The following is a 72,089-nucleotide window of genomic DNA, read 5'->3' as shown; positions in this document are numbered from 1 at the left end:
TCCGTCATTGTTTTACGTTTTTCGCCCATGATCTCATTCTAGACAGAGATCAGCTATATGCAAATGAGTCATAGTGCTGCCCCAGTAGGAACAGTCCATTCCAAACAGCTAGGCTACATGCCTTCCACACAGAATGTGGCCTGAGAAATTAACAGTTGCTGAGAGTAATTCAAGCATTATTACCATCACTTTATTTTCTCAGTGTAGCACCTTAACTGTGATGGGTATGCCCAGAAATGGGTGCTAGGCTCATTGTGCTATAGTACTCAAGTTATACCTCACTAATGTCAACTAGTTAGGCCAAAACCAGTCTGGTGTTGATTTTGTTCGTGTTCAGAAAGGAAATGTACCAGCTGTTTAGTCTTGGCTGTTCCTACAGTACTTGGAACAAGGCTGGTCTGCATATGAGTGTTTCCTGTCTGAGGTTTCATGTGAGCGAAATAATCGATGGACTGGGTTACGGCCGTGAGGAAATATGCATAGAGGGAGATTAATTTAAGCTTTCGACACATGGCTTTTTTAATTTCCTAAGTGCTCTACTGTGAGAAAGTTAGTTGTTGGTTGAGTGGGGAGTTAACTATGCTCAAGCAACTGTCATAATCTCTGCCAGGGTGTACTACAAAAGTCACTAAATTACCTCTGGTGGCTTGCAACATAAGCAGACAGGCTTACCTTGGAGGCAGTGTGTAAAGTTTCTAAGCACCACACAAACATTAATGCATTAAAAACACAACACAAGGAAAATCCCACACCATTTAGAAAAATAAAGTACATTTTAATAAATTATTTGACAAAAATGACAAAAATCACTTAGTAGAACCAAAGTTATGAATTTTTAAAGTTTAAGGTAAAAGCTAGTGCCTAAAAGATCGAAGCGACAACCTCTGACATCTAGTTGCACGAGACCGGGTCAAAGTTAAAAAATATGACAACCGGAATGGAGTGCGAGTTGAACACAGAAAGTGGATTGGGTCCGGACAGTGCTTACCTTTGGACTTAGAAGAAAGTTTGAAGCAAATGTTCTGAGAAGGTATAGTTCAGTGCAGCGAAGTTGCAGAAGGTGTCTGAATTGGGAGAGTCATCCTTGGAGAGCCACTGGACAAAGCTGCAGAGAAGATTTGTACGTTCAGACTTAGGGCCACATGTGCAAAGCACTTTTGTGTTCGCAAACAGCCCAATTCACAAAAACGCTTTTTGATATGTACAAAGCCCTATTTGCGATTTGGTAATATATTACGGAATCACAAATTAGGGTTGCGATTCGGTTTTAGGAGGGGGCATTTTCAAGGCATCCCTTCCTAATACTGAATCACAGTGGTATGTGTTAATGTTTTGCAACCAAAATGCGGTCACAAAATATTTGCATTTTACCACTTCAAGTCGGTGGTAACCCATTTGCAAAGGACTCCTTCCCCTTTGTGAATGTTTGTAAAAACATTTTTTAAGTGCAAGCAGTGGTCCCACAGACCACTGCCTACTCTTAAGAAATTCAACATAAACTTTAAATTTTTCTATTTGAAACACATCCCATTTTCATTTAAGGAAACTGGCTGCATTTTTTTTTTTTTAAGATTGCTGTATTGAAAAACAATTACAGACATGGTGGTAGGCTAATCACAGCAGGTCACCACCTCTGTGATTTTTGCAATTCCAAGTAGGTCACATATGGAGACCTACCTCATTAATACTCATTAGGTAGGATTATTTGTGACTCACTACAACTCACAAAATGTGTAAAACACACATTTGTACATGGGTCCATACAATTAACAAATAGCAATTTGCGAAAGTTCGCTATTTGGTAATCGCAAATACTTACCCTTGCACATGGGGCCCCAAGTCTTTTTTTTGGAATTCGAAAATTTCCAACAGGACAAAGATGGAAGATGTAGTCATTGAGAGCTCCAGGAGGCCAGATACTCCATCGTGGAAGGACCACTGAACAGGATTTGCTGCTGCAGAGAACATAGTGGGAAATGCTGTGAATTCAGGCCATCTGGTGGATAGATGAGTAGATTGGTCCTGTTCTTCTTTCGGTTCTCAGATTAGATTTTAGCCTAAGGATTTTTAAGTACAAAGTTTGGGATTTAGGCTATCTGGGCTTATTTAACACCACAACCAAGGATCCTGGACTGGGGGAGGACCGCTTGGGGTGTTAGGACTCACTCAGGCTGGATCTAGGTGAAGGGTCAAGATGGTTGGAGCCGTTTCTGTCCCTGAAGCTCTGATCAGGAGGCCAGCCAGTTAGCCCTAGGATTCACTCTGGCAGTCCTTGATTCAAATGTTGAAACAGGGCTTAAGCAGCAGAATAGGACTCTGAGGGTAAGAGGCAGCATTCAAGCAACAAAGTACACAGCAGGCCACAGTAGCAACCAGTCTTCTGAGAGTCCCTTGGCAGGTCTGGAAATTAAACTGAAGAGTGGGCCTGAGGGTACGGTTGTTTATACCTGGTGCCTCCTTCGAAGTAGGAAAGGTTGCTAGAGAATTCCCTCTGAAGTGCATTACGTTTTCTGCTTTTCCTGATCTGTTCTCAAAGCTGGCTGCATGAACAATTCAGGAATGGCAAGTCCTGTGTGCAAAGGCAGAGCACAGCCTATTCAGTCGCAAGTGGGGCTGTGCTCAGCTTGACACCCACATCTTGCCAGTTAAAGGCCCATCCAGGCACACCCGGTCTTTCTATGGTGTGGCTGTCTGGGAGGACACGTCAGCCACACCTAGATATATGACCCAAGAGCTGGCACCAAATAGAGAAAGAAAATGCCAACTTTCTAAAAGTGGGAATTTCAAAATTGTAATTTAAAATCTGACTTAACCAGTAAAGAGGATTTTTAGTTATAATTTCTCAGGCACCAAACATGTAAAGTCTTCTTGTTCACAATCAAACGTCAAACGTTAGCACTTATTAAATGTAATAAAGCAACCCAATCTTATTCTGTGGGGGAGGTAGGCCTCACAGTAGTGAACACATTTAGTTTTACATGTCCTGCTATTGAAAAACAAATGTAGGACCTTTTTACCACTAGGACATGTAAAACTTAAAAGTACATGTCCAACCCCTTCATTACAATGTACCATGCCTTATGGGTTACCTATGGCCCACCATAGAGGTGACTTACATGCAATAAATGGTGAATTTAAGGCTTGGTAAAGGGGTTACATTGCTAAGTCAAATCAAAGGTTTAAAATTGCATTCAGGTTACGATGGCAAGGCTGGGACATGTTTTAATGGGATACGTAAGTTCGTGGCACAATGATTGCTGCAGACTCACTATTAGAATTTAATTTACAGGACCTGGGTATATGGTATACTATTTTTAGTTACTTTTAGGTAAGTTAAATATACCAATCAGATGTAAGCTAATTTTACCATGTTTTAGAGGGAGAGTGAGCTAAAGCCAACATCAATGCATTCAGCAATATAGGAGGGGTGAGGCAAAAGGTTTGGGGCAGGACTACCCTAAGGCTGACAGATGTACAAAAAAGAAGAATGACATTTAGAAACAGGACCATAAGGAAGCAGCAACAAATTCTCCAAGTCCCAATGAAACAGTTATTAAAGGCTATTACCCAATAATTCAGACCCAGCAGCCCAAAACATGAAATGAACAGTGGCTACAAAAACAAGTGCAGAGAGGCAAGCCATACCAGCACCCAAAACCTTAGCTGACATAGATACCACACCCCCCATTCCTTCACCCATACCAAGGAAGACTTTATTTTACATGCCAATCTAAATAATGAATACAAATAAATTTTGAAAGAGCAAATATCCTGCCCTTAGCATGATCACTTATTTGATAAATGGAAGGCAATTTAAGACATACCTGCCACATAGTGACCAAATTTACATTACACGGACAAGACAATAATAACAACATACTGTTAATTTTTTGGACTATTAACGAACAACCAAAGTGCAACATACCATGGATCCTTATCCACAATTTACAAAAAAAAGTCATCGATATTCCACAGCAGAAATAATAATATTTGACGACGCAAAGATGCATACTCTCACAGACATATGACCAGACACCGAAATTCAAAGGTTCTTCTTTCTTTTTTTTAATGTTTGTATTTCAATTTTTTTTAACATGCAACCAATCAATAAGTACAGTGCTTATGCTAAAGAGGTCCAATACAGGAGAACAGACACACAATGATTCCCACATACCTACTTAAACAACAGTAACATCTATCACAGCAAATACAAACTTGTATCCCTCACAAAAGCACCTCATTTAGATGATCGACCAGAGTGGGTTACATTACTAAATGATAGTGTCAGAGACGGATCAGATTCCTTCTCTAACAATGTGTCTGTCTTTACACGTCAATTCTGAATATCATTAGAGGCCCTTTCATCAGTTTGTTCATGTATGCCTCATTTCCTCTACCAATAGCTATTCCCAGCCAACTCTGTAACCCAGCTTCTTTTAAGGGACATTCTGGCTGGCTCCAATGAATTATTATTCTACTTTTTGCTAACAGCAGCACCAGGGGCCAGATGTAGCAAGCAGTTTTGCCCATTCTGTGTCTATGGGAAAATGTGTTCTTACATATGGCCCCAGGTGTGTAAACTGCTATTGGATATTTCCTTTTTGGGTTTAGGGAGAAGGGCCAGTATATAATACTTTAAGGAGCAGTCAACTTTCAATGACAGTATTGCTGACAAGATTTCAGTCAACACCTTCCAGTAATCCGTAATTACCGGACATGACAATATCATATGAAGGAGGTCAACCACAGTCTGTCTGCATCTAGGCCACAACCCGTTTGCATTGATCAAATGTTGCTAACGACAAGTGGAGTTAGATAGGCATGATGTAGAATACTAAATTTGACTGAAAAAGAAGGTGCACAGACACCAACCCAGGTTTCACATTTTGTGCTGGAACATCTAATAAAGTATTCTTATCCAAGAACCAGAAGGGAGCAACAGTTTAAGGGTGGCATATCTTTGATGAAGGAATACTTGTAAGACACTACCCAAAACTGCCCGACTCATCTGAAAACTTCATAATGACCACAGAAACAAACTCTAGCACAAACAAACAGAAATGCCGATGTTATAAGTATAAATTTCTGTATAAGACGTAATCAATAGAAACAGCATATCCAGATGAATCAGAAAAGCACATCCACAAACACAGGTATCAAGACTATAGCTCCAAAAATAACAACTTGTATAAGTCAAAAGCAAGCTTGCCGCAAAATTATTAACTGATGTACAAAAAGATGAAAGTAGCACCTACATATGTATTTTTTAATAAGTAGTTATTAGAAATTGGGTTTCTGGCTCACAGATGTGTGCACCCTGTCCAAAAAGGAACCACAATCCTAGTTAGAGTAAGTCAGATACACACCCTAAATTAACATGTGCTCACCCTCTGGTAGCTTGGCCCAGAGCAGGCAGGCTTAACTTAAGAGGGAATGTGTAAAGTATTTGTGGAACACTTCAGACAGTAACACAGTGAAAATACCACAAAAAGACTCCACACAACATGAGAAACATAGATACCTTTTATGAACAAAACAAGACCAAAATGACAAAAATATAATAAGTAGAAGCAGAGTTATGAATTTTTAAACAAGAAACTTAGTTGTAGTGTTTAGAAGCATAAAGCGCCAACCAGGGCTATCAAGTGTGCTAGTTGGATACAGGGGCCAGTCTTGGACTGCTGAAACAGTTCCCTGGTTCAGAGATACATCGATGTTGATAACAAGATGTGAGAAGTGAGGTTTTCAATGTATTGGTGTCATTCCCAAAGATGTAGTCGGTACATCAGCTCTGAGCCACGCAAAATTGGACATGTGCCAAGAATGGAAGTGATGCGTCACTCATTCGGCAATGCGGTGCTCACTATCCTCGCAGTGATCCTTGAAGAAGCAGTTATACATCAGCACTGATGAAGATACACCCGATCTGATTGCTGCAACAGTGTTGATACGTTGATTCTGGCAGTTACAGCACTTTATACCATCTTCCAGGACTGGATTGACACCATTTGGCAGGGCAAGACTTGCCACAAGCAAAGTCCAGGTGCTGTTAATGATGAGGTGGAAGTCTTTTGTGTGCCTGAGACTTCAGAAGAACAGGAGGCAACCCAGCAAGGCCTTAGAGTCTCTGGATTCAGGTAAGATGGGTCCAGTTATTCCTCAGTAGTGTAGAGGGCAGGAGAGCAGCAGAGCAGAAAAGCAGTTCTTCCAGAGCAGCAGTCCAGAGTGACTGTCCTTGTAGCAGCACAGCAGTTCTTCTTCCTCGCAGAGTTCTTCACAGGTCCAGGCTTGTGCTGAGTTTGTAGGGTCAGAGGTCGAGTACTTATACCCAGTTTGTGCCTTTGAAGTGGTAGTGACTTCAAAGAAGCGTCTTTTGAAGTGCACACGTCCCTTTTTCCTGCCCTGTCTCCAAACTCTGTACAGGGGGTTAGAATTGTAACAATAAATCTGACTCTACCATTGAAGAGGGTTTGTTATTACCAATTCCATAGGTACAAAACATTATATATCAACTCCTTCTCCATTAGGAATAACAGCTTATTAAATGTAATAAGGAATCTCCACTGTTAACTTATGAGAGAGGCACAGGTACAGGAGAGAAAATGGATTTGGGAGTTTTTCACTACCAGGACATGTAAAACTCAAATGTATATGTCCTGCCTTTTAATTGCATAGCACCCTGCCCTATGGGCTACTTAGGGCCTACTTTAGGAGAGACCTACATTAAATAAAAGGGGAGTTTAAGGCTTGGCAAGAGGTTGTAAATGCCAAGTGGACAGGGCAGTGTAACTGCACACACAGCCTCTGCAATGGCAGGCCTGAGACAGATTTATAGGCTGCTTGAGTGGGTGTCACAAGCAGTGCTGCAGTCCCACTAGTAGCAGACCTCACAAAATCTACTCACCCACTTTCTATGGTGAGTCATATTCTATCAGGTTGAGCTATTTTTAGGACCTACTAGCCCCTTCTTTTGAGTTGACAAAGAATAAGTGTTCTGTTCAGTCAGAAAGTGAAGAAGCAATAAAGATGCCTTTAAATACTGTTCTTGTCACATTTTCTCTGTGTACAGAGACAGAGGTAAAAAGTCAGTTTGTCTTTTCTCCTTGTGCCTGAAGAGTTCTAGGATTTTGCAAGGTGAACTGTCTGACCTGTTGTAAAAAGTGTGAAATGAAAGGCTGTAGAGTGTCACGTTTTTCCTACCATACATAATTTAAACTGTACTATTATTCCAAAATATGTCAGCAGTTGTTAAAGCCTATTTTTTGTACTTCTGTGTGGTAAAACAATGTTTAAATAGGATGAAAACAAATCTGAATATTTTACTTGGTGATATGCAGATGAGAAATATGTTTCCTGAAACTCATTTTTCACAGATTATTGCTAATAAACTGTATAGGTTTATCAGTAAACTGCAAGTTAGAGTGAAGATTTTTGGACATTTTTTGGAAATGTACTGTCTGTAAAAGACAACACACTACGACATCATGCTTTAGTAATATATTTATAAAAGGTGAGTATTTAAACATAAACTGAAAAACACTCCTGCCCTGAAGGCAATGCTTGTAGTAAACTAAGAGGCAAGTCATGCAGCATGTGTACCCTATATTTGGGCTAGATTCGTATTATACATGTTTAGTCTATTTAAACAAAAATAGTTTTTTGTACAGCAGAAATACTGAAATCACATATTTGAAGGTGCACTCATATGTGAGACTGAAGAAAAAGGTGACTCTGTAAAATAAACGTTTTGCTTAGGAACGCACAATTTGACACCTGTTTACAGGTCAGGTACATTAAAATTAGGTTGAATAGATTAGTCAAGTTACTCGACTTGCAGGTCGAGTTACTTTTTAATGATTTTTCAAGGCCTGAGCAGCATTTAATTTCCAGCAACTGGGCACATAGAATGCACTTTACAAGGGATTTATAAGCAAATTAAATATGTCAATAGTGGATATATCAATCAAACCATGTTTAGGTGAGGAGGCACATGCACCTTAGCACTGGGCAGCAGTCGTAAAGTGCTGAGTTAGTGCTAAAGTGCATTGTTCTAAGGCTAGCAAAAAGAAACCAGAAAAAATGTGAGGCAAACAGACAAAACGTTTGAAGTGAGAACACCCTAAGGCTTTCAGGTCAACCTGTTTATTACTCCTTGTTGCATTCCTGTGTAGGAGATCACAAATGGTGTTGAACGTGACGATGTATCATTTCTTTGTACACTCAGGGGCTTTTTAGAGTTTGACAGGCAGGATACTTCCCCACAAATGTGGCTCATGTCCAGTCCACTGTATTACAAGTGCATTATAGCCTATGACACTTTTACTACGTTAGGTGGGATATAAGGCATGTTTTGACTGAGTATCTCTCCCAGAAAACTTTAAAAAGGCCTTTAGACTGGACAACGCATTCTTCAATATGTAAAAACTTTGTACAATTGAAAATATCCATTTTGATTTGCACTAAACATGAGTCTAGGGAAATATAAAAGTAAATGTGCTAAATGTATGTTAATAAAGAAACATTTAAAACAATGAGTGCGCCCACTGACACAACTTTTTTAAGACAATAATTGCTTGGCTACTGTTAGGACAACGTAGTAGTGCCAACATCACTGTTGCTTAGTAATATTGATGTTTCTTCAATAGAAAGAAGATCATAATCATGTTGTTACTTTACTTTGTTGTATGATGCTAAAGACTATAGTGTACAAAATAATAACTTTTTGACAATAGAAACGATAAATGCTTATAAACACCAGCTCATGAACATGTTCTACAAGTTTTCTGTGAGATACTGTGACTTCATTACATTGTCTACTTCCTGCCGTGCCTCGCCATCATCCTCATCTTGTAGCATAGCCTGATCACGATTTAACAGCATGGACATTTTATGTTACACAACCATGTCACAACAATATCTTGAAAGAATCAGCAAATTACGATTATTCGGCAAACTTTATGTATGTAAAAAAAACTATTTATAGAAAACAAAAACAAGCACGCCATTCTATAGAACACATACACAGAAACGTAATTCAGAGAAATATCATCTATTTTACAAATTTGCTTGTGGTAAACTTGACATCTTTTTGGTGTGTATCCGAGACAATTTGCATAGGTGTTTTATCGTGAGTGTGAGTTACATGTGCTGCTCTCATTAATACATTGTCTCACATTTCTGCTTCCGAAAATTGTTCTCTAGCCTTTGATGTTACAATCCTGACGTAGTTGCAAGCAAACAAACAATAGCTTAACCTGTTCTGTGCCCAGGACGTAATGGTTACGTCCTGAGGCACAGTGCATGCAGAAACCACTAGGCACCAGGGATCTTTTTTTTGCGCCGTCACGCAAGGGGAGCGACCTTGTAGGCAAGAGTCGCTACCCGGGGGTGGTGGGGGGGGCAAATTTATTTTAGGCCGTTTCTGCCCCCCCGGGGGCAGATCAGCCTATTGGTATTAGGCCGATCTGCCCCCAGGGGGGGCAGAAACCTCTAGGCGCCAGGGCAAATAGTTTGTTTGTGTTTTTTTTTTTCGTTTGTTTGTTTTTTTAGAGATGGGGAGTGACCCATTAGGCAAGGGTCGCTCCCCTGGGGGGCAAATTGTATTTAGACCATTTCTGCCCCCCTTGGGGGCAGATTGGTCGATTTTAGGTCAATCTGCCCCCAAGGGGGCAGAAACCACTAGGCACCGGGGATTTGTTTTTTGGCGCCAATGTCACGCAAGGGGAGCGACCCCGTAGGCAAGGGTTGCTCCCTGGGGGGGTGGGGGTTGGGGGGGCAAATTTATTTTAGGCCATTTCTGCCCCCCCTGAGGGCAGATCGGCCTATTATTAGGCCGATCTGCCCCCAGGGGGAGCAGAAACCTGTAGGCGCCAGGGTAAATTATTATTTTTTTTTTTGTTTGTTTGTTTTTTTAGAGATGGGGAGCGACCCATCAGGCAAGGGTCGCTCCGCTGGGGGGCAAATTGTATTTAGACCATTTCTGCCCCCCTTGGAGGCAGATTGGCCGATTTTAAGTCAATCTGCCCCAAGGGGGCAGAAACCCCTAGGCACCGGGGATTTGTTTTTTGGCGCCAATGTCACGCAGGTGAAGCGACCCCGTAGGCAAGGGTCACTCCCGGGGGGGGTGGGGTTTGGGGGTCAAATTTATTTTACGGCATTTCTGCCCCCCCTGGGGCCGCCTGAGCTAGAGGCCAAAATCCACAGGTAGGCACTTTGCAAAAAACACGTCTGTTTTCTGTGAAAAAATATGTTGTGTCCACGTTGTGTTTTGGGCCATTTCCTTTCGTGGGCGCTAGGCCTACCCACAGAAGTGAAGTACCATTTTTATCGAGAGACTTAGGGGAACGCTGGGTGGAAGGAAATTTGTGGCTCCTCTCAGATTCCAGAACTTTCTGCCACAGAAATGTGAGGAACATGTGTTTTTTTAGCCACATTTTGAGGTTTGCAAAGGATTCTGGGTAACAGAACCTGGTCCGAGCCCCACAAGTCACCCCATCTTGGATTCCCCTAGGTCTCTAGTTTTCAGAAATGCACAGGTTTGGTAGTTTTCCCTAGGTGCCGGCTGAGCTAGAGGCCAAAATCTACAGGTAGGAACTTTGCAAAAAACACCTCTGTTTGCTTTCAAAAAATTGGATGTGTCCACGTTGCGCTTTGGGGCATTTCTTGTCGGGGCGCTAGGCCTACCCACACAAGTGAGGTATCATTTTTATCGGGAGACTTGGGGGAACGCTGGGTGGAAGGAAATTTGTGGCTCCTCTCAGATTCCAGAACTTTCCGGGAACACTGGGTGGAAGGACATTTTTGGCTCCTCTCAGATTCCAGAACTTTCTGCCACAGAAATGTGAGGAACATGTGTTTTTTTAGCCAAATTTTGAGGTTTGCAAAGGATTCTGGGTAACAGAACCTGGTCCTAGCCCCACAAGTCACCCCATCTTGGATTCCCCTAGGTCTCTAGTTTTAAAAAATGCACAGGTTTGGTAGTTTTCCCTAGGTGCCAGCTGAGCTAGAGGCCAAAACCTACAGGTAGGCACTTTGCAAAAAACACCTCTGTTTTCTTTCAAAAATTTGGATGTGTCCACGTTGCGCTTTGGGGCATTTCCTGTCGCGGGCGCTAGGGCTACCCACAGAAGTGAGGTATCATTTTTATCAGGAGACTTGGGGGAACGCTGGGTGGAAGGAAATTTGTGGCTCCTCTCAGATTCCAGAACTTTCTGCCACAGAAATGTGAGGAACATGTGTTTTTTTTGCCAAATTTTGAGGTTTGCAAAGGATTCTGGGTAACAGAACCTGGTCCGAGTCCCACAAGTCACCCCATCTTGGATTCCCCTAGGTCTCTAGTTTTCAGAAATGCACAGGTTTGGTAGTTTTCCCTAGGTGCCGGCTGAGCTAGAGGCCAAAATCTACAGGTAGGAACTTTGCAAAAAACACCTCTGTTTGCTTTCAAAAAATTGGATGTGTCCACGTTGCGCTTTGGGGCATTTCTTGTCGGGGCGCTAGGCCTACCCACACAAGTGAGGTATCATTTTTATCGGGAGACTTGGGGGAACGCTGGGTGGAAGGAAATTTGTGGCTCCTCTCAGATTCCAGAACTTTCTGCCACAGAAATGTGAGGAACATGTGTTTTTTTAGCCAAAATTTGAGGTTTACAAAGGATTCTGGGTAACAGAACATGGTCAGAGCCCCACAAGTCACCCCATCTTGGATTCCCCTAAGTCTCCAGTTTTCAGAAATGCACAGGTTTGTTAGGTTTCCCTAGGTGCCGGCTGAGCTAGAGGCCAAAATCTACAGGTAGGCACTTTGCAAAAAACACCTCTGTTTTCTTTAAAAAAAATTGATGTGTCCACGTTGCGCTTTGGGGCATTTCCTGTCGCGCGCGCTAGGCCTACCCACAGAAGTGAGGTATCATTGTTATCGGGAGACTTGGGGGAACACTGGGTGGAAGGACATTTTTGGCTCCTCTCAGATTCCAGAACTTTCTGCCACAGAAATGTGAGGAACATGTGTTTTTTTAGCCAAATTTTGAGGTTTGCAAAGGATTCTGGGTAACAGAACCTGGTCCTAGCCCCACAAGTCACCCCATCTTGGATTCCCCTAGGTCTCTAGTTTTAAAAAATGCACAGGTTTGGTAGTTTTCCCTAGGTGCCAGCTGAGCTAGAGGCCAAAACCTACAGGTAGGCACTTTGCAAAAAACACCTCTGTTTTCTTTCAAAAAATTGGATGTGTCCACGTTGCGCTTTGGGGCATTTCCTGTCGCGGGCGCTAGGGCTACCCACAGAAGTGAGGTATCATTTTTATCAGGAGACTTGGGGGAACGCTGGGTGGAAGGAAATTTGTGGCTCCTCTCAGATTCCAGAACTTTCTGCCACAGAAATGTGAGGAACATGTGTTTTTTTTGCCAAATTTTGAGGTTTGCAAAGGATTCTGGGTAACAGAACCTGGTCCGAGTCCCACAAGTCACCCCATCTTGGATTCCCCTAGGTCTCTAGTTTTCAAAAATGCACAGGTTTGCTAGGTTTCCCTAGGTGCCGGCTGAGCTAGAGGCCAAAATCTACAGGTAGGCACTTTGCAAAAAACACCTCTGTTTTCTTTAAAAAAAATGGGATGTGTCCACGTTGCGTTTTGGGGCGTTTCCTGTCGCGGGCGCTAGGCCTACCCACACAAGTGAGGTATCATTTTTATCGGGAGACTTGGGGGAACATAGATTAGCAAAACAAGTGTTATTGCCCCTTGTCTTTCTCTACATTTTGTCCTTCCAAATATAGGAGAGTGTGTAAAAAAGACATCTATTTGAGAAATGCCCTGTAATTCACATGCTAGTGTGGTCACCCCGGAATTCAGAGATGTGCAAATAACCACTGCTCCTCAACACCTTATCTTGTGCCCTTTTTGGAAATACAAAGGTTTTCTTGATAGCTATTTTTTACTCTTTATATTTCATCAAATGAATTGCTGTATACCCGGTATAGAAAGAAAACGCACTGCAGGGTGTAGCTCATTTATTGGCTCTGGGTACCTCGGGTTCTTGATGAACCTACAAGCCCTATATATCCCCGCAACCAGAGGAGCCCAGCAGACGTAACGGTATATTGCTTTCGATAATCTGACATTGCAGGAAAAAGTTACAGAGTAAAACGCAGAGAACAATTTATGTTTTTTTACCTCAATTTCAACATTTTTCTTTTTCAGTTGTTATTTTCTGTAGGAAACCCTTGTAGGATCTACACAAATGACCCCTTGCTGAATTCAGAATTTTGTCTACTTTTCAGAAATGTTTAGGTTTCCGGGATCCAACATTGGCTTCAAGCCCATTTCTGTCACTGACTGGAAGGAGGCTGAAAGCACAAAAAATTGCAAAAATGGGGTATGTCCCAGTAAAATGCCAAAATTGTGTTGAAAAATTGGGTTTTCTGATTCAAGTCTGCCTGTTCCTGAAAGCTAGGAAGCTGCTGAGTTTAGCACCGCAAACCCTTCTTTGATGCCTTTTCAGGGGAAAAACCACGAGCCTTCTTCTGCAGCCACTTTTTCCAATTGTTTTGAAAAAAAATAAATTTGCACTGTATTTTGGCTAATTTCTTGGCCTCCTTCAGGGAAACCCACAAAGTCTGGGTACCTCTAGAATCCCTATGATGTTGGAAAAAAAGGACGCAAATTTGGCTTGGTTTGCTTATGTGGACAAAAAGTTATAAGGGCCTAAGCGCGAACTGCCCCAAATAGGCAAGAAAAGGCCTGGCACAGGAGGGGGAAAAGGCTGGCAGCGAAGGGGTTAAAAAGCAGCCTTTCGAACATTCAGTTCTGCGTATGTGTTTTGGAAACCTCGGCCCTTATTTACCAGGTTTTGGCGTAGAGCAGCGCTACAAGTCACCTTGCTGTGTTGCATTGTGATGAAGCTGAAATGAAGGTTTTACATTTATTTGACGCATAAACGTAGTGCTGCAATAATCATGTGTGACTTTAACCGAACTAATAAAGATTGTACGGGGACAAAATGTGCCCTCAGAGTAGTTGCCAACATTTATAAGCGTGCTTTATATAACGTGATGTATTAGAATTGCACTAATCCGACATAATCGTAAACGTATGTTATGATTTGCTTGTTTGAAATGTTTTAGCTTAGCATTACTTTAGTGCAGGCTTCGGCCTAGTTGCCTGGTCTCACGGTTTAGATGCTCGTATTTTTCCAATGTGCTATTAAACGTGTATTTCTGCTTGAAGCTGTACTTTTCCACTGAGATCGTTCACATGCTTATCTTAAGGTTTCGTGCCAGCCCGGCATTTTTCTCTTTACTCCAAGGTCAATCTGCAGGTGCGGACAATGGAAGCTCTGAAAATGAGTTAATTGGTATAAAATGTTGCAACTTGCGTACCCGTCTCCAAGGATAATGTATGCTTAAGTAAAAGCTTGAGAACTGTTGTTTTTGATTGGATAATTTGAAGCTAACCTATGAACCCTCCAATGGAAGACCCTACTGGATTTGAACTGTTGTCTATTTAAACCAGGTGCACGAGAAGAAAGCAGCCATTATTGGACTTCGCCCATACCCGCCATTTTGCAGGACATTGCAGCTATTATGGCCCACCTTGCTGCGACGCCATTTTGAGAGACTTTGATGCTTTCTCTAATCGAGAGGAAGAGACTTAAATGATTCTTACCCTAGAGACTTTAACCTTGATTTGTCCCTTTGCATGAAGTAGTAGTTTATCTTGCCACCGTGAGGCAACTGCCCCGTCCACCCCTGCCCCTTTGCCCCGTCCCATGCTGATCGAGAAACGGTACCTGTGAGACGAAGACTTCCTTGAATGCTGATTGAAATTGGTAAATATGAAAGGAAATTGTACAATTGCATTGTGTCTCTTTTAGGTAACCAACTGCTGATTTGATAAGAGCCCTAGTTAAGAGTTTTCTAAATTAATGTTGCTAAATTGTTTTTGCATGAAGTCCCACATGCCGATGCTAATTTGAGGTTAGACGAGGATTCCTTTTGTTGCACGATGCAATTTGAGACGTTGTTATGCTGACTAAATGTATGCAATTAGCTCATTACAGATTATAGTTCTAGTGATTTGCATTGCCATTATCGAATGCCTTGTTATTCAAATGCTGCATAGATTGCACTTGTTTCGCCGTTATGGACAGCTATTAATGTTCATTTATGTTTATCATTTGGTGTTGAGACACATCTATATTGTGCTAGCTTTGTTAATATAGGGAAATAAATTCACTAACTTTGAATAAACTGGTGTGGTTATTCCTGACTGAAAGGTCAGGGTTCGCCGAAAATGTATTCTGGATTAATTGTTAAGTGTTATGTTGATCAGGGGATTGCTTATGTTCGATATTGATTATTGATTTGATTAAATTGACTGACTAAGGGTGGAGAGGGTCCCACTTAGCCAAAAGATTCATCGGCCTAAAGAGCGTCCAAAGTATAGGTAAATTACTAGTACGGAACGCTCTATCAATTGCCTATCAGGGAAAGGGCGGAATGCACCCTATTTATGCAATAAGATGCATTCCTGTGAGTTCCCCCGTACCTGGCTGTCCCAGTTGTAATATCTGATGTCAGATGTTTTCAATTGCCCCCGTCCTAGCCGTGTGACCGTTTCTTTTATCCTTTATTGCGATGGTGCAGGGTTCTATCCCCACACGTCTATGATATTTTTCTAATCTCCAAAAGAAACCTTTTATGAAAAACGTTCTAAAACTCAAGAATGTTTTTATTTAGAATTTACTTGTTATTCTGGAGCAACCATCACGAGGTACACATCAACTGTCTCTCCCTCTCAGCTGTTTTAAATTATAATTGCTTTCGAGCGAGCGTAAAGGCTGCGCTTGTACCTTGGAGTTCATTTATTTGGGGAAAGTCAAGGTTGACTTCCCCTACTACTCTGACTGGGAGCATTTGTGTCCAGCGTTCCTTATTGTGGGACGTGCTGCCAGTCAGCCCTGGTTATATACTAAGGTAATTTTGTTCCGGTAGTTTTACTTGGAGCTATTAATACTCGGGTTACAACGGCCCTTTATTTATTTGTTGCAGGTGACTTTTGTACCCTGTGGGGCTGGACATGGATGAGTTTTGCCCATATGGTATTATGGTCCCCTTTTTACAAGTTTGACTAATATTAAACATATTTATTTACTGTCTTTAGCCACTTTTTTCCCAGATACCCTTAACTTTCACAAAGTTGATGTACTATAATTATCTACATTGTAACAACTGCCAGTATGTATTTTTCTAAATGAATTCCTTTTTAAAATTTTCTTATCATAGTACACTTTTAGTAATACCTCCCTTTTTTGGCAGTTTCCCAGGCATTTTTATCTTGATGAGACCCTTGTACCCTGTGTAAGGGTCGAAACTTTGTCGACTCCAGATTGACATACCTCCTTTGTTGTGTTGTGATTAATAAATCACTGTATTGACAGATGCATTTTATAATTCCATAAGAGGCTGTCTGTTTTGAGACACTAAGAATCACAGAAACACCAGCAATTCTTTTATTGCCCTTTGTCGTGGGGTCTCTTGTTCACTTGGGGAGCACATTTTTTCACCATTTCCTTTTACAGTTTTTGTTCTTTCTTACATTAATAAACTCGTGTTGTTACATATGTTCTGGTACTGGATTTAGTGGACAAATTTCAGATATTTATAACAGATGATTTTCGTCTTTATCCAGGAATTGTGGACTGATAAGCCAGTAGTAATATATCTCTGCTACATATAACAAATTGATGCAAAATGAGTTTCACATGAATATGTGTTTTGTGATGATGGTGCCGTTTTGGCAGCCCAATGCCAATACAGGCACCCACATAAGCTATTCAAGCCAAATTTGTGTCCTTTTTTCACACATCCTAGGGATTCTAAAGTTACCCAAAGTTTGTGGGTTCCCATGGAGGAGATCAATAAATTAGCCAAAATACAACTAAAATTTAGTTTTTTTCAGAAAAATTAGAAAAAAGGGCTGCAGAAGAAAGCATGTGAGTTTTTCCCCTAAAAATGACATCAGCAAAGAGTTTGCAGTGCTAAAATTACAATTTTCCCAGCTTTCAGGAACAGGCAGAGGTGAATCAGAAAAACAAATTTTTCAACACAATTTTGTCATTTACTGGGACATACCCCATTTTTAATATTTTTGTGCTTTCAGCCTCCTTCCAGTTAGTGACAGAAATGGAAGTCAAACCAATGCTGGATCCTGGACAGCTAAACATTTCTGAGAAGTAGACAACATTCTGAATTCAGCAAGGGGTCATTTGTGTAGATCCTTCAAGGTTTTCCTACAGAAAGTAACAATTAAAATTAAAATATATTGAAATTGAGGTGAAAAAAGAGCCATTTCGGCCACGTTTTCTTCTACCACTTTTTCCAGCTATGGCAGGTTTTTGAAAGCAATGTACCCTTACGTCTGCTGGTCTCTTCTGGTTGCAGGGATATATAGGGGTTGTAGGTTCATCAAACACTCTAGGTACCCAGTGCCAATAAATGAGCTGCACCTCGCAATGGGTTTTCATTGTATACCGGGTATACAGCAAATTCATTTGGTGAAATATGAAGAGTGAAACATAGGTATCAAGGAAACCTTTGTATTTTCAAATTGGGCACATGATAAGGCGTTGAGAAGCAGTGGTTATTTGCACATCTCTGAAGTCTGGGGTCCCCATACTAGCATGTGAATTACAGGGCATTTCTCAAATAGACTTCTTTTTACACACTGTCTTACATTTGGAAGGAAAAAACATAGAGAAAGACAAGTGGCAATAACACTTGTTCTTCTTTTCTGTGTTCCAGTTAAAAATTGTACCTCATTGTGTGGGTAGGCCTAGTGCCCGGGATAGGAAATGCAACATGGACACATCACTTTCTTACATGGAAATCTGACGTGTTTTTTGGAAAGTGCCTAGCTGTGGATTTTGGCCTCTGGCTCAGCCAGCACCTAGGAAAACCTACCAAATCTGTCCATTTTGGAAAAATAGATACCTAAGGGAATCCAGGATGGGATGACTTGTGGGGCTCTCACCAGGTTCTGTTACTCAGAATCCTTTGCAAACCTCAAAATGTGACAAAAAACACTGTTTCCTCACATTTCGGTAATAGAAAGTTCTGGAATCTGAGAGGAGCTACAAATTTCCTTCCACCCAGTATTCCCCTAAGTCTCCCGATTAAAAATGGTACCTCACTTGTGTTGGTAGGCCTAGTGCCCACGACAGGAAACACCCCAAAATGCACCATTGACACATCAAATTTTTACATTAAAAATTGACCTGTTTTTTGCAAAGTGCCTAGCTGTGGATTTTGGTCTCTAGCTCAGCCGGTACCTATGAAAACCTAACAAACCTGTGCATTTTTGGAAACTAGACACCTGAGGGAATCCAGGATGGGGTGACTTGTGGGGCTCTCACCAGGTTCTGTTACCCAGAATCCTTTGCAAACCTAAAAATTTGGCAAGCACTCCCCTAAGGCTCCCAATACAAATAGTACCTCACTTGTGTGGGTAGGCCTAGTGTCCGTGTCAGGAATGGATCACACAAAGGTCAATATTAATCCTTACATGAGGGCAACTGCTGACCCAGGCACTAGGTACAGGCACTCAAGTGGAGAAGCGTTGTTATCAAGATAAGTGGGGAAAAACTGGGTGGTAGGAATTTTGTGGATCCCAGCATATACCTGTAGTTTGTGTGACAGAAATTCAAGAAAAAATTGAGTTTTTATTCAACATTTCACCTTTGCAGGATATTCTGGGTAAGAAAACTTTGGAGAATCCACACCAGCCACACCTCTGTGGACTCCCCGGGGTGTCTAGTTTCCAGAAATGTCTGGGTTTGGTAGGTTTTCCTATATGGCCGCCGAGCCCGGGACCAAAAACGCAGGTGCCTGCCTTACAAAACCAGATTGTTTTGTGATAGATAATTTTGATGTCTCCACAATACGATTTGGGCGGTGGAATTTGGGGCTCAACTAAATTGGGGAGTTCGGAAGAGAAAACTCTCTCTCTGCTTGCCTCCACATGCACCTGCTCTCTGGGTTGGGCTAACCTGCTATTTTTTGACTGCACAGACTGTGCTTGCGAAGGGACAGCAGGACTGTCCACATCACCTCCCTCAGAATCACTGGAAGAGGAGTTGTCAGAAAAATCACTCCCAGAGTCTACGCCATTATCCTATCCCTCAGATGCTGTCTCAGTATCTGCTGTATCAGTCTCTGATCCTATATCAGAGCTGTCCTCTATAACCCAAGTTAGGACTTAAGCAGCAGTCATCCAACGAGACAGCATTTCTTCTACTGGTCCAAACTCTCACTCTAAAACACTAGCCAACGTAGACAGTCACAAAATTGCTGGTGGGTGTGTGTGTGATGCTTGCAACAGTAAAGGTCAGTCACCTTACCTTCAATTCTTCCCTCAATCAGCACTTTCTCTCAAGACACTAAAAAAACAAAAAAGACACACTATTACTTCAGATTGTCACTTACCAATCGTCGCAGTCTTTAGCGCCTCTGGCGCCCATTCCCTTGAACTCCTCCTCTTATTCCCTCACTACAGCCCAGCAAAAGTGCCCTTTATCTCTCCATAGCCCCCCTCGCACATACGTTTCATTTGTATTATAGAGCAGGTAATGGCTGGCTTTACTAATCCACTCAGTTTATGTACATAAAATACAGATCTGATCTTTGCAGTAGGCGTATAAACCTTCTGCGCTACTTTATGGCTTCAAAACTGCCACTAGCCAAAAGTCAGATCCTTTTGCAACAGAAACATAATCACAAGAGTTACTTGACTTTTTTGTAGCCGCCTAAAGGCTACAGTTGAAACGCATCAATTGAAAGTTGAAGTATGTGCATTGCTTTGAAGACGCAAGCTGCATCTGCAAGGGAACTGGTGGCGAATATATATATATATATATATATATATAAAATATATATATATATATATATATATATAAAGAGATCACTTTTATATGTGGGTGTGGTTTTCCTTCGGGGGAGATCGCAGCACCCAGGAAAACCACACATGCATTGACAAAAGTGATCTCTCTCTCTCTATATATATAGGTAGATATAACTATATATATATATATATATATATATATATATACATTATTTTTTTAATAGCTGTATGGTTTCCCTGGGGGCCATAGTGGCCTCCAGGGAAACCATACAACTATTTAAAAGAAATTGTCCCCACAGGGGGTCAGCCCTGCTCACAGGCGCCCCCGTCAATTTCATTTATTTTTTATAACTTATTTTTTTATTATTTTTGAACCCCTCGTGGGGGCAATTGCGTCCCCCCAGGGGTACACTGGCATTTATTTTGATAAAATATGCCCGTTTTCAGAGGGAGCTGAGCCCCCCAAGTCAAATCCTTGGTGTGAAGTGGGGTTTCCTGGTCTAGGATCGCAGCGCTGCTGCGATCCAGGGCCAGGAAACCGTTTCTGGAAGGCCTTGTTTTAAAGCAGAGAACCTCCCATTTCAAATGCGACCTTTCTGAATGGTGGGAAGGCCCGTTTGGGCCTGTTTTCCCCACCGGAGCAGGAAGCGTCCTTACCTGGTGCTTTCAGCTCTTGTGGGGAAAACAAGTGTGATGTCAGCGCGCCTTGCTGATGTCACAAAGGGGTGGGTGGAGACACGGAAGCTCTTCCTGTCTCCCGATGGTGGGTTAAATTAAAAATATTGCATTGCACTGGAGGATTTTTCAAACCCCTCCCTGCTGTTGGCCACTGGTTGTGACCCGTACTAGGGAGAGTGTGCAGCCAGTGGCCTACACCCACACCCATGGAGTTAACGCTTCCTAAACTAAAAATAGGAAAGTGTGTAGTGCAAACTGCCTATTGCACAACAGGGCAAAGATGAATACCAAACAGGTCCCTGCTGAATCTGGATTAGTTTGCCACCAGAAGAAGGTCAAATCACCAGTTCTTAAGGTTTTTCTTTCTCATAATACGAGTTTTTTTGTTTCTAAAAACTGCAATTGAAAATACACGCTTATACAACTAGACTAGATGTCGTAAGTGTAACTGTAGTGCAGGCCAGCTCTCCTCAGTCTAGCATATATGTGAGACCAGACAACTGCAATAGTATGATGCAATAGTAAGCAAGACGACAACACCACTTCAAAACATTAAAAGAACATGACGGTTTGCTCTCTCCCTTTGATTTTGATTGCTTTTAGCTTGTTTTGACTCATCAAGTGATTGCGTGTAATACACTAGGAGGTAGATTTAAGAAAAGTGGTGCTGCCCCTGGGGGCAGCCCCTTAGCGCCCCCCTACCACCACCATGTGTGCGCCATATCTAAGAAATGGTGCACCATGGCTCAGGGTAGGGGGCAATAGTGTAAAAATTGTTTACGCTATTGCTGTACTGTTCAGGGTTAACACCAACATTTTGGCGCTATCCCTGGACAGTATATAGGGGCCCATTGAAAACAATGGTGCACCCCCTTTTAACGCCTGCTCGAGCAAAAAATTACACTAATGTGGCGCAAGGAGGTGCTAGAGGCTCTTAAATCTGCCCCAAATGAGAAGCTAGTAATTCAACTTTGGGAGCGATGCAGCCATGCTTGCCTTGACATCTAAGGAGCTGCATCTTGATATCGTGGCAATCAGAAAATCATTTTTAAAATGGTCCTGGAATGTGAATCTGATTTAAAATAAAAGTTGGGTTATTGGGGTTCTATAAGGTGTCAGTGCACATATGTATAAACACCAGTGATTTATCATGTGTTTTTTTAAGTTAAAAAAATGCTATTTAGATCTTTATACACATTTCGTTACACTTGCATACATACACATAAATAAATAATTAAAATGTATTATATATTTTCCCTATTATAAATGTGTTTTAAAAACATACAGAAAGCCAGTCCTTCATTCAAGGGTTCCATATTATGCAAGTATTTTATTGTCATTTCAACAGTACTGATACTCGCACTTCTGAAGCTTGGTCTTTGGTACCACATTCTTTCTGGTAAAAATAGAAAAAATGGAGTGTGGTTTTACACTGAACCAATAACAGCTTACGCTCATTGTTGCGGAGAACTGTCTACTGTGGCATGTTAGGAGATCATCACTGGTGAGCTGGTATGCCACTTGCATTTGTCTGACTTCCCTGTACCTTTTTAGCAGTCTCATGTGTTGCTTTAACAGTCTGCATGAGGCAAAGAGTTCGAGTTGTTTACGAGCTACCCGGTGGAAATCAATGGCAAGCGCCTTGATGCTGAAAGTAAAGAAATACTCTTATGTTTATTATTTGTGGAAGGTCTAGACATGATTAAACAACTATCGAACCTGCCAGGCAGTGGTGGTATGCCTGGAACAAGAGATGGGAAACATCTACAATTTAGAGAGGATACGAACCACCTAAAAACACGTAAAAAAGGAACAAAACATTTTCATGGACTGCTACAACTTGGACACAAAATGTCAATTACTACATTAGCCAACGGAAGCTAATGTGGCTAAACTAAGTCTGCTCACTGGGTCTTGTGAATTTGAAAACATCACTGAAGAGTATCGTAGGGATCAGGTTGTTGTTCAATGCTCGAAACTAACCATCCAATGAAATCTATTACACAACAAGAATACCTCCTTAAAAGGAGATTCTGAGATTAATTAAGGCATCAAGAGATGATTATATTCTGTTAAAAAATCAAGCAAGGAGATGTGACAGACCAGTAGAATGGGTGCTTGATCGCCCACAGTCTGTGGATGGCAGTTTTAAGAAAATAGCAATTCCCTGAAATTGTGACTCCATTTAGGGAATCTCAAATTGCGATTCTCTAAATAGGGAATCACAAATACCAGGGCACATGTATCATGCATTTCCTAAATGCGAATTTGGCATTTAGGAAATGCAATTACCACGAATTGAAGTTAGGTGGTAAGCATGTGCAATTTTTAAAAATGGATTAAAAATGCATTTTTAAAAATGACATGTAGCACACCATGCCCCTAGGGCATGTGTGCACTTTACATGTCCAAAAGTATTTTTTTGGGGTGCATCAAAGGGGGTGTTAGGCCCCCAGCACCCTGGGATTTGCATTACCTAATTTGCAAATTCCTAACAGGAATTCGCAAATTCGGTAATGCAAAACCATTCGCACCTAAGGGCCTACAGGCCCATAAGGATAAACGGAGCCCCATTCCCTAATTGCAATTTGCTAGTAGCGATTGCGATTTTTAAGAAATTGCTATTTCCGAATCGCAATTTTCATACATCCCATTTTGCATTTCTAAGATAGCGATTTCTTAACATTCGCTATTTAAGAAATGCAAACCGGGGGCCTGATACATTTAGCCTTACATTTCTAGAATGCTTCCACATTAGAATTGTGTGCCACCTACCAGAAAGGCTCTGAGTACGAAGAAGTTGACAGCCTTATCATAAATTGCAAATGTTGAGGAGTGTCACGTCTGATTTACTGAGATGAGACAATACCACATTTTTTTTTTACTGTGGATACATCGTCCAGTTCATACCTTGATGGCTTGCCCTTAGTAAAGAAGAGTGAATGAAGAATGGAATGCAAATGTGTAAAATATGTGGGTTAATACTGATTCCTCATGTTATTCTCATTACTCACATTGACTGTAGATCCACTTGTAATCCCCTGGTAATACAATAATAATGGGTGCAGCTGGCCAAAATGAGTGGGTTACTCGTGGAGGGGGAAGGGTCTAAGCCAATATTGCACCAGGATCAAAAAGACTGCCTAGGTCTGTGACTGTTCAATGCACCTTTCATCATTTTCAGCCTGCATTTGTGATGCCGTCCACCGATGCCATGTTTCAGCAGCGCATCTTTGCTTGGCGTTTTACAGCTGACATAGTAGAAGTTATGTACAAGTTTCGGTAATGTGTGGTGAATCATTTGGGGTCATATTTATACTCCGTTTGCGCCGAAATTGCGTTGTTTTTTTTAACGCAATTTCGACGCAAAACTAACTCCATATTTATACTTTGGCGTTAGATGCGTCTAGCGCCAAAGTCCATGGAGATAGCGTCATTTTTTAGCGTGGACACCTACTTTGCGTTAATTATATGCAAGGTAGGCGTTCCTGTCTAAAAAATCGACTCCGAGGCATGTGCGTGGGATTTATACTCCTGGGCAAAAATCACGCCCGGGAGTGGGCGGGTCCAAAAACATTACGTACGGCCGCTTTTGCGCCGTTTTTTAGCACCTGCAAAAGGCAGGCGTTAAGGGACCTGTGGGCTCTGAAGGAGCCCATAGGTGCCCCCCCATCCCCCAGGGACACCCCCTGTCACCCATGCCCACCCCAGGTGGACACCCAAGGCTGGAGGGACCCATCCCAGGGACATTAAGGTAAGTTCAGGTAAGTGTTTTTTTTTTTTTTTGTGGCATAGGGGGGCCTGATTTGTGCCCCCCTACATGCCACTATGCCCAATGACCATGCCCAGGGGACAGAAGTCCCCTGGGCATGGCCATTTGGGAAAGGGGGCATGACTCCTGTCTTTGCTAAGACAGGAGTCATTTCTATGGGGGTTGGGAGTGAAAAAAAATGGCGCAAATCGGGTTGAGGCGAAAAAATTGCCTCAACCTGACTTGCCCCATTTCTTGACGCCCAAGCTCCATATCCCCCTACGCCGGCGCTGCCTGGTGTACGTCGTTTTTTTTAACGCACACCAGACGGCGCCGGCGGCTAACGCCGGCTAACGTCATTCAATAAATACGGCGCCCGCATGGCGCTTCAGAATGGCGTTAGCCGACGCTAATTTTTTGGACGCAAAACTGCGTTGGCACAGTTTTGCGTCAAAAAGTATAAATATGGGCCTTGGTTTCTACGTTTTAGCGTGAAACTAAACAAATATTTGATTAATGGCATCAAGGAAGCTTCCATTCCAGAAAATAATGAACAGATATTTTCATTTCTTTTCTTGTGTGGTTTGCATTTGGGGTGTATCAAATTATTTTTAGTGATGTTAGAGACATTGTGAGTATTTTTTAGAAATACAGTAGGGTGGTGCCTGTATCGGTGAGAAGCAATGTAAAGTCTTTGGGCGGCATAGACCATGCAATTTTCAGAGCAGCTGAAACCTTAAAACCAAATAAACTCCGAACAATAATGTGAGTAGCAGTGCGAGAAGGCAATCTTACAACTGTTTGTTGGGGGAAAGAAAGCCCTATTAAATTTGCATCTAAAACTCTCAAGCCTGCAGAGACTCGAGACTCCACCATCACGGCAGGGTTGTAGGCCAGTTACTACGTAGCTGAGTGGTACAAAACATTTTTATAGGGCTGTGGTTTCATAATCCACACTGATCTCAAGCCACTTTTTTACTTGTTGGATGCCAATGGCATATGTAATAATTCAGTGAGACTCATAAGGTAAGTTTCAAAATCGATTGGCAACATATGTGATATGTGACATTTCAGAAGGCAAGAGCAACTGGACAGACTATTTTACTTGGCTGCCTTTGTGGGTAGGATGTTTGATCCGTAGCTCGGAAGAGGAATACTGTACTGTGACAGTTGCAGATGCATCAATGAACGCATACCACAGGAAGAGTAGGAAACTGACTGTGAAATTCAAGATGAAAAACAAATCACGTAGGATAAATATTCCAGACAACCTAAATACATTATAAGGAAAAAATGAGTGGAAATACCCTGCACTGTCTAAGCAAGGACATATAATTTCAAAATAAAAACACAATCCTGCCACAGAACATAACAGAAATGATAACGAAATCAGGCGACCTGGATCTGGAAACCCTCAAGCGGTAAAAAATATGGATCCTACAAGAACCATGGGCCAACAATATTTGGCATGTGCCTGGCTACTAATCATATAGAATAGCAGCAATTCATAATGTCCCTGTCAAAGCATCGGAGGAACCCCAGATCAGCATAGAGGAAGAGGCGTTTAAAGAAATGAGACAAATAAATACCTCCTCACATAATTTTTTATGTAATGTTGAGACAACTTAAAGCGTTTTGTAACTCAGGCTGGGCACATCGGTTTATTGTCAAGTCTCTGATGGGTTGTTGTTGCCAAAAAAAGATATTGCTGCTGGGGAGGAGTTTGTACCAATTTTCAGTTTACATTATAGTTTCGTTTGCATTGGTTACCAGCTGTTAATCAACAATTGAGAGTAAGTTATTGGTTTCACTCCAAGGATTTGGGAAAGACATGTTTTTGACACGTTTAGAAATGCCTCGACTGCAAAAAACTAACATTGGTAAACAAAAAATGTGCGTCTGAGAAATGAGAAATGTGGAGTATTTGGGCGGTTGATGTGACACTCTCAAATCTTTATCTGTTCGTGTATGTATGTGTTTTAACATGCTCTTTAATATTATAATATTCGATTTTATATATCGATTAAGTTTTACACTGGTATTGTTTTTGCATTTAATCGTGGTTTATATTGAAAGCCATAATATGGAGTCCAATCCAATTTCACATATGAGTACCAAAGAATATACACTCATGTCGCCTGTCATTAACGATCTGAATAAATGTTTTCCACTCATAGGTTTGCAGTCATGGGATCCGGGTCCTCTCGAATTCGTTTTCAACAAACGGAAAACAAACAAAACCTTTAAGATGTACAAGTCGTTTTTTTCATAAGACGTATAATATATAATATAAAAACAATCTAGCAAAAAACTGAGTGACAATTTATTTTCAAGCGACTAAACTCACTTGAATTTCAGACTGTATTGAACCAAACAGAAATTGTTCTAAGAAAGCCTATTTGGATACCTATACACGTGAAAAACAAAATCAAATGGTAGGGCACTTCAGATCAGTTTTCACAGAATAGGACATGTTGGGTTTCTTAAATAATGTCAAGGGGAGAAGATTCTTAGACTTTGCACTGTAGTCTGAGTCAACTGATGCCCTAATGCTCTTCAGTGGAAGAAAATCAGCAGGAGATAAAACTATCCGTACCATCTGTGGTCAAAAGAGCATCTTCTACAATGTGTAAGGTTGCGGTTTTTTATGCTGCAGCGTTATCTGAAGCGAGGCTGGTCGTCCTGCAGGAGATGGTTAGCACTGATGTGGTCTTAGACATTGACTGCTATTTCAGTGATCTTGCCAAAAAAAGGTGTATGAGAGATAAGCTGGTATTTGGTAAGGCCATTAGGGTCTGGAGTAGGTTCCTTTAGGAGTAGGAGGATCTGGCATGTCTTGAGAGCTACTGAAAGATGCCTTGAGTGAGGGAGACATTAAAAATCGTAAGGAGGGGGTATGAGAGCATCTCAAAAGAGAGCTTTTATAAAGGACAATGGTATGACATCAATTTCATAAGAGATGGGTTTGAAGGAGTTGAGTATGTTGACAAGATCTAATAGAGATAGGGCTTGGAAGCCTGACCATTGTAGTATTCAATGCAAAGCAGTAGGTGTTAGAAGTGATGCAGGCTTGGTGTTGTTGATATGCTGTTGAATCTTCTGTATTTTGTCTCAGTAGAAGAGGTTGATGGCATAGAATTTTTCTGTGGAAAGAAGTTTAGGTTCACCCGGCAGGGGTCGATGCAGTACTTGGTTCCTAGAACAGTATTCTGCATCTGTTGGTGGCTTCATGGATGGTGTGAGTGTAGTACTTTGGTTTTGCTGATGTGATGAGCTGTGTGTGTGTGTGTAGAGAGGAGGGACTGCAGTATTAAGAGGTCCTTTGGAGCTCTGTTTTTTCCATTATCTTTCCTGGCTGTGGATAGCCAGTTTATTGTCAGGAAGGTCTTTAGAATTCCATTGTTTGAAGCTTTGGCTTTCTCTTGAATGGTGCAATTTGGAAGTGGAAGTTCATGTAGTTTTCCAAAAAACTGTTAAAGTTGTTTAGAAGTGTGTTGGCATTAGATGTAAAGTTGATAGGGTGCAAGATAAGTTTAAACAATAAGTTTTCTGTTCAGAAGTCTTTGAAGGATCAGAAGGTTTGGCCTTCTCTTTTGTGATGACCTTGGTTTGTTGGTAGGACGTTAAGCATGGAGATAGGGATGGCAAAGCGGTCAGTCCAGTCCAGGAGTATGGGTGGTTTGCATTGGCTTTGTGATGAAGTTGAGAAGAGAAAGTCAAGGATGATGCCTTTGGAGTGTTTTAGGTGTGTGGCATGCTGTACCATGATGAGCAGATTGTGAAGGTTGATGGGGGTGTCTATTGTTTTTTTTTTTTAGCTTGTGTTGGCTACGAAGTATGATTTTTTTCTCATGAGCTATGAGCAGATTTGAGGAATATTAAAAGTAGCTTTGCTATATTGGGTGTGGGGACTGGGTTTGTAGGATAGAGGATATACTGCAAGAATGATTGCTTGGAGAACATATGGTGGCTGGTGCTCTTGGTAAAGATGATGGCTATGGCCCCAAGTGTAGTTGGCAACTGGGGAGCTGACATAGATATTGGCAAGGGGCATTAGCATGGGTCTTATTTTGTAAAGGGGCATAGATTGGAGTTTGGGTACCAATACAATGGGTAGTTACACATACAGTTGCTGGAGTACCTGAATGTAGTGCCTTGGTCACAGATTGTGGCTCAGATTACAGGTACTAAAGTTGTCTGAAACACCTGGTACATATGATGGTTGGGGCTCTAGCACATAGGGTGTCTAAAGTGTATTGCACTAGTGCTGTCTTGGTGCATTGGTTCTGATAGATTCTGGAAACTTTTGCATCAAAATTATTTGGGATGCACTATCATTGATGATGGCTCTGGGACAAGTGGCTGCAGTAGTGACTGGGCATCTGCAAGCATTCCCAGAAAAGTCCTGGGGATTTCCTGGAGATTTCCTTGACAGTGTCACTCCATGTGTGGCACTGGCCAGCGTATCTCTGTTTTCCCCAGTTATTCTGACATACAACCCTTAATACAAGTCAGAGCAAGAGAAACAACAGGACTTCTTCCATGTCTGGGGGAACCTTCCTTGGGGTATCCCTGTGGGTTCCCTTAGTTCTGTACTGGGAGAGAGGCTTACATCTCCACTACACAGAAAGACAACCCAGTAAAGCATAAGTCCAGTCAAACATAGATTCCTGAGGAATTCCTTATTCTCCCTCACTATGCTGCACATAGTGCTGTACAAGAAAGCGAATCTCAGAAACCAAACACCTGCATCTGGGCCTTCAGTGAGGGACATTAATAAGCATGTGTATATAGGTGACAGGGCCCAAGTGATTTTCCAGTCTTTTAGTACCAGCGATGCTCCCATAATCGTTCTCAAGGTTTAAAAGTCTTGCTGCACCCAAGAGATGCCCCTGCAAAATCATTTATAAACACTAGTCCTTTTCTGGATCCACAATAGCTAAGACTAAACACATCTTTTTTGACTTGAGGACTATATAACTCACTGGATCAAATTGGAGTCTCCTCCTGCACACCACCACCCACTGCATCTCGCTCATTTGTCTTGCTTAATGACGTGAGGCACAAGGCCACACAAGGGATGCCAGGACACACACCAAAAAGGGCAAGGGGCTACAGTCAGTCAGGGTAGGGAGGCAGGCTCCTGGAACATTTTGGTATTACCCAAAATCTAGTGAGGGCTAAGTTGCTCCTGTAAGAGTTGCTCCTGCTAGTGAATTGGGGCAAACATAAAGAGAGAAGCAGAAGATGGGAATAGGCTACCTGGATTCTTGTGGGGAGATGTTCCAATGGATTTGCAACCTATCAACAGCTGATGTGCTAAATTTGGGCAAAAAGTGTAAAATGGAGAAGCACCTGAAATTAACACATGCTTAAAGTACAACAAATGTCTGCCTACACTTGACTCCCTCAATTCACAAAGCATTGCAACTGATGCCATTTGCAAAAAAAGTGTGATTGACTTTACCCAATTTCAGTGATTTGTTATCAGTGGGGTTTTATCTTGTTTTAACCTTAAAAATAAAACAATTACACCTCTAGCTAGAGTTAACTCTAGTAGTCATAAAGCATATTTCGGGCCATTTTACACCCTGCCATACTTGCAGTGCTCCACCTGTATGACAGATCATTGTTGTGAAAAGTGCCCTTGGCAACATGACAGGAAGACTTTTGCTGAAAACTCAGCAGTGGCAATTCCTCCTTGAGAGTCCAGGAGCGTCGACCTGCCTGCCTCGAGCGCACCAGGCAAGCATAAATAAAATGGCATAATAATACCATTTTATTTTACCCTTCCGCTTGTGGACATGGGAGAGAAGTGCCGCACAGGGGGGAGCCTGAAATATGGAGAGTTTGGCACCATCACGACCCAACATATTTTAAGCCTGTAGGTCGCCACTAAAACTCAGGGGGACATTTAGCAATATTTCATACAGTACAGCAAGTCATCTTGTTGAGCTGTGCAGCATGAAAGGGCAGGAATGTGCCATGTGATATGCCGCATTCTTGTCCTTTCCTTGAGCTGGCGCCATTTTTGCTACCTAGCACCAATGCAGCCACCCATGTCTGATGTGGCAGGTGTGCATGCGTTGCATACAGGTTTTTTTTTGTGCAGAAAGGGAAACCTTCCTGCACAAAAACAATCCTCTTAGGCATTTTCGTCTTTCTATGTGTGCTGCATAATGCAGCATTCACAGAAAGGGGAAAAAGCAAGGAGAAATGAAGATATTTCTGATGGTTATACCGCACCTTGGGAGATGTTGCCTTTTGATGCATTCCAAGGTCTACCAGTAATGTTAAATCTGGGAATGCACCAAAATCCATAGGTATATGTGTGGGAACACCTACACTCCACACATGGAGCACACCCTGGGGCAGTTTAACGCAACACAGTGAAATACACTGCATTGCGTTACTGGTGGCCTTAAGTGGCTTGATAAATGTAACATAGTAGTTGTGTCACCCCTGCACTCCTTTGCGAGGTGCAAGGGTGAAGCAACTACTTGATAAATATGCCCCCAAGTGTGGGCGTGCAGCTATGTGTTGTCAGCCCACGCTGCAATTTGTTTGTCAATCAGAAACCAACCCCTAAAGAAACAATTAATAAATGGTCCTGGAGTGCAGGGAGTTTTCTTAATGCGCACAATGGCCATTGATTGTTCTTCCCCCTTAGAAACGTCATTACTATCATTTTGGTCTTGGGTAGGAAAAATCTAAGTTATGGACTGCCTTAAATGTTTAGGTCGTCCCACATAGTCTTTTGGCAGATGGCCTTCTAGTTCATTGATGTTGGACTTTTTTCCTCATGCAGGGTCATCCCTAACCTTTTTGCCTCCTATTCTTTCTGACCTGTTGCTGTTGGCCTCTGAACTCTGAGCACTTTACCACTGCTAACCAGTGCTAAAGTGCATGTGCTCTCTGTGTAAATTGTATTGTTGATTGTTTTATCCATGATTGGCATATCTTATTTACTGGTAAGTCCCTAGTACAGTGCACAAGAGGTGCCCAGGGCCTGTAAATCAACTGCTACGATTGGGCCTGCAGCACTGGTTGTGCCACCAACAATAGTAGCCCTGTAATCATGTCTCAGACCTGCCACTGCAGTGTCTGTGTGTGCAGTTTTAAACTGTAAATTCGACTTGGCAAGTGTACCCTTTTGCCAGACCTAAACCTTCCCTTTTCTTACATGTAAGACACCCCTAAAGTAGGCCCTAAGTAGCCCAAGGGCAGGTTGCAGTGTATGGTTAAGGTAGGACATATAGGCCCTCATTCTGACGCTGGCGGTCTTTGACCGCCAGGGCGGAGGACCGCGGGAGCACCGCCGACAAGCCGGCGGTGCTTCAATGGGGATTCCGACCGCGGCGGTAAAGCCGCGGTCGGACCGGCACCACTGGCGGGGTCCCGCCAGTGTACCGCGGCCCCATTGAATCCTCCGCGGCGGCGCAGCTTGCTGCACCGCCGCGGGGATTCTGACCCCCCCTACCGCCATCCAGATCCCGGCGGTCGGACCGCCGAGATCCGGATGGCGGTAGGGGGGGGTCGCGGGGCCCCTGGGGGCCCCTGCAGTGCCCATGCCACTGGCATGGGCATTGCAGGGGCCCCCGTAAGAGGGCCCCTACATGTATTTCACTGTCTGCTGCGCAGACAGTGAAATACGCGACGGGTGCAACTGCACCCGTCGCACAGCTTCCACTCCGCCGGCTCGATTCCGAGCCGGCTTCATCGTGGAAGCCTCTTTCCCGCTGGGCTGGCTGGCGGTCTGAACGAGACCGCCCGCCAGCCCAGCGTGAAAGTCAGAATTACCGCCGCGGTCTTTCGACCGCGGAACGGTAACCTGACGGCGGGACTTTGGCGGGCGGCCTCCGCCGCCCGCCAAGGTCAGAATGAGGGCCATAGTAATGTGTTTTATATGTCCCAACAGTGAAATACTGCTAAATTCGGTTTTCACTGTTGCAAGGGCTATCCCTCTCATAAGTTAACATGGGGGCTACCTTTAAATATGATTAAAGTGTAGATTCCCTTTGGGAGCGGATAGATATGTGGAGTTTGGGGTCTCTGACCTCACAATTTAAACATAGATCTTTTAGTAAAGTTGATTTTAAGATTGTGTTTGAAAATGCCACTTTTAGAAAGTGAGCCTTGTCTTGCTTAAACCATTTCTGTGACTCTGCCTGTTTGTGGATTCCCTGTCTTGGGCAGTTTGACAGTTGGGCTGGTTGCACTTCTCACTAGAGAGTGACAGAAAGGGAGCTGGGGTGTAGTCGGCATTTCCTGATGAGCCATCTGTGCTAGGAGGGAGGGGAGGAGTGGTCACTCACACCTGAAAGCGCTGTGGCTGCCCTCCCACAATGCAGTCTCCAACCCCCTGGTGTGTGTCTGGGGCCTGGCCTGGGCAAGGCGGGATTTCACAATCAAGAGAGACTTTCCTTTGAAGTAGGCCTACTTCAAAGGGCAAAATGGGTATAATAAGGGCACCCAAAACCACAGACTTGAGAACACTTCTGGAAACCAAGAGGAACCTCTGCCTGGAGAAGAGCTGAAGAGCTGAGGAAGAAGAGCTGCCCTGTCTGTGCTAGATGACAAAGACTGGACTTTGTGTTGCCTTCCTTCTGGTGAAGAACTCTCCAAGGGCTTGATTTAGAGCTTGCCCCTTGTTGTTTGAAGACTCAGGGACAGCAAAGACTTCTCTCTGCCAGCACCTGGAGTCTCTAGAGAGACTCCTACTCTGCCAAGTGGTGCCCATCCAGTTCCTGAGACCCTGAAAGGAGAAGCTGGTAGCCCAAGAGTGACAAATCCACGCACCGACCGCCATACAGGGAAAAGATTGTTGCAATTCCGATCTGCGGCTGAAAAATTGACGCGCCGCCGGCTTCGCGGCTGAAAATTGATGCTCACCTGCAATGCGACCGGAATCATCGACGCCCGGGGCTGGAGAAATGACGCGCAGCATCGCTGATGGAGGTTGGTGAGATTGCAACCCATGCTGCATGGTTTTCGGACCATCGTGCGGCTGAATTTCTGACGCAAACACCGCTGGGCGTACAAAAACGACGCAAGGCCTTACCGGACCCGAGAGTGGTGACCGGATCGACGCATCGCTCTCCTGCGGAAAGAAGAAATGATGCACGCCGACCCGACTGAAGGAGAAACGATGCAAAGTCTCGCTCGTGAGTGAAATCAACGAATGGCAAGCCCTTTTTGACGCACACTCGCCCGTGCGGGGTTATTTTTGATGCACCGAAGGTACATTTTCACACTAACAGCGTTAGAATTGTGTTTAAAACTACATGAAGAGTCTTTTTGGTTTTTAATTGATAACTTGACTTGTGTATTGTGAATTTTTGTCGTTTTGGTCTTGTTTTGTTTAGATAAATAATTTCTATTTTTCTAAACCTGTGTTCTGTCATTTTGTAGTGTTTTCATTAAATTACAGTGTGTGTTGGTACAAATGCTTTACACCTAGCACTCTGAAGTTAAGCCTACTGCTCGTGCCAAGCTACCAAGGGGGTAAGCAGGGGTTAGCTGAGGGTGATTCTCTTTTACCCTGACTAGAGTGAGGGTCCTTGCTTGGACAGGGGCTAACCTGAATGACAACCAAAGACCCCATTTCTAACAACTGAATTCAGTTGATGCAGCCAGTTGAGGCTCCACCATCAGAAACCTAGTGATTCACTTACCTCTAAACCTGTACAATAATTCTCTCACTCCACCGAATTCTAAATGGCTCTATTTGTCTGTTTTTAGAGTTCTGTCCTACCGTGACTCGGGCTTATTACTACAAAGTGATTGGTGATGATCACAGAGACCACAGGACCCACAATTCAACTGAAATACCATCAACGTTTTTAAGCAGAAAAAAAACAACAGTAAGCTACCTCACATTAATCTCAGCCATAGACTGCATGTTTCAAAGCTGGTCACCGGGATCCCAAGCAAAGTGACCCAGACGTAGGAATTAAAATACAGTCAGTGTGCCTGCTACGTTTAAAGGGAGTTTTCTGCATGAGCTGCCGCCATAGAGAAACTTGCACTCAGCGGTCTAGTGGTGAGGATGGCGTTGTGCATGACATAAGCATGCATACGTACCGCCATTTAGGATGCATTACTGTAGCTCTATGTAGGCACTAGTTATTGCCCGACCTCCAACACTACTCCGAGGTGCTGCCATCTTATAAAAATTAGCAAAATCCACCCCAATCATGTATGACATGCATATTTACGCCGATGTGCAGCCATCTTGATAACTTAAGAAAATTATATTTGCATCGCGGTGAGGCACACGCCCAAATCTGTTACATGCCATCATATTCAAGTCCTGAAAAATATGGGCAGTCAATGATCTTTAAAGTAAAGACCTAGTGTCAGTGGCAAATTCAACAGTAGGGTATGCCTCATGCACGCATCGTGGTAATGCACACACACAAAAAGTATACAAACAGGAGTTTCTGCTTTCGCTTTAGTTCATCCTGGTGATCGATCTGAGGACGATTGAGGTACACTTTTATTCCGTGCAACAGTGACACGCAAACTTTTAACTTTGATATAGATGTGTTTTAATGGGTCATTCGGGGCAAAACGTAGTTGTTTCACACAATATATTGTGCTTTAAACGAATGTAAATAGAAAAATATACTCTAGGAAGGTTATTAGTACATAGTTGTTCTGGCAAACCAATATATTAGTGTATCACTTAGTTATATACAAAATGCAGTCATTTTCACCTCTACCAACGTTATTGGAAGTACAGGTAGTTCACCAGTGTTGTGGAGGAAATGGTATGATGCTTATGAAATGTATCTGGGAGCTATTGGGTCATCACATTATCAACTTGAAAGAAAATACATTCTTGTTACTCCACTCTACAGGAGTTGAAGGAAGTTCAATGTTTAAACACCTCCCACCACTCATATAAAATGAAGGAGAGGAATCAATGAGTCCATGGAAACTGTAAAGAAATAAGAACTAAGATTTGATGTTCAGCCCAGTTTAGTAGTGATTAGACACAAGTTTTTTTATCAGGGAACAGAGAAGTGGTGAAGATGTTGACATGTACACCTTGGCACTGAGGGAGCTGGTTGCTAACTGTCAGTTTGAAACATTTACGGATCAACTAGTCGGGGATCAGTTTATTTCAAAGTGGACATACTAGGGAAGCCAATAAAAGCTACTTTCTGTGGGAAATCCAACACTAGAACTGACCATAAAAACAGCTAAGAGTTTTGAAACATCTAAAGTGTCAGTCAACGAGCTTGAAAATAAGACGCTTGAAGCCATAAATGTAGCAAAAGTTAAAGAGGACAAGTCAGGAAAAGCTGGGCATAATGACAGTAGATTATTTTCAGACTAACAAACATATGCTTTAGATATGGTAATCCCACTCGTGCCAGCAGTAACCAAGTGTGTCCTGCAAAAACAATGATACGCAGATTATGCAACAAAAATGTATCACTTTGCGAAGGTGTGCCAAAGCAGTAAACCAAATGTCAATATGTTTCAGAACAATCGGATGAATGTGGACAATGCAGGTATAGCAAAGGTGCATGAAAACAAGTATGAAGAAGTAGACAAAATACAATATGATCTTAACGACATGGTCATGGTAGTTACTAAATTTCCAGTTGTTAGTGGTGATCCGCCACATGTGTGGACCCATATGTTGATATAGGTATTGGTGACAAAAGTGTTAAGCTTCTGTTAGACTTGGGGCCAGGATCACGATGATTACTCAAGAACTGTTTAAAGTGGTATGGGGTAATAGAAAAGTAGAACCACCGGACAGATCACTTGTATCATATGACGGACAGAAAAATTAAGTGGCAGGATTCCATGGGCAAGGTCTCCACTCTTAATCACTTGGGTGATTTTTGCATGTCTTATTCACATAACAATAAGCTGCTTGGTACCATCTTCAGTCTCACGTTCTGAGTCCCATTTTGGGCCTCTTTTTCTCAATGAAAGTAACTTGCTCTATGACGCATGGAATTAATATGGACTCGGCTAGCTTTCTATTCACAGTTCTTACTAATTTTACTCTGTTCTTGCATCGCTCTCTGGCATAATCTAGGAAAACCTGTCTCTCCCTGCTGTATGAGAGTATCTCGAAACTCTCTGTTCGTCTCTGTATTTTCTTCTTGCATTTTTCTGTTTCTCGTGATGTATTACTACAGAAAAAAAATAGTTTTCAGTTTTTTCAGCCTTGAAAAATTCCGTTGGACGAAACACGTGTTGGATGCATTCTGGATAACGCATATTTTGTTTAACATAAGGAATTAAAGTTCATTTATATGTGAAAACGATCTTCTGGAACTTCTGACTCTTTTTTAATTTAGGAATTTATCTTTCTGGACTACTTTCAGGAGTGCCCTGGTATCTTGTATTGGAAATTTTCTTTCTAGCACGGGCCAAAGGAAGTTTTCTTTCTCTGATCTAGTGCAGCCTAATATCCTTGGTGGTTGGGTATTTTAACCAGGTTCAGCACCTTTCAAGGACTCATTGGATCTACTAATTGGACATTATTCTTTTATGTTCAGATGTGCGAATGACAAGCATCAACCACCACTATTTCTAGACTTTCCTGCCCCAAATGTTTAGCAGGAGCTTTTGTCATGTTAATGTGTATGTGTATTACATATTTTATGTACTTAAACTGCATGAAAACATCACTCCGAGTTCATGATTGATTACACATATAGTTACAACAGCTACACAATTACTTATGTTAGTGAAATGTTAAGCATCCCTCTCCTGCACTAGCCCCCTCAATGCTGTGATCAGCTGCACAAACATAGAATTACAAATTAATTTTGATAAATTAAGTCTTACAGTTATTTGCCTTAAAATAGGATCTCTCTTCTTGATTAATTATCTAATCTATGAGTAGTTACTTGGTTTGTCCCTGAAGAACATGAGTGTACCAGAAAACGTTTTCTGGAAGGAGTCTCACAGTGCCAAAATTCCTTAGGGAAGGATCTCTCTCAGATTTAAGCAGCAAGTTTTTTCTTTGCAGACAAGTGTTCATATTTCCTCCAGATGTACATAGTTATTTTAACTTTTCCAAAATTTTTATGGCTTCTGTGCCCCTTACCTTACAAAGTGAGGTAACTTTTCTCTATGTCCTTTGCATGCACAGCTTGTTCCACAAGTAGAACACTGCAAGCTATTTCAACTGAAGTAGAATATCAAACAGCAAAGAAAAAGAACAAATAAATCACCTGAACTTCCCAAGCTGTATTTGATGGTCAATCCTTTTACATTTGTTCCCAGGTAAGTTGGTGTATGTTTCTATCGACAGCAACACGGAACTCCGAGTTGTATCTTCAAACATGTTTTATTGGGTAGAATAACATGTTTAATATGATAGACTGAACAAAGAACATCATAGTTTCATTCTTTTGTTTTTATGTTCTTTTATCCTCTTGTCTGTGCTGTGAAAGACAAAATAATTGTATTCTACGTTTATAACATTTTTAATGAAGACAGAGCAAAATAGGTAACCACCAAGCTCCCAACATGCATTTTGTTCACCAGATAATCACTGTATTTTTAAAATAGACACTGTTTAAGGAAGAATACAAATCCCCCCTCACCTTTTTTACTCCCACCATTATCGTTCCCACTTTCCAATCACTGCTGAGTTATCTATTGTATGTATAAAGTCTCTCCAACTGCCTACCAGCTGGTAATCGTGACACCTGTGATAATGTTAATTAAGCTATCTAAGTCTGATTGGTCACTGCACCTGAATGGTCTGCTGGCAATACGTTTCAGGCAGGACCCAGACTTTTGGGGTCAGTGCTTGTTTCCACTTTTCAAGTGTGGCACAATCCATCACTCTATCCCTGATTCATGAAGGGTTCAAGCACAAAAGGCCATTCAGTAGTCTTGACAGCTATAGATTAATAGCTCTCTTCAATACTGAGACCACAATTCTACTGGGTGACCTCACAAACTAGGTCATTGAGGATAACCATTGCTCTTCTATCAAACTAGCTTTAGGGCTAACTGAGGCACATCCAACAATAAAATATCGTTATCTCTGTCAATTAACAAACATATTTATTCTGGTCAAAGTCTTCATGCTGGATTTATTGATGTTAGTACTGCTTTTCATTTTATTCACAGAGCAGTTCTTAGACCAAAAGTGTAGCCTTGTGAGATCGACCTAACTTTATTACAAACCATTTGCAAAGTATACGACAAAACCTTGGTTCAAATCAAACTCGCTGCCACTAGGGAATTATGTCTGAGAATTTACACTAAAAGAAGTTTGAGGCAGGGCTGATTCTTAGACCTGCTTCTTAATCTCTGCACTGCAGTTTTAAGCAAAGCCTTGACTAACCCTAGTTCTTGCCACCCCAAAATAGGGTGAAACCTACATTGCTGCTTTGCAACATGCAGACGACATTGTACTTTTCTGGACACTCTTGTTGATTTACAAAGGCAATTAACTGCTCACATCTCATTCTGCACTTAAAAAATAAGCTAACGATTATTATGGGTCAAATAAATTTTCTCATCTTCAACGGGAAACTATTGAAAGAAGCAAATGGTTCTCGAACCATTTCTACTTTCTTTCTATAAAAAAGTCAAATTCAAATTCCTTCCATCTCACAATTATTGCATCAAGGCCTTCCCAGGAAAATTGGCCAATTGCTGAGATACAAAACAATGCAATCATTTTAGGTTAGTGTTTCATCTTCCCATATCTTCCACACAAGCGCAGAACAGGCTGAGTTTCTCTCTCACTAGGCAGTCAGATGCAGATTATGTTAATTCCAGTTGCATGTTGCATTGCAGTAGGCATGTGTTGAGGGTAGTCTAAGATAGCTTTTATGGAAAGAAATGCTGCTTTTTCTGCTGTCTGCAATTCACGTTCGCATGTTCATTTACTGCAAACATTTCCTTCACACTTAAATCTTGGATCAGCCATTGACACACTCTGATGGAGAAAGTGCTATCCAAGCAGCTAAGAATCATTGCAGGAGATGTACACTTGATTGGTTCACTTACCACAATCATATTAAATTGCTTTAAAATACCTGCTCTTATTATATCCAATCCAGATACCTTATAGAGCCAATAAAATTATTTCATAAGACTGACGGCCAGATTTATCAACACGCCAAGCAATGCAAGGCAGCAAGACAATTTGCTGCACTGTGTGAGAGGGAGAGAGCAGAAATGTGCCCTATCTACTCAGATGTGACACATTCCTGCTCTCTCCCTGCGCTGGTGTACTTTGTACTGACTAGCGCATACGACGTCATGGTTGCGCCATGGTGCAAGGGTGCCTGCATTTCAAGCAGAATTGTTTTTGTGCAGAAAAACTATCTTTTGAGGCATTTACCTCTTTCTATGTTTGTTGCAGAATGCCCTCAGTGTCTTAGACTCAGATTGGGGATTTTACCACTAGGTAAATTGCACCTATCATGTAAATAATTAAATCCACGTACCCATTGCAAGTTAAACAATTATAAGAAAGTGTCTGCGATACACATTCTCTACTGCTATCCAGCTCTTGCCACTGAGTGCACACTGTTCCTAAAATCCTTATTCCTCAGACTTCACATACAGCCACTCTTCAATCACCCTTGCCAGCTTCAAAGCAGTGATATGTAGCTACTCTAAGGCTTTACTAGATTTGCAACCGTGGTCACCAACAAACTCACAGAGTACTTGCACTGACAATTGCACTTACCTTAAACAGTACAAGCATGGTCAATTTGCTTCAGTGTTCTGTAACATGCAAAGGTCTAAACCGGTATTCCTGTAATGTTTTCAATGACTCCAATAACTGCACTGAACTCCCACATTGTGTTATGATTGTTCTCACATCTTTTGTGTTTGTCATTATTATGAATGTCATTTAGGGGTCGCCAGGGATTGCAGCTGCGACCCCTGGCTTGCACCTTGTGACTCCTGGCATCCCTTTGTGACCCCCAGGACTCAAAGATGGCAAATCAATGCCAAGAACATTGGGAGAGCTCAAAGTTGTGGGTTTGATGGGGCTCCACTTTCCTTGTTTTTTATAATTTTATATCACACTAAAAGCTAATAATATTATATTATTCGCAATTAGTGTACAAAATGGAGAACATTTATTTGGAGTATGACCCTTCCTGACAGCTGAGGTAAGTAAAATTGCTTTCAAATATATGTTGCGTGTGCTTCCGAGTGGGAGTGTTTTTGTGACAGACTGTGTGAGTGAAAGTAAAGACCAAATGGTGTGTGATGTCACCAATGTCCATGGTCACAATTAGGCATTACATTGCATGATAAAAAGTTATGGTGCTGTACTCTGCTTTTTTTTATTGCGATCTTCTCTGTTTTACATCTTAGCCCAATAGCTTACCTCTACTTTACTTTGCACTTTGATTGCGCTCTTGCATAGTGCATCGTTTTTTATTATCTTTCATTACCTTTTACTGTCTTTATTTGCCTGTTTTTGTGTTGAGATAGTTGTTATTAACTATTCAATTAAGAGATTTCTATTCCCTTCGGTTTTCCCTTTACCACTAACAGTTTTTACCATACTCATGTGACCTTTGCAAAGTTTATGTAAATACCAGTCTGTATTCCTATAACCTAGATGCCCAATAAATTAGACCTATATTAAATAAATAATCATGCTACATTATTTATTTGTGGAAGTTGCTTTACATTTTTAAATATTCCTTCTAATACTCAGTAAATGTTAATTCATAATTTCACTTCTCAGTCCATTTATTATGTAGCTCCGCTCCGTGCTATTTTCCCTTGTCACTTTCCTGTCAGAATCTTGTACATTCCACTGACATTGTACTCTACATTGAATTATAAAACCATCTGCACTTTGTTATTTTAGGATACAGATATTAATGCTTTGAGGAGGAGTTATTAGAAAAAGTGTCTCTTCATTTTCAGTTGGATGTCCTAATTTTGAAATTCTGAAAATTGTTAATAAGTGCTTATGATAAACTTGGTTGTTGGTTGAGTGGGGGGCTAACCCAGTCCAAATAATAGCCACACTCCCTGTCAGGGTGAACCACAAAAGTCACTAAATTAATCTGATAGGATAACACAAAAGCCGTCAGGCCTAATTTAGAGGCAATATTTAAAGTATTTATGCATCACAAATACAGTAATACAATTGAAAACACAACACAAGATAACATTTCCCACCAATTTTGAAAAACTAGATTCAATTTTAGTACATTATTTTATTCCAAATATTCCAAAACAACAAAAAATAGAACTGAAGTTATGCATTTTTAAAGTTTAAGGTAAAATATAGCACCATAAAGAGCAAGCATTTTACTGGGGATATCTAGTTGTGAAAAACTTACCTATGAACTTAGAAGAAATGTCACCAAAGAAGTTTCCTGAGAAAGTAAAGCTCAGCAGGGTAAGGTTGCAGGCAGTGACTTTCTTTTGAAGTTTGCCAACTTCAAAGACAGAAAGTGGTATAAGTAGTGGACCCAAAACCCCAGATTTTTACACTACTTCTCGATTCAAGAGGAACCTCTGCCAAGGAGAAGAGCTGAAGAGCTGGAGGAGGAGTACTGCCTCTTTGCCTATGACTGTGCTTTGCTGCGTTGGCCTGCAGTTGCCGCTTCTGTACGAAATAGGACAAAGACTGGACTTTGATGAATATTCCTACTTGTGAACTGTCTCCAAAGGCTTGGACTGAGCTTGTCTCAGAAGACTTCCTCTGCCAGCACCTAGGCTCTCTGCTGAGACTCCCACCCTGCCAAGTGGTGCCCTATCCTGTCCCTCGGCCCTTGAAAGATGAAAGTGGTGGAACCAAGGCAGAAATCCATGCACAGGAACAGTGTGGGGAACAAAATCGATGCACTGCCTGCAACGCGGCTGTAAAAACAATGCACCAACTACATCGCGGCTGGGAAATTGACGCATCACATGCATTGCGGCTGAAGAAACAACGCAACACCCGCCTGTGGCTGCTGAAATTGATGCAAGCCCCACGCAGCATGGTTCCTCATCATTTTGCGGCCGGATTTCGCACGCATCATTGCTGGGTTTTTAAATCGACATGAACCTGCCCAGATCCGAGGTGCTCGTCCAGAAATCAACGCATTGCTCTCTTGTGGGAGATAAAAAGGACGCATTGCCTACCCGACCAAAGAAGGAACAACTCACAGCCTCACTTGCGAGTAAAGAAACAATGCATCACTGACGTTTCTGATGGACGCTCGCCCATGCGGGTTTATTTTTGATGCAAACCAGGTACTTCATGTAACATCAACCATTGTTTCTATGGAGTAAGACACTTTTTACTTTAAAAATTCATAACTTTACTTGTGTATGTCGTTTTGGTCTTGTTTGATTTAGATAAATATTGGCTAATTTTTCTAAACTGATGAGATGTAAATGTTTAGTGTTTCACTGTCTTCCTGTGTGTTTTGGTACACACATTGCCTCTGAGATAAGCCTGATTGCTTGTGACAAGCTACCAAGGGGGTAAGCAGGGGTTATCTTAGGTGTTTATCTCCCTTACCCTGACTAGAGTGAGGGTTCCTGCTTGGACAGAGTGCAAACTGACTGCCAACCAGAGACCCCATTTCTACCAATTCGGCTTGTTGCAGGCCAATTTCCCTGTTAGATGACACAGTCAAGGTCTTGGGTAGAGTGTTGTCAACCCATCTGGAGATATGGGCCAGTGATAATAATGAACTTTCAAGAATTCAATACTGATTCAGACAAGGCAGCGGAATGGTTGAACAGTGCCTCAATCTTGCTTTGATTATTAGTAAGTACACCAAGTCCATGAAGAGAGCCATACATCTGGCCTTCATTGACTTGTCCAGTGCAATTGACACTGTGAACAGTGTACACTGAATACCCTGGAGGCTGGAAATGTGATTTTACAAGATTGTGTCCGAGACAAAATCTTAAAGGGTTGGAGCTGGGAGGTGCTTTGCCGAACATGACATAGTAATGTATTGGAGTATCTGGATTGTGGTGATGTGTATCCTCCCACATTCCATGGGAAGGGATGCACGACTACAAGGGATCACATTCTTGTGACTAGTGGGATTCTGCCACTTTTTATTAGGGGTGGCATTTGGGAAACTAAAGAAAGCGATCACAAGGCTTTACATGTGGCACTCTCTGAACCTTTATTACATCATATTGCACCTTTGTGTTATTTGGCTCCTCCCTTGGCTAATGATAAGGAAATAAGGTTGCATTGGGATATGTGGAACCCGAGTGAGTAGTTGGTAAAACTGCTTCGACAACATATTTGTACTTTTCTCCACCTACTATCGGAACTGTTGAATGAGTATAATATTCAACAGCAAGTTGAGGAGCTTAATTACAATATAAGAGAGTCTCTCCTAAAGCCAGCATTGGGTTCCCGAGGATCAACTATGTGGTTTGAATCAGCTTGCTTGATAGACAATAGGAAGCCTAGGAAAGTGCTTGCAGTTAAGCACAGGTACACACTAGAGGTAGCAAGTGCCAGACATCTGTTTAAACAGCAGCTTAAAAGAAGGAGGGACAAGTTTATTGACAAGATTTGGGACTACCTTGCCATTCCTGCTAATCAAAAAGACCGCAGGGGCTTTCTGGTCCTTATTAAAGAGGTGCAAAGGAATTAGGCTGCCATATCAACACTAGTGACTTGGTAAAGCATTTTACTGATGTCTACCAGCCTCTCAGTGATGATTCATACCAGACCCCTATGAATAAGGTCATCAAGGAAACTTTTAAGGTATTATTCTCAGTAGAAGGACTTAAGGAGGCCAGTCACTATATTTGTAGCTCTAAATTTCCCATGCCAGATCGGTTACCAGTTGAGACTGGCTTACCCTTGCTGCCAACCAAAAAGACCACAGGGCTTTCTGGTCCTTTTTAAAGAAGTGCAAAGGAATTAGGCAGCTGTATAAACACCAATGACAAGATAAAGCATTTGACGTGCATCTATCAGCCTCCCAGTGATGAATCTATACCATACCTTCATGAATAAGGTCATCAGGGAAGGCATTGTAAAGCATTATTCTCAGTAGAAGAACTTAGGGAGGCCAGTCAATATAGTTCTAGCTCTAAATTTCCCAGACCAGATGGACTACCAATTGATTTAATAAAGTATCATCTGGAACGTTGGGCCCCTCTCCTTACTAATGTTTTTTAACAACGTTGTTCTTAGTAATTTACCAAGGTCCTGGTCCCTTTCTACAATTGGTCCAATATTTCAAGAGGGTAATAGGTCAGACCCAAGATGCTAGCACCCTCATTCTCTGATTGATACTACGGTAAAGGTTATTAGTAGGGTTATTTTTAATTGCATAGGTGAATGGACTCAGTGAATAACGTATTACATTTTAGTCAGTATGGGTTAAAAGAATGGCGGGGCACAGCAGAGCAGTGCCTTAATCTCCATTCTATGATTGATAAATATTCTATTGAAAAGCACTGCCCACTGTACCTAGCCTTCATGGATCTAGCCACTGCTTTTTACAGTGTGCCCTGTACTAAACTATCATTAATTCTGCTGGGTTTGGGCCTGGATGTGGCCATAGTACATTTTTTTGCATACACTTAATGAGAATTTGGGGGCCAGGATCTATTTCAGCACATATGGGGAACTTACTGAAGTTTTTCAGCTGGGACCTGGCGTCCGTCATAGTTATGTGATGGTGCCACAGTTGTTCATTTTAAATCTAAATAATTTAAGCCCCTTTTTATGAAGCAGTACTGAGGACATCCTCAAGACAGCCAATGTGGCTATCCTGGAACTATTGTACAAAGACAATGTGGTTTCGGTGGCATCTAATCCCATTGATCTGCGTCGGTTGATGGACACATTTGAGGACTTTATGGATAAGCTGAAGCTGAATACTAATTTCAGTAATTCACATATTATGACTTGCCACCCCAACTAAAGTAGGGTCTCATTCACAGTATGGGAGGAGAGCTTGGGTAGTGTGCATAGCTTCTAATACACGCCTAAAGTGTTTGACACCTCGGGACCTGGGGCTGACATATCCCAGCCAGTGTTGCGGCAGACAAGAACACTCCAGAGCCTTCCTTGGCCAACAGAGCATATGGCCCTGTCACCGCTGATTTCTCTCTACAGGTCCCATCTGCCTTGGCTGTCTGTTGTGGTGCAGGAGTATAGGAGTACGCAAACGTTAACCACTTACAGATACAGGAGAACACCATTTACAGACTAATGCTGAATTTGCCTTCATCCAGCTCAAAATATCTGCCATGGCGAGCTAGGCCTACTGTACCGTGAGGACATTATCAAATTATCCTCCATACTATTATGGATCTCAATATGGACAAACCCAGAGGCATCAATAAACAGCGATATCATTAAAGACTGGCCGCAGTTAGAAAAAGGTTTGCACATCTCCTGCCTACACTACGTTGAGTCCTCTTTAAAAAACCTTGGCCATCCAGAATTATTTTATTAAGCATCTTCCATCACCAAGGGAGACAAAGAGGCTGTGAAGTCTTTGTTTATCCAAGTCTGAAACAGCAAGAGAAATTATAAATGTCACAAATCTTCAGTATTTAATTTTGTCATTCTGAAAGTAAATTTTAGACTGGAGCCCTAATTACATGGAAAGTGGGAAGGTGGGAGTGGTCACTCCTGTTCCGCTTTAGTGCAGGTAAAATTCACCGTCTGCTCTGTTTCCCACTGGGCTTTATTAATGCTAAAACTTTGGGAACCTGCCCTTGTGACCATTCTTCGGAACAAACCCTGCTTCATTTCATTTTTTTCTGTCAATGTTAACCCAATTTTGCAAAGTATATTGCATTGTTACTTGTCAGGAGGATCTTTTTTTCTGATGCAGAGTTGCCCTCAGATTTTTGCAAATCATACGTACTGAGGAAGTATGTCAGAGCATGCGTGCTTTCTTGAAGTTGGCTGCGAATTCCAGGAGAAACATGAAAAATGAAATATATGGTAGTATATTGTATTTCGTTTTATGCATTATGGTAAGATTATTGTATTCATTATTTTATTGTAGTACTGTTTTATCTGCAATTATGTGTATCTAACTATGTGAATAAAGATTTTAATGATGATGCATTTTATTTTTTTATTTGCATAATATTAGACTACTGACACCAAAACTTCAAAAGCATGAACAAACAAAAAATGCCTTAATCTGTAAACAGTAATAGCAGATGGAATCTAATTCCAATAGGCAATTACATATTGAAGAAATAAATACTCAAAAAATACACAACCAAAAAAAGAAACACTTTAATAAATAGTTAATTAAAGTAAACAATAGCTTTTAGCACTCTCAAAAATAACTCAAAATAGCTGCATACTTGCGTAGAGTCACATTATGCTGATGGTGTAGAGTCAAATTATGCTGACGAAAAGCTTTTTTTAAGGCATTTAACCAGGCGCAAACCTTTGACTTATTCATTGCTTCCTCAAGCTGAGAATTGCATTTTTTCACCTAGGGCCATGTCTGCTATACTTTTGTCCAGCTGCTAAACAAAGGTCTTGACTTGACTGGAAGTAATGATAACTGTACACAGTCACCACTATACCAGAGTGCCAGCCTGTGCAGCTCAAGACATTTAGCCCCCATGTGGAGTCAGGGGAAGCAAAGAGACCATAAGAGTGTTGGTAGATCAGCTCCAATGGTGAATGGTGATAGAGCGTTCCGTCCTAATAAATTACCTGTATTTGGACGCTCTTGGGTCGATGAATATTTTGACCAAGTGGGGCTCTCTTCACCCGAGATTAGTCAATTTAATCTAATCAATAATCAATAACGAACATAAGCAATGCCCTGATCAACATAACACTTCACAACTAATCCAGAAAATATTTCGGCGAACCATGACCTTTCGGCCATGAATAACCACACCAGTTCATTCAAAGTTAATGAATTTATTTCCCTATATTAACAAAGCTAGCACAATATAAATGTGTCTCAACACCAAATGATATATGTAAATGAACATTAATAGCTGTCCATAACGGCGAAAAAGATGCAATCTATGCAGCATTTGAATAACAATGCATTCGATAATAGCAACGCAAACCACTAAAACTATAATCTGTAATGGGCTAATTGCATACATTAGTCAGCATAACAAGGTCTCAAATTGCATCGTGCAACAAATGAATCCTCATCTAACCTCAAATTAGCATCTGCATGTGGGACTTCATGCAAAAAAACAATTTAGCAACATTGATTTGGAAAACTCCTAACTAATGCTCTTATCAAAAATCAGCAGTTGGTTACCTAAAAAGAAACACAATGCAATTGTACATTTTCCTTTCATATTTACCAAATTCAATCAGCATTCAAGGAAGTCTTCGTCTCACAGGTACCGGTTTCGATCAGCATGGGACGGGGGCAAACGGGGCAGGGTGGACGGGGCAATTGCCTCACAGCGGCAAGATAAAAGGACAAAACTACTACTTTATGCAAAGGGGCAAATCAAAGTTAAAGTCTCTAGAGCGAGAATTACTTAAAGTCTCTTTCTCTCGATTAGAGAAAGCATCAAAGTCTCATTCAAATGGCGTCGAACATCAATTGGCATCGTAGAAGATGGCAAAATGACGAGGTCGGCAAGATGGGCCATAATGGCTGCAATGGGCAATAATGTCCTCAATGGGTGCAGTGGGTAATGGCCGCTTTCTTCTTGTGCACCAGGTTTAAATAAACAACAGTTCAAATCCAGTAGGGTCTTCCATTGGAGGGTTCATAGGTTGGCTTCAAATTGTCCAATCAAAAACAACAATTCACAAGCTTCTACCTAGGCATACATTATCCTTGGAGTCGGGAACGTAAGTTGCAACATATTTTACCAATTAACTCACTTTCAGAGCTTCCATTGTCTGCACCTGCAGATTGACCTTGGAGCAAAGAAGAAGATGCCAGGCTGGCACGAAACCTTAAAGATAAGCATGTGAACCGATCTCACTGGAAAAGTACAGCTTCAAGCAAGAATACACGTTTTATTAGCACATTAGAAAAACACGAGCATCTAAACCGTGAGACAAGGCAACTAGGCCGAAGCCTCCACTAAAGTTATGCTAAGTTAAAACATTTCAAACAAGCAAATCATGGCACACGTTTACGGTTATGTCAGATTAGTACAATTCTAATACATCACGTTATATAAAGCACGCTTATAAATGTTGGCGAACTACTCGGAGGGCACATTTGTCCCCGTACAATCTTTATTAGTTCGGTTAAAGTCACACTTGATTATTGCGGCACTACGTTTATGCGCTAATAAATGTAAAACCTTCGTTACTGCGTCATCAATCCCTCCTCTGATGACTATTTGTCATCACACAAAACTATTCCCACAAATTTTATTCCATTAAAATTCTGTCAGTTCTCTTTGCCTTTTAGTTCCCCTTGTTCTTGCCTTGTATTCTTCTCATCATTTTCTCTTCCTTCCTCCTCTTAATTCTTGCCATGATCATTAGTATTCCCCTCTTTATTCCCCAAATCCCAAAGATTCAAATTAGTACTATTAGTATTCCCTGTATTATTTTTAGTAATATTCCATTCCAAATGCCACCAAGCCAATTTCCCACTGAAGCAACTCCCTTTCCAACCTTCTCCCAAACTCCTGGTTCTTTCAATTCCTTCAAGTCTGCACTCTCTTTTGTTAGATTTGCAAGCATTGTTTTAATCTTCACACTGTTGTCTGGTATATACGTGCAACAGTGACGCGCACCAAGCATTTTGCAAACGCCGCCATCCTTTGCTAAAAGAATGTCTAGGGCAAGCCTGTTTTGAAGAGTCATAGCTCTTTCTGCTGCAAGTTCAGCATCCATCAGGATTATAGCACCTGAAAACTTTGTCAACATGTTATCCACTATAGTAGACAACTTTCTTATTTTGATGGAATTTAACACAACTCCCAATGAAGGAATCATGGCTCCAAATATATCTCCTACCACAGCAGCTGCGGTCTCTCTTTTCTGGATACGATGAGATCCAGACGTCTTTGGAATCACCGATAGGTCATCCAGTTGATAAACCTTTGGGAACACTATACCCAAATAACATCTCCCCCACCATCCCTTTGGAAGACGATAATAGGCATTATGCCCACAAATGTAATATACACCAGGTATGACAGGGTCAAGTCCGTTCAGCATGAATGTCCATTTGGCCTTAAAGATAAACGTATGTTTACATTCACTCGCTCCCACGAAAATGTTATCATAATAAGATTCACCACGATATATACAAAATTTCCCTACATGCCAAGCGTCTAAAGCTATTTTTCCTTGTGTTTTTATTGCGGCAAAAGAATAATTATCTACTGAAGTCCTCTTACTTAGCTCTTTTTCTAATTTCGCATTCATTTGTGCCCTTCTATCATCTGTGCGATCTAAAAAGCTTATTTCTACTGCAGAGAGCGAGCAGGTAAGGTTTTCCCTATGAGCGTGAGCTGTTTCAAAAGGTTGCATTGGCTCGAAAAATTCCCTCATTGTTTTAGCATCCCAATCTTTAGCAATCTGGCTTAGTTGCGTTATTATAGGAACATATGCAAAGGTAACATCATAATTTGAATAAAAATACTGTATGTTAGTTTGACCATAAAATCTAGAAGTTACTAAACTACATGTAATCCCATATGTAAGAGGCATGTGGTGATAAGTCACCCCTTCCGTTACCGATGTCGGTATCTGTGTACACACATAACAATCTTTCGCATCCATAGTCTCAACATATTCTGTTAGTAGGCGATAGAAAACATTATACGAAAGTTCCTTCTTATCATGCAAGTGTCTCTCATCTAATTCTAGTCTTTTCAATGCGGTTAGTTCAGTGACAGTAACAGGAGCAGAAGTAGAAGCATCAATTTTCTCATTCTCACCCTTACCACGCGTTGCAAGCACTATTGCCATTATTATTAGTACACATGCAGTTATCAAGCCTATACACGCATATTTACAATATTTCACTCTACTGTTTTGTGTAGCGTACTTAGTCATGATCTGTATAGAATCAGAGAGCTAGAAGCACTTATAAAGAAACGATTTAGCAATTAGTTACAAAGCTGAACGAGCGCAATGTTCACACAGTTTTCTTCAGGAGCCCAGTCACTTATCGGTTAGCAGCATTTGTCTCAATTCGGCAATAACTCAGTCTTTTATCAGTTAGCAACGTTGTCTCAAATCGGGTTTAAGAGTCAATCAGGTTATCAAAGTCTTATCAAGTTAGCAAATGTCTCATCCGGTTTAGCAATGTCTCAGCTGGTTGTATCACGTTAGATTATAGCAAGCAATGTCATTTCTCACCCTTTCAATCAATAGTGTCCATAAAACTTTTCTTTTCTATTGGTATCTCTTCTTCTTCGTTCTCGAGGCTAAGAGATACAAATTCGTCGGTCCAATCGTCATTGACTACATATACCCATTCTGGACCGGAATATCTCCTGTTTGGTATCCTTTTCCTTTTCAATTTTGCATCTCTCTTTGATTCTGCCTCACTGGTACTTTCCTCTTTGGCCAAGTCTTTTTCTTCACTTGATGTTGGTACCACGACAGACACTTCCTTTCTTTTCTCTTTCACTCTTGGCCCTTCACTGTCGTTCAACGTTTCTCTAGTTCTTAGTTTTACTGGTGATATACTTGGTCTTCTCTTTGCACTGTGTCCACTTGATGGACCTGCGATCTCTTCTGAGGAAGTTTGAACAGTTTCGTTCTGTTCTGCCTTGTCCCCTCCTTCTGGGGAGTCAATCAGGTTTTCCTTTTCTATTTCTGTAACGTCTGCTTCTGGGAAAGCCCTCCTCTGATCAGGCTCTCCTGCTTCTTCACCTCTTTCGAGCCCTTTGTCACCGTTACTTTCTTCAGGCTCTTTGTCACTTTCAGCTGCTTCAGGCTCTTTGTTACCTTCAGCTGCTTTGTCGCTGTCTGAGGTTTCTCCTTGGTCTTCCCCAAGTGAATCGGTTGTTTCGTCCTCAGAGAATATTTCTCTCTCTTCTATTTCTGCCTGTTCGCTTCTAGTTCTGTTTTGCTCTGTCTCAGCGCTCGGCACTTTGTTATCAGGTACTGGCAGTTTCAGCGCTTCAACTTCCTCATCTGTGGGACACAACACCTTCTTTGTATGACTGGCGTGAATCCAGTTGGGAACTCCCGCACACTTCACAGCGGTAGTGGTCGTCAGGATCACTTGGAAAGGGCCTTTCCAACGGGGTTCCAGACACGACTTCCTCACGTGCTTCTTTATCACGACCCAGTCACCTGCTTTCAGTGTGTGTCCTGGACCTTGGATCGGTGACAAGGTGGTTGCTTCCACCTGGTGAGAGAAAGAGCGAACCACGTCAGCCAGACCCTTGCAGTAGTCTAACACCATATCATCTGTAATATTCAAAAGCGCGTTTGCGGGAACTGCAGGATGTCTCATGGCCCTGCCCATGAGAATTTTGTGCGGGGACAATCCAGTCTTTCTGTCAGGGGTGTTTCTCATTGACATTAACACCAAAGGCAATGCGTCAGGCCATTTCAAATTTGTCGATGCACATATTTTCGCCATTCTTGATTTCAGTGTACCATTCATCTGTTCCACCAGTCCTGAGGCTTCAGGGCGATAGCTACAATGCAGTTTTTGCTCAATGTTCAGCGCTGCGCAGAGTAACTTTATCACCTCGTTATTGAAGTGACTTCCTCTATCTGATTCTAAAGAGATCGGGAATCCGAAACGTGGTATCAACTCCCTCAACAATAGTTTTGCGACTGTAAGGCTGTCATTTCTACGTGTGGGGTATGCTTCAATCCAGTGACTAAAAATGCACACAATCACCAATACATACTTCAGACCTCCATGCACAGACATCTCAATAAAGTCCACCTGCATTCTGCTGAACGGGCCACCCGCCCTGCCAATGTGGCTCACGTTCACAACCGTTCCCTTTCCTGGGTTCATCTGCTGACAAATGACACAACGATGGCAAACTGCTTCTGCAACTTGACGGAATCTGGGGTTAAACCAATCAGTTTTGAACAATCTTATCATGGCATCTCTCCCTAGGTGAGCCTGCCCATGATAGAACCGCGCTAGCTGCGATAAGAGACTATTTGGTAAAACAAATTTTCCTTCATTTGAAACCCATAACTCATCTGGTCTCCTTGTACATTGTGACTTAATCCAGGAAACTCTTTCATCCTCCCTGACGCTATTCTGTAATGCTTTTAGTTCATCCATTGTATCCACGACCTTCAAGGCAAATGCTTCAGCTGGTTCGAGTTCTGGTTCACTTATCAAATTCCATTCATCCCTGAGCAATATACAGTTCAAGGCACAAAATCTTGCGACTTGATCCGCATATGCATTTCCCAGGGAAACATAGGCCCTCATTCTGACCTTGGCGGGCGGCGGAGGCCGCCCGCCAAAGTCCCGCCGTCAGGTTACCGTTCCGCGGTCGAAAGACCACGGCGGTAATTCTGACTTTCCCGCTGGGCTGGCGGGCGGTCTCCTTCAGACCGCCAGCCAGCCCAGCGGGAAAGAGGCTTCCACGATGAAGCCGGCTCGGAATCGAGCCGGCGGAGTGGAAGCTGTGCGACGGGTGCAGTTGCACCCGTCTCGTATTTCACTGTCTGCGCAGCAGACAGTGAAATACATGTAGGGGCCCTCTTACGGGGGCCCCTGCAATGCCCATGCCAGTGGCATGGGCACTGCAGGGGCCCCCAGGGGCCCCGCGACCCCCCCTACCGCCATCCGGATCTCGGCGGTCCGACCGCCGGGATCTGGATGGCGGTAGGGGGGGTCAGAATCCCCGCGGCGGTGCAGCAAGCTGCGCCGCCGCGGAGGATTCAATGGGGCCGCGGTACACTGGCGGGACCCCGCCAGTGGTGCCGGTCCGACCGCGGCTTTACCGCCGCGGTCGGAATCCCCATTGGAGCACCGCCGGCTTGTCGGCGGTGCTCCCGCGGTCCTCCGCCCTGGCGGTCAAAGACCGCCAGGGTCAGAATGAGGGCCATAGTCCTGTCCTTTTGTATGAGCACTACACTTTACCACTGCAATTTCGGCTGGCATCTGAATGGCGTGTAACAATTCCCTTATTCTCTCCCAGTTTTTCACTGGGGACCCTGAAGAGGTCAGGAAACCTCTCTGTGACCATAGTTGCCCAAAGTAGTGCACAATTCCAAACCCGTACTGACTGTCAGTGTAAATGGTAACCTTCATCAATGTAGACAGTTGGCATGCTCTTGCAAGGGCTACAAGCTCTGCTACTTGTACGGAATAGACTCCTTGAAGCCAGGACGCTTCCAAGACACCTGTTACAGTACATACGGCATATCCTGCTTTCAAAATTCCCAACCCATCTCTTAGACATGAACCATCAACAAAAATAATATGGTCATTTTCATCAAGCTTAGTATCCCTAATATCAGGTCGGGGTTTTGTGCAAAATTCAGTCACCTGAAGGCAGTCGTGCTCGACGTCTTCAGCGTTCTCAATTTCAGCATTTTCACCGGGAAGCAAGGTTGTTGGATTCAACGTAGTGCACCTTTTCAGCTGCACATTCGGTGAGCCCAGAATTATTGTTTCATACCTTGTGAGTCTTGCTCCAGTCATGTGTTGCGTTCGGGAGCGGGTCAAAAGTATCTCAACTGAGTGAGGGACCATGACTGTTAATGGGTGTCCCATCACTATTCCTTCACTCTGAGTGAGGCTGATACCAACTGCTGCTACGGCGCGCAAACACCCTGGCAGTGCTGCTGCGACCGGATCCAAAGTAGCTGAAAAATACGCTACTGGTCTGTTTATGCCACCATGGGCTTGGGTCAAGACAGACAAAGAACATGCATCACGTTCATGACAAAACAATGTGAAAGGCTTTGTGTAATCAGGCATACCTAAAGCTGGAGCCCTGCACATGCATTCTTTCAATTCAATAAAAGCATCCATCTCATCTCCTCTCAGCTCAATTTCATCCAAGGCATCCTTCTGGGTCAGTTTCAGTAAAGGCTTTGCTAGAGTTGAAAAGTTGGGAATCCACTGGCAACAGTAGCTCACCATCCCCAAAAACTTCCTCACCTCCCTCCTCGTCTTTGGTGGACTCATTTGAAGTACACTTGTTATTCTTTCCTTCATTATTCTCCGTGACCCTTTCTCTATTTGATGACCCAAGTATTTTACTTTCTTCTGACAGAACTGCAACTTTGAAGGAGACACCTTGTGTCCATTCCTTCCCAAATGGTTCAGTAGAGCAATGGTGTCGGCTGTGCAGCCACTTTCTGTCTTAGATGCAATCAGTAAGTCATCGATGTACTGTACTAGGGTTGACTCGAATGGCAATTCTAACGCTTCCAAGTCTTTCTTTAGAATCTGATTGAAAATTGACGGTGACTCCGAAAACCCTTGAGGAATTCGACACCAACTGTAAACTCTGTCTAAGAATTTGAAACAAAAGAGAAATTGGCTGTCCTCATGAAGATGCACCGAAAAGAATGCTTGTGACAAGTCGATGACTGAGAACCACTCGGCCTCGCAAGGGACTTGAAACATTATCACAGCTGGATTCGGTACTACAGGACAGCATTTAATTATGATGTCATTTATTTTCCTCAAGTCCTGCACGATTCGGACCTTTCCACTCGGCTTTATTAGTCCCATGATTGGTGAATTACATGGACTGCTAAACACTTCTTTCAGCACTCCCTGTTTTACAAACTCGTCAATGAGTTGGGCGACTTTCATGAGGGTGTCTTGTGCCATGTGGTATTGTGGGGTCTGGGGAAAGGTTACATTGGGTTTTACGGTCACTTTCACTGGTTCCACTCCTTTCACCAATCCCACCTCTTTTCCTGTCATATCCCACACTTCCTTTCCGACTGTTTCCCGTAATTCAGCTGGAATATCTTCTTCAGTTATCATCGGAAAAAGGTTAATCAGAGGATATTCTTCATCGACAGTTTCCATCTCATCCCCTTCTACTCTGTCCTCTTCTTCCCCATCACTGCTCGTCTGAATTCTAATTCCATCGTTCGAACACATAATCGAACATCCCAATTTGCACAATAGGTCTCTCCCTAACAGTGCTATCGGGCTTGAGTCACATACCACAAAATTATGTGACCCTTGATAGTTACCAATTCTGACTTGTACTGGATCTGTGATTGGGTTCGTCAGGTGCCTGTTTGCTACTCCCACTACTTGAACTGTTCTCCCTGAGAGTGGCAAATTTGGTACTTCAATGCTCCTAACAGTTGAACGTGTGGCTCCTGTGTCAACCAAGAATGAAACACGATGACCCATAACTCTTCCCTCCACATATGGACCCTTTTGATCAACTTCCAAGGATGCTGCAAGCACACAATTTCCCTCCTCATCTGAACTTTCACTCTCCCATACATTGTTTATTCCATTCTCACTGTGTAATGGGAACTGTTGTACTGTGCCATTTGTATTCATCACCTGACCCGAGACCTGTGGAGGAACCATCACTTGCTGCTGACTCACTGGTGCCAAAGGTATTTGCATTTGCTGATTAGGTACCATGGGAAACTGCTGTTGCATTGGCTGCATTTGCGTCATCTGCATACGGGGCATCTGCATCTGCTGCGGCTGCATGGGCTGTAATCCCTGCAGCTGATTTATGGTCTGAAAATTTGGGTTTGGACCTCTCATTTTCGGTCCCCTCATTGTCTGGAATGCATTGACATCATTGTTTTGCTGACCAACACCTGCACCTTCCTGCATCACCATCGGGCACTCGCGTTTCCAATGTCCGACGATTCCGCACACGTGACACGGCATCACCCTTTTCATTGCCTGCACACCATTCGGAATTGCAACAGTGTTCAAATCCGGACCATTACTCCCAAAGCCTCCTCTGCCTCTGCCTCTCGCCTGTGGCTGAAACACCATATTTCCCTGCGGCTGCGGTATCTGCTGTTGGAACCCTTGCAGACCTGTCTGAGCTGCTTTAAGTTGCATCACCATCACTTTCTCTTTCAACCTTTTCTGTTTCACTTCAATTTCGTCGCTACAGTATTTCGCATAATTCAACACCTCATCAATAGATTTCGACTGCCAACAAATCAAATGCGTCTTTATCATCTGACTTATCTCTGGTCTCAGCCCTTCCACAAATCTAAACACAAAATGAAGCATGTCCTTCGCCTCTATTGTTTCCGTGCCACTGTAGTTCTTGAACGCCTTCAATAACCTCTCATAGTAACCATGAATCGACTCTTTAGCCTCTTGGGCAGTTCGATCAATCTTCTGCCAATCCACATTTTTCGCGGCAACCTTCGTCTTCAAATGCTCAATCACCTTATAGTACAAGCTCATTACCATAGGTGATGGTGCACCCGTATCCCTGTCCCTCTCTGGTTCACTTGTCGGCCAACCTACAGCCCTTTTGCAGTCTTCCCACAAATCTGCCGGAACCACAATCTCAAAGAGGGTGTTCAGGTCTTCCCAAAGACATTTTGCAAGCTTCACAAACCTATCAGTCTGTTGATACCATTCAATCGGTTTCTCTCTCAGTTTGGGAAAATCATCCGTAAAAGACTGAATGTCGCTTCTGTGCCACGGTACATGTATTAATTTTCCCCCTGCTGTCTCCCTCATTGGTAACATGGTTATTGCATCACTACTCTGTGATCTTTTCTCGTTGTGCTCTGGGACACTGTCTTTCCTCTTTTCTTTTTTCTTTGCCCATCTGCTTTCCCATTTGTCTAAGCACCTCCACACTTGTGCACTCTGCAGCAATTCTCTAAGGTGCGTTTTCATGCCTGCTGAACCTCATGTGTTCAAAGTCTGTGGTCCTGAAATCCAATCTATACCTCCTGCTTAAGTGTTTTGTCTTGTCTATCTCAACCCCGTTTTTGTCAGCTATTTCTTGCAACCTTCTATGTACCTTGTTCACTTCTCTCGTAATCGTAGGACATAGATACCTCAGCTCTTCTTCCGAGTAGGACTCTAACCTATTCAAACCCATAGTCCCTTCCACCAATTCTTCTGCTTCCATGTTCAACCTGACCTTGTTCAGATAGTCTTCTCCCTTCCCACTGGCTGAGCTTTGTGTGGAATTCAGACTGTTGAACCACTGTGTCAGCTGTTGCGCATTCAACCCCATCAGTGTAGCATTCACATCGACTGCCATTGATGGTTGCGGCAACTTTTCAGTGTTCGATGATAGCGGTATCATCAGTGGAGGACTCGACCTCACCACTGTTGACTGAGCACATATGGGACTAAACTCCATCAAGGACCCAGATCCAGTTGGCAGAGCCGCTATCGGAGTTGTCTCTGGAGTGTTTTCTATGCACCTCCTTTCCGTCCCACTCTGCACCATTGATCCTTGACCGCTCATACCTGAGTTAGGCTGAATGTACAAAGGTACCAGTGGACCTACAGTAATGGGTAGGGATATCGCATCTGGGTTCTGTCCATTCCCCAGGTTCTGAGGCATGTTCATTCCCACACTATGGGTCATCATTGCCGGCATGCCCGTCTGACTCCCCGTCATCTGAGCATGTGCGGTTCCCCCCTGCATCTGCTTTTGAGGCATCAAAAACTGGGTTGATTCAGCTTGTGCCAATGTTGGGTTGCGACCATTCTGTACTCCCATTACGGTTGGATCTAGAATCATTCCCGTACTGTTGTCACTGCTGTAGTACCTTGGGACCTGCGGCTGATAATTTTCTGCTGTTTTCAATATAGGCACATCTGGATATATTCTCCTAACCTGCGGTATCTGCGGGGTGAACAGTAAACTCGGGTCCTTAGATCCCGATGGCGTTTCTGAACTCGGAGTTTCATTATTCTGTACCGGTGCCGGAGGGGCAGAACTGGTACTTGGACCTTGTTCACTCTCTGCATAAGGTGGTGGACGGTCGTTCAGCAATTGCATGATGAACTCCTCATCCTCTGACTCGTCTTCTCTCCTTAACTTTTCCTCGTCCTCTCTATCTTTGGAACACCTCCTGTTTGTCTTACAGGTAGCTTTCTTGCCTGTCGCCTCTTCTTCCTTAGCAATTGCGGGAAACAATTTTATCCCCTGCAATATATCTGACCTCCACACCTTCTGTGCATTATCCCACCTAGCGTCCGCTAGTGTCTTTTCTACCTTTCTTATCCTGGTCTCGAACTTCTTTTGCTGTTGCTGTCTAGCCATTAGTTCCCAAATCGCTAGAGCCTCAAACTGTGCTGGCCTTGGAGGTACCTTCATGTCGTACATCGCGAATCTCAAATTCTCTAGGATCCTTATATTGAATGTCCCATGGATCGGGAACGCTACGCTCCCATGTCTCTCTGTCAGCTTGTGCCATTGCTTTAGCCAAAGGCACGGAGCTAGCCCCCTTTCCTCCATTACAATGTAAGCTGGTGTACCTTCGGGTGGCGTCTCCTCTCCTACGCTCGCTTTAATGTAAGACTCCCCCTTCATCGCACTCTTTAATGCTTTAAAAAATTTCATTTTCTCGTCTTTTATTTCATAAAGTTTGTAATCAATAAGTGACTTTAATTCCCGGAATACTCTTCGCTTGCCTTTCCCCTTCCAATCGAGCCCCACGGACTGCGTCCAATCCGTGCGCGGCCCTTCTTTGCAACCAACCTATCCCAGCGCGGCTCCTAGTGACGTCACACTCACACACTGTGCGGCTGACAAAGCCTCCCGGCTTGTCCTCCTTCACTCAGCTCCTCTCGTAACAACTTCTGGCATGTATCGCGAGCAACCAAATAATAATAAAACAGATCTGTCGGTTTACTACAGGAAGGGTAACACAATTGCTTCAGGACCTTAGGGATTTTTCACTAGCCTCTGCAGTTATTCCATCTTTCTCGGTCCCCACTTTCGCAAGCAAATCCTGACCCGCAGACTCTGCTCTCAACTTGTCAATGATCTATTCTAGTGCACTTAGAATTTGTCAAAGCCCGAAGTCGAAGTTTTCTTTCACTCCCTTAACACACGTACCGACTCGTTGACCACGCCCGGTCAACCTATTAAACCGACCAGACCACAACATAAAACAAGTGTCTCATACACTTTTCAACATACTCCGGAGTCTCTTGACCTCGCAGGGCCTGTCTCAACAACAACAACCACGTGGACCTTTTTCTGCACAAAGCGCCACATGCACATGAAGTTCGACGACTTCCCTACTCTCACACTCGGAGTCGCACCTCCGCTATTCTCTAAAATCCTCGCAACCTTTTCAAACAATCTGCGGCAATAAGCTGTGCAAGCGCAAAACCCTGACTTCACTCATACCGTCACTAGTACCGCCAACGCCGATTTCACACCTCCATTCTCTCCATTCGCAAGCTCCGAGATCCCGGGAAAGTCGCGGGGGACTTAGGGAATCATCATTCTCTCAATCTGTTTTACTCAAGAAAAATCTAATTCAACACCATATACCTCTCGAGTGGGGTCTCAAAGAGCGCAACCGTTACCTCTCGAGCGGGGTCCCAAAGGGCGAAACCGTTACCTCTCGAGTGGGGTCCCAAAGGGCGAAACCGTTACCTCTCGAGTGGGGTCCCAAAGGGCGAAACCGTTACCTCTCGAGTGGGGTCCCAAAGGGCGAAACCATCCTCTGCTACCATCTACTGATAGAGCGTTCCGTCCTAATAAATTACCTGTATTTGGACGCTCTTGGCTCGATGAATCATTTGACCAAGTGGGGCTCTCTTCACCCGAGATTAGTCAATTTAATCTAATCAATAATCAATAACGAACATAAGCAATGCCCTGATCAACATAACACTTCACAATTAATCCAGAAAACATTTAGGCGAACCATGACCTTTCGGCCATGAATAACCACACCAGTTCATTCAAAGTTAATGAATTTATTTCCCTATATTAACAAAGCTAGCACGATATAAATGTGTCTCAACACCAAATGATATATGTAAATGAACATTAATAGCTGTCCATAACGGCGAAAAAGATGCAATCTATGCAGCATTTGAATAACAATGCATTCGATAATAGCAACGCAAACCACTAAAACTATAATCTGTAATGGGCTAATTGCATACATTAGTCAGCATAACAAGGTCTCAAATTGCATCGTGCAACAAATGAATCCTCATCTAACCTCAAATTAGCATCTGCATGTGGGACTTCATGCAAAAAAACAATTTAGCAACATTGATTTGGAAAACTCCTAACTAGGGCTCTTATCAAAAATCAGCAGTTGGTTACCTAAAAAGAAACACAATGCAATTGTACATTTTCCTTTCATATTTACCAAATACAATCAGCATTCAAGGAAGTCTTCGTCTCACAGGTACCGGTTTCGATCAGCATGGGACGGGGGCAAAGGGGGCAGGGTGGACGGGGCAATTGCCTCACAGCGGCAAGATAAAAGGACAAAACTACTACTTTATGCAAAGGGGCAAATCAAAGTTAAAGTCTCTAGAGCGAGAATTAATTAAAGTCTCTTTCTCTCGATTAGAGAAAGCATCAAAGTCTCATTCAAATGGCGTCGAACATCAATTGGCATCGTAGAAGATGGCAAAATGACGAGGTCGGCAAGATGGGCCATAATGGCTGCAATGGGCAATAATGTCCTCAATGGGTGCAGTGGGTAATGGCCGCTTTCTTCTTGTGCACCAGGTTTAAATAAACAACAGTTCAAATCCAGTAGGGTCTTCCATTGGAGGGTTCATAGGTTGGCTTCAAATTGTCCAATCAAAAACAACAATTCACAAGCTTCTACCTAGGCATACATTATCCTTGGAGTCGGGAACGTAAGTTGCAACATATTTTACCAATTAACTCACTTTCAGAGCTTCCATTGTCTGCACCTGCAGATTGACCTTGGAGCAAAGAAGAAGATGCCAGGCTGGCACGAAACCTTAAAGATAAGCATGTGAACCGATCTCACTGGAAAAGTACAGCTTCAAGCAAGAATACACGTTTTATTAGCACATTAGAAAAACACGAGCATCTAAACCGTGAGACAAGGCAACTAGGCCGAAGCCTCCACTAAAGTTATGCTAAGTTAAAACATTTCAAACAAGCAAATCATGGCACACGTTTACGGTTATGTCAGATTAGTACAATTCTAATACATCACGTTATATAAAGCACGCTTATAAATGTTGGCGAACTACTCTGAGGGCACATTTGTCCCCGTACAATCTTTATTAGTTCGGTTAAAGTCACACTTGATTATTGCGGCACTACGTTTATGCGCTAATAAATGTAAAACCTTTGTTTCTGCGTCATCAATGGTAAAAGAGGTATCTGCTGCTAACCTAAAGATTCAGCTGCCAACAAGCTTCAATCCCCCATTACTTGATGAGTATACAATAATCACCCCCCTAATAAGCAGAGACGTGTACTCTGTTGACGGAAAACAAAATCATAGAGCACATTTACTGGACGTGCAGATTGTTTGAGTTACCAGTGGAAAAATGACAGGACAGGTGAGAGAAAGTCACATTGAGATAGGAGGTTCCAGCTTTCCTTACGGAGAGAAGATCAGTGTGCCTTTTGTGTTGCATTATACACTATCTGGATTCTTAGCTTACCATAACATATTTGTGTCCACTGAGGCATCACACTCAACTATTTAACATACAGTTTACACGCACACATTTACCACTTCTTATAATCCTGAAATACACTTATTGGGAAGTGAAATAGTCCAAATAAGGGAGATCGAATTGTTGTTTCACAGGAGGTAAAGAAGGGCATTTCACTTAGGTATAAGAAAATTGATCTATTTCTCTGAACGAAAGAGTAACCAACCTCAGTGGAGTTACAGATTGTTACTTTCCCTGAGGGAAGAAAACTGGAGAGGATCAAAAAATAGCACAGTGGCAGAACCTTTGTCCCAGTGATAGTACATTTTAGATATGACTCATTTTGTAATGGTCTTTTCTGTTTAGGACTAGTCGACTGGCTTTGTAGGCAATAACTTTCAGCTTTGTTCACAAAGCTCAACGAGTTTATTGAAAGATTGCTTGGCTCTTCATTAGTAGTGAGCTCATAGTACAAAGCATGGACGTCATTTAGGAGTCGACAGGGGTCGCAGCTGCGACCCCTGGCACTGCATTTGCGACTCCTGGCCTCAGAGATGGCAAAACCAGTGCCAAAACACTGGGGCAGCTCGTCCTTATGGTCATCGGTTGGGGCTCCAATCTCCTTTTTTTGTCAATCTTTATTACACTAATAGCGATTAATGAAATATTATTCACTATTAGTGTGTACAAAAAATGCTTTTAAATGCACTTTGTTTGCATGCGTGCAGGTGAGAGTGCATTTATTTTATGGAGTGTGTGTGTGTTTGTGTGTGTGATTGTGTGTGTATGTGTGAGTATGTGTGTGGGAGTGAATGTAAAGTTCAAATGTTGTGTATGACTCTTCCGCTACCTATGGCATTTTGATGAATTGACGTTCATGGCACAAAGCAGACCTAAATGAAAAGGTGAGATGTGCTATTTGTGCCAACACAATGAAACACATTTAATTAAATTTAATTAAATGGCAAAGAACATAAAGTTCTACACCAAGCCTAATCAAAATATAACTATGCAAAATGAAAATATAGATCATAAAGTTGATGTGCCAATAAGCTTAAACACTGAAAAACTAGTTGATGAAAAAGTTTCAGTCTTTCTTAGCAGGTCAAGTCGGAACCCCTCCAACAATTGGAAAGTCATAGGATTTAAATACTTAGGAAGCCAAGAGGTAGGTTAAGCCATATAACTGGGGTCCAGTTTGAATTAGGTTTGGTGCGACAAAGTTAAATATTTTGCCTAACAAAGAGCATCGTATTTGGGGAGCACATAGGGCCTCATTATGACCCTGGCGGGCGGCGGAGGCCGCCCGCCAGGATCCCGCCCTCCAAATTACCGCGCCGCGGTCAAAAGACCGCAGCGGGTATTACGAGTTTTCCCCTGGGCTGGCGGGCGGTTCCAGTAAAACCGCCCGCCAGCCCAGGGGAAAATGACCTTCCCACGAGGATGCCGGCTCGTAATCGAGCCGGCGGAGTGGGAAGGTGCGACGGGTGCAGTGGCACCCGTCGCGTATTTCAGTGTCTGCAAGGCAGACACTGAAATACTTTTCGGGGCCCTCTTACGGGGGCCCCGCGACCCCCCCTACCGCCATCCTGTTCATGGCGGCTTTCCCGCCATGAACTGGATGGCGGTAGGGGGGGTCAGAATCCTCATGGCTGCGGAGCGCGCTCCGCAGCCATGGAGGATTCCAAAGAGCAGCGGAAAGTCAGCGGGAGACCGCTGACTTTCCGCTTCTGACCGCGGCTGAACCGCCGCGGTCAGAATGCTCATTGGAGCACCGCCAGCCTGTTGGCGGTGCTCCCGTGGTCGGTGGCCCTGGCGGCCACCGGCCGCCAGGGTCAGAATGACCCTCATAATCCGTTACTGCAGTGGCCCAGATTCACAGGAGTTCATGCTCCTGCTCAAAACTGCTGTACTCAAACTCTGTTTTCCGATTAATGAGTCAAAGAGTAGATGGGTCAAGTAAGTTGCATGGTAATACATAATTAAAGCCTAAGGTAGATCCAGTTTCAGCCAATAGTCCAACTTGATTTCTGCATTTTCTGGAACTAGTAACTCAAAGTTAGTGCGCCAGCCATGATTATCACCTACGTGGGGAAAGAGCTTTCTTGAGTCAGCATCTCAATAACGGTTCAACGGTAGGCCTATTGAAGTAATTGAAGCACATTTGGAGCAGAGTCAAAATTATTTAAAAGGGTAAAGGTAGTGTTGCCTAAACTGAATTCTGGTGCATTTCTTTGGGGCTGGCACTACCAAGCCTAGACCATTGTACTGAGGGTTTGTGCTAAGCATTATACTCTGCTTCTAAGGCTACTACAGATTTGGAGCTACTAGTCTGCCAATAGAAGGTAGGTCTACAATAGACAGTCGTCCTTAAAGAGGCAGTTCCGAATATTCATGTGATTAGGTCACATCCCCTAATTCTGGATTTAAGACCTAGAACCGAACAATAAAAATGAGATGAAGAAAAAACTATTTTAATTTTCCTCAGAAAAGCAGTCGACTCTGATTCTTTTACTAGGTCAAAGCTGGTCTTGAAGTGCAGGTTGGCTTGTCAGAGGAACGAACAAACATTGATAGGTGATATAAATGTAATCCCTATTAAGTTCTCTCTATTGCGACTTCGTTTTTTACTACACTATTACATAGTTCATATGCCTAGCGGTGGCAACATTTCCACATGGTCGTGTGAGTTAAAAAAGATGGTTGAAGGGACATTTCTCACTACGTAGCTGTTTCCTCTACCTTCACCTACTGGTAACCATCCCAGGCCAATCGAAACTACAAGCATTACAGAACTTTCTGGAGACACCATCCTAGGATGTCCTGTCGGGCATTCAAGAAAGCGATGTCTTCCACGTTGTGCCTGGTTTGAGCAGAACTATTAACTCCCAAATTGACAGAAAGTGACCTCAAGCCATTATCCATTTTTCTTCCTGAGGTATTTTCTGTATGTCTGTGAAGCCTAGGATCCAGATGGCCTTGCAGCAAGAGTGTTAACTACAAATGAAATGTCGAGTCCTCTTTTTTACCTTATTTTTTACTGATGCAAACATAGATATGATGAAGGCATTCCTACACATGCCTTCTTGTGATGTATCATATTCTCCTTGCATCTATTGAACACGCCACAGGATCTTCCTATATATATAAATATATCGAAATGAAATGAATAAATACAAATATCAAGGATGATAAAAGCACGAGCCAAGTACAAAAAAGAGAGAAGCAGATTTACAGTGTAGTGAATGACTTATGGATTTGTGAGCCCCGTGTGTAATTCAAACCTAAATTAAACAAATTGAGGCTATGGAGAAGAACCATTCACACCAGTCTGGCATTCAGTGTCTGATATCTGATGATTGCGAAGCTGACGACTATAATGAAGGACACAAGACAAATGCAAGAAATACTTCATTTCAAGCTCACCAATTTCATTTACACGCTGCTTACGGGAACTGTTTTGAGCTCTAACTAGCTTCTCCTCGCGTACCTTTTACAAAGAATGTCTTTTGAACTTTTCTATTGATTTACAAGGCATGTAGTCATGAGGGAAAAGGACGCTTGAATCAAAGGTGGATTTGCAATGCTGGTGTACATGAAGGTATATTCAAATATTGATATGATATGGTTAAGTGGGGTAATCATTTAATTTGTGTTACCCTCTGCTGCAACCTGGCTTTAAAAACATCTGCCTTGTTCCTCCCCTTGTCTCCATCTGCATCAGCATGAGTTGTTCAAATATTACCCATAGCATCTTGCTTCTGCATTAATTTTTCACCCTTTCAAAATGAGAGTAAAATAGGTGGTATGGTTCTTACCCTCCTACTGTCTTCCTGGTTTTTCTTTACAGGGGAAGCACAAGACCACACCACATAAAGAACCATGAATACAAATACAGTGCTGATGAGATTATAATTCCTGTTTCTGTGTCCCAAGCTTATTATTTCGCTTGAGGGAAGAACCCACACAATAGGAAACTGAACATAGTCAAGAGTGCATCCTCTGGTGTCAGTAGCAGCCCCAAGCATTCTTTTATATTGAAGAAAATGAGTATTATATCAGTTATAACAGGACTCAGGGAATGTACAAGAAACCGCACATCTATTATTAGGACTGCTGAATGCACTGCAACTGAGGATCTCTTTTGAATAGACTCATTTCTGTCTCCTGTTGCTACTAATTCAAAGAAAAGGAATTTGCTGACACCAACACCCACACTGCTACGTATAGCTAAATTACTTTCCCTGAAACCAATCTATTTTCGACATTTTTGCTCCCACAGATCCAAGTTCATCCTGTTCATCCCTGCAAGCTGTATTTCTACCAAAAGGCCAGCAACCAACTCCCGCAGATTCCTCACTTGCCACGATTGGTAGAGGAAATATTTTGAGGTTACTGATAGCAGTCGGAACCAGCAATACTAAGCCCTTGCTTACTTTTAATTACCTAGACATCTCAATTTAACTAATTAGGCAGTTTTACATTATATCAGATTACAGATGTCATTTGTTTTGCTTCACTTTTTTATGTTTAAAAGGGGGTTATCTAAGACGTACAGAAAATGAGGTTGGCAATCCACAAGTACGTCACAAGTACGTATGAGTACATGCTATGTTTATGGTGGATGCAGCCAGAATTCCTCTGGGATCATACATTCATCAGCTTTACCAATTTGTAAGCACATTTTAAACTCAGACTGGGACTCCTTAACATTATGTTGTGATATATTATCAGAGCTCAGAATGGTCTTTAATGATAATTTGGTGAAAGCAGAAACTGATTATTTAGGCCCTTCTGAGGACCAATTCAATATAAATAATATTACTTCTGGGAACTAAGCTATTGACAACTCTTTAGTAAATTGCTAGCCTTTCCGTATTTTGTTAGAATTTCTTCATCCAAGAAAAAACAAGTCACATATCTCATATTTCAAATCTATTCAGTACCTTAGAAAAGAATTACACTCAATAGTGGTATTTTATTTGTGAAAACCCCTTCCCTTAGCTTTCAGCAACTGATTTATAAAACTGCAGTAGTCCCTTATAAGAACGCTAAAACAGGCATAGAAAAATATCACAGTTATTTTTTAGCATAAAATAATTACTGTTACTTCTTGTTCACTTTAATCAAGCACCAGAACTTGGAGGGTGACAAGAAACATAGGAAGAATTCCTAGTAAAAGCATGGCTACCTCAGTAATTCAACAATCGGAGTCACAATCAGCGGCCGTGGTGTTGTTTAAACTAGGTATTTAGTGAGAGGAATCGGTTGTTGATGGAGAGGGTTGTTAACCCTGCTTAAGCAAGAGCCACAATGCCTGTCGAGGTGAAAAACAAAAGTCACTAAATCAGGGGTCTCCAACCTTTTCTGTAGTAAAATCTATTTGTGTTCAATGAAAATCATCCAGAGCTACGAATATTATTAGAATTGTAATACTGACCACATCAGACAAGTTTACATGTAGGTTTTAAATATATACTTTTCAGTTTTTGTTCTCTGGGCTGCACGCAAGAGAGCTACTTATGGGTAGCTCGAGAGCTACCAGTAGCTCACGAGCTACTCGTTGGAGACACCTTCACTAAATTAACCAGTGCTTAAACCTCTGGTAGCTTGGCACAAAGCAGTCAGGCTCAACTTAGAGGCAATGTGTAAAGTATTAATGCAACACACACACAGTAATAAAGTGAAAACACAACACAAGAAAAAATCTCACTCCAATCTAAAAAAACAGAGAAAATCAAAAATGAAAACTGACACCAAAACTACCAAAATCCAAATAGTAGAACCAGAGTTATTAATTTTTAAAGTTTAAGGTAAAATCTAGCACCTATAGATCAAAGTGCCAACTGCGGCCATCCAGTTGTGCAAGACCGGGTGAAAATATGTCCCTAATGCAATGGAGCATGGGTCGATTTAAACAGTGTATTGAGCCCAGTTGACGCTTAGCTTCAGACTTAAAAGAAATTTTGGAAAAAATGTTCTCATGATGGTAAAGTTCAGTGGGGCAAGGCTATCTGAGGAGTGAGAGTTGCCATCGGAAGCTATTGGGCGAAGCAGCAGTGACGATTTCTTTGTTCGGACTTAGTAACTTTCTTGCAAGTCCAAAATCTCCTGTGGAATGAGGCTACAGGATGTAGCCAGTGAGAGTTCCACATGGTTAGACCTGCTGAACAGGATTTGCTGCTGCAGAGAAGAATTTTGAGGGAGCTGCCACAGGCTGACCAGTGATGTACTTTGTGCAGATAGACAAGCAGGTTGGTCCCAGGGTACTCTTGATTCTCAGAGCACCTTTTAGCAAAAATGTTTCTAAGTCCCACATTTTGGATTTTGGCTAACTGGGCACAATGAACACTACCACCAAGGGTCCAGCACCGAGAAGTCAAGGCTCACTGAGGCTGGGTCCAGGTGTGGGTTAAAGATGGTTGGAGCCTTTCCTGTACATGAGGCCCTGATCAGGAGCCAGCAAATCAGTTCTTGGAGTCACTCTGGTAGTCCTGGGTTTGAGTAGTGGAACAGGGCTCGTGCAACAGGGCAGTCCTATGAGGGTTCAAGGCAGACTTCATGTATCAGACCAGTCATTCGAGGTGCAGAAAAGCAGTCTTCTAGAGTACACTGCAGACCAAAAGTGCAGGCACTCATCTGAAAGTTCTCTGCAGGTCTAGAAAGTGAACTGAAGAGTAGGTCAGAAGGTCCTAGTTTTATACCTGGTGCCTCTGTTGAAGTGGGAGAGCTCCCTTTGAAGTGCTTGAAGTTTCCTGCTTCTCCTGCCTGGCTCCAAGCTGGCTCTATGAACAATGCAGGGGTGACAAGTCCTTTGTGTGAAGGCAGAGCACGACCTATCCAGTTGCAAGTCACACAGTGTCCAGCTCCACCCCCACCCCATCCTGGCAGTTGATGGACTTTCCAGGCACAACTAATCCTTCTATTGTGTGGCTGTCTGAGATGAATAAACAAAGTTCAACTGTCAGCTACATCCATTCATGTGACCCAGGAACTGACTGCAGGCACTAAATAGGATCAGGCAATGCCAACTCTCTAAAAGTGGCATTTTTAAAATTGTAACTTAAATCTAACTTTACCATTAAGGTGTATTTTTATTCTTCAGATACCAAACACAAAATGTTTACCTGTTCATAATCAAAAGTTAGCCCAAATAAATGTAATAAGGCAACCCAATGTTATCCTATGGGAGAGGTAGGCCTCACAATAGTGAAAAACAAACTTAGGACAATTTCACTATCAGTGCATGTCAAACTAGAACTACATGTCCAATCTTGTAATTGCAATGCACCCTATCCTACATACTGCCCACAGCCTACCTTAGGGGTTACTTACATGCAATTAAAGGTGAGCTTATGGCTTGGCAATAAAGTTTATTTTTCCACATCAAATTGGCAGGTTAAAATGGTAATCAGCAGCAATGGGAGACCTGGGACATATTTCAAGGGGCTACTTAAGTGGGTAGCGCAAACGTGCAGCAGACTCACTAGCAGCATTTAATTTACAGGCACTGGGTATATGGTATCCACTTTCCTAGGAACTTGTAAGTAAATTATATATGCCAATCAGGTGCAATCTAACTTTACCATATTTTAGGGAGAGAGCAGATGCACCTTAGCACTGGTTAGGAGTTGTAGAGTGCACAGTTCCAAAAGACAACACAAAAAATCAGCAATTGCCTGAATTATCAACAGTTTAACTGGTGGATGAGGTCCTAAAACCCAATTTTTCCCCTCACAAGGCCTGCTGAGACTTGTCTTATGTTAACATTTCTGCCATACCAATTCCTGATAGGATTGTCACATTTGATACATACAGCCCAAAGGAGGTCATTCAAATACCATATGTTTTTTATCTTTCTATAAATGATGTAATAATACCCGGAGTTGTTTCTGATGACGGCTCTGTGAAAACAGTTGATTCTATGATGACTGAGTTGCAGTATTTTACTGTATTTGAAAGTGAGGATGTTTATCAATGCCAAAAATATTATGGAGCTATGTTCTGTTATAATTATTATGGACTCCATTTCATCCACAGAGCAAGTACCCCAAAATCTATTTTTAATTACACACAATGGGAACATTGTCCAACTCCTCCACAAGGAAGTTTTAAAAGATATTCTGGAAAATGTACATATTTTTTTGGTTACAATTTTAAAAATACTGAGTCATATTATTTTAAATTGCCATTTATGGAAAATGTACATATATTATTGACAGATACAAAATTCATTTATTCAGATTACTTTGTTTCCTGGTTGGCTATAGAAGGCTGTGAATATTGGTTGAAGTCAATTGACTTAAAAAGTGTATGGGGAACAGAAAATTGGCAAATAAGGTGAAAGGAAGCTTTATTATGAGCAAGCTTGATAACTATTCAAATGATATTTTTGAATGAAACTGTACAACAGAAAAATCATTTAGGCCTGGCAAAATTTAAGGATTTGAATGCACCCAGTATACCTGCCCCTGCAAAACTTTACAAATGGCAAAAATGTATAAATGCAATGGAAGATCAGATCGATAAATGGGTCCGAAATGGCACATTTAATGCTTCACTTTCACGAACTGGTGGGTGGTTCTTGTGGCCAATAGATGCCAATGGGTGTCATAAACGTTTTGTAAACTCCACAGGGGTTTTAGAACAAGTAGGCCTGACCCTCGCTATGTGTCATCTGAACATGCGGGTATAGTGTTGACATACGGTGTAGGGAAACTGTGGCAGAAATGGTTGAAGAGTTCCTCACTAGATGCTGTTAAAGATCACCTCAGTCTCCTGTCTAATGACACTGACTTACAGGATTTCCTGTTAGGCCCCAGAAAACAATGCAGAAAGCGCTTTTCACATGCAGTATATAATGAAATCTGGAAGCTTTCTCAACAAGAAGCTGCTGCCCGGTTAAGGCAAATAGATCAGGAAAATGTACAGAAGGCATTAGCTGTTGTAGCTAATGGGATTAATACCCTGTCCATACGGAGCTAACATGCAACAGGAATTTTCTCAGAATGAGCACTGAGGATTAAGTTATTTAACAACATCATGTTTTCTGGGGCTAACAAATGAGAAATAGAGGTTAAAACCATTAGTTGTACTAGCTTTAGTTACAATAAAAAAGAAGGGAATGCTATCAAATGGATCGCCTCCTTCCTGACAGGATGTACACAGAGCATCTGGCTCCCTTCCTTCACCTCCGAACCTAAGAACATCATATGCAGGCTACCCCAAGGATCATCCCTCAGCCCCACATTGTTCAACACCTACCTGACCCCGTGCCAACATTGTCAAATCCCATGGTCTCAACATCATCTCCTATGAAGGCAATACACAGCTTATCCGTTCACTTCCTGAAGACTCCTCCACCACCAGAAAAAACTTCCACAACTCTATGATCAAGGTAGCCAACTGGAGGACAGCAAACTGCCTCCAGCTCAACTCCAACAATGGCTTTTGAGCCTGCCATTCACCACTATGTGACCTAGCGTGTACCTGGCCTGCTGCTTTATCTTGCACTTTAGTGTGCAGCTATAGCGGGCACTTTCACAAACTGTGACTGTGTATACGATCATTAATTTTATGTTTGATAATGCACTTTAGAGTTGTTTCTAGCTCGTGTTGTCCCAACCTATTTTAATTAGTGATTTATTTAATCGGGCAATGGTGAACAGAGCCTAAGTGTGAACCAGGTCCTAGCATTTTCTTGCACTTTTGTGCCTTCATTATCATAATGATTTTTATAGATTGTTTTTCTTTGACCTAGTAATTTTAATTGATAACAATATGTGATTTTTAATTACTGTTGTGTATAATTGCGTTGATTTTTATATATCTGCAATAAAGAATGACTTACTTAACTGCCTCAAATTTCAACTCAGACAAAACAGAAGTACTGGTTTTCAGGAAAAACACATCCATATGGGACCACAGCTGGTGGCAAGCCCAACTTGGACCTACTCTCACGCCAAAAGGCCATGCACGCAACATTGGCATCATCCTCAACAGTAAACTTACCATGAAGTGACAAATCAATGGAGGCCCCTCCTCCTGCTTCGACACCCTCCACATGCTCCACAGAATCTTCAGATGGATCACATTCATCACCAGGAAAACCGCCATGCAGGGGGCGTGGCCAAGATGGCGACCGGAGCGGCAGCATAAACTGCAGCTCCGATCCCTGGCCCGGTAAATTATCCTGTTGGAGGCGCCCGGGCCCCCCCGAGAGCGGGTCCGACTGCCGCTAAGAGGGCTGCCCGGGGGCGGCATCGTTAATCGCGGCCGGAGACGCGCTACTCGCATGGCTGGCGATCGGCTGGATTGAGGCCGTGATCGCGCTGCAG

This window comes from Pleurodeles waltl, chromosome 11 (genome assembly GCF_031143425.1).
Source record: "Pleurodeles waltl isolate 20211129_DDA chromosome 11, aPleWal1.hap1.20221129, whole genome shotgun sequence".
Classification (NCBI taxonomy): Eukaryota; Metazoa; Chordata; class Amphibia; order Caudata; family Salamandridae; genus Pleurodeles; species Pleurodeles waltl.
This window is presented reverse-complemented; position numbering follows the sequence as displayed.